Here is a 60,948-nt window from a genome sequence, read left to right as displayed (position 1 = left end):
TAATTATTATACTACTATTATATATAGTAGTATACTAAAATAATTATGCTAGAATTTTTTTTTTTTTATGAATTGTTTTGAATAATTTTGGAAAGGCAACGTCAGTGTTCTGAATCTGTTTACTTTCCATTCTATGCTCTAGTAAATGCTGTCAGCATTCAACTTCATTGTTTATTTGTGATTAATTATTGTTATTTACATGATTATTTGTACTTTAATAAAGAATTTAAGTGTTCCAAAATGGTTTTGTGAATTAATAAGCGTCAACAAAAATTTAATTGCTAAATTAGTAAAAAAAAGAAAAAGAAAATTATTAGATTAGTCGACTAATCGTAAAACTAGTCGGCTGACTAATCAGGAGAAAATTTGTCGTTTAGGATAGCCCTAGTGTACCGGAACATATTTCCTCCACGCCCTTCTCACCTTTTTAACCCCTGACCTATGAAGAGGGCCCCTGGATATGTTCGCCTTAGGCCCCAAAATTGCCAAGTCCGCCACTGTTTAGAGTACCTTTTCATGATATGCAAATTTTTGAGATAGTGATTTTTGTTTTTTGTTGGCTTTTTTGCCAAAATCATCAATATTAAAACAATAAAAGGCTTGAACTACTTCAGTTGTGAGTAATGAATCTAAAATATCTAAAAGTCTAATGTTTATCAGTACATTCCAGAAAATAAAGAACTTTATTACAATATGCTATTTTTTTAGAAGGACCAGTATTCACGAGGTGTAACGACAATACCACAAGCAGAACAAAATTATTTCTATGTAAAAACTTGACCGTCAAATATCTTATTCGTATTTGTGAAGGTTGTTCAACCGCGTCATAAGGCATCGGACACTCCCCCTCGCGCCGAGCCCAACATGAGCCTGTTGGCCGCCTGTCAGCGCCTCAAAGCGGAGGAGGGAGGACGAGCGAGCGGTACGCCAGTGTGGACGAAGTCCGGATGGTTAAATCGAACCTACAAACGATTTTGAATAGTCACTGCTTTGCTAGAGAAAAAGAAAGACATTTATCCGAGATGCCAGTCATCGAACAGACCAGTAATAAACCGGAAAGTGAAAGGTATGTTGTTGATATTTTTTACGTGCTTGTGTCGTCATCGGGATCGTTCAACGAGCCAAAGCTAAGCTAAAGGGCCTATTGAAAAGATGCCGTCTAGTTCCTGGATTGACTCTGGCTAATGCCCGTGTTTCTTGTTTCTTGTTATTCCCTCTAAACGTATATTACATTTATGTTAAATGACAACTAAACAATATAACTTTGTGGTCGGTAATGTTGCTTAAAATTGATGTTTATTGAGTAAAACATTTTAGTAACCAAATGTCGGTCGTTAAATACCGATAAAATACGTCACATATTTTAAAACTATATCGTAAATTAAATGATTCTAAATGATTAAAATAAAAACACTTCCTTCGCTTTAAAGTTTAAATGCCTCATTTGAATACAATTCCCCGATGTATTGACGTCAATGTCATGGAAGTGTTAAAGGTGTTAGCTTGAAGATTAGCCACGGCCTTGGTGTCGTTACGTCACCATACTGTTTGTTTTTGTTATTTTAGCATTCGACGACGTAAATAATCCAATATTGTCATTTTGTAACGTTCTGTTACTTCCAAGAGGGTTACAATCGCGGAAAGATGTTTATTTATTTGTCTCTACCGTGAATCGATACATTGACTGTGCTTGCTTGTTTGTACTGTACAGTATTTTTCCATTTGCCGTGTAGCTGGGGAGCTCATTAAACACACATTATTTCGCCGCGAGGGATTAATTTAATCTTTTGCAACCGGGAATCGATATAGCAACATGAGTTTCAAGCACCCACCTATTTTATTGTCTCATATTGAGTGTCAGGTGTGTTAGTCTTTAGTTTTATCTTGGGTTAGGGAGGTGTGGTTGGGAACCCATTGACCTGGGAATGGGTTGCGTTGTTTGGGTCCTGAGTGAAGTCGGCCAGGGGCGATGGATGTTGTCTTTCTGGTTTCACGTTGTTGTGAAAGACTCTTTGGAAATTTCCACTGCACTGCGACTGTCGGGGGGAGGAAGGAGGAATACGAGGAGGAGGAGGGGGGTGATTTAGTGATGTCATATTAAACATAGAGGGCTGTTCTTCTCTTCTGGTTGCACCCTGGTTTGTAAACACTATGAATTTGGTTTATTGCTTTTTACAGGGAGCTTTGTGTAATATTTGAACATGCAAACTTCAACTGTTCAGTTTGATAACATAAGTGTACATAAGAGTGTGACTGTCGAGTTTTTAAGGAAACCTTTTTAGCACATTAAAATGTAACTTCTTACGTTCAACATGAGCTGACCGGACTCCATGTTTTTCACTTTGAGATAATGTAATTTCAGGGGCTTCAACAATTATTTTTCTTTCCAAAAATAAGTCATTTGGAGGAAAGAGTTTGCACAGGGTAGTGTTTGGTCCTTAAAGGGAACCTCGGACTTAAAGAGGCTCAAATAAGTCACTCTTTTTTACTAAAATGTTATTAGAAACACAAAAAATATTGCCATTGATTTAAAAATCTATAATATTTAGTGCATGTTTTGACCTACGGAGGGCGCCATGTTATGCGCGCAATGGACGCTCGGGGTGATGACGTAGTTTGTCACTAGACGAACACTACGGGGTTACTGCAGTCCTTCTAGGTGGCGAGACGTCCAACAAATGCGCACATCCATAGACTTCATAATATATTGACATGACACTGGGCGCAGGGCCGATCCGTACGGGGGACTATTTTCAAAAACTTCAGATTAAAATATTTTCAAAACCAAAGCTGCTACCGACCTAAAACCAAAACAGGCGCCTACCTTTGACATATATGAGTCTCCATGAGCAGCAGCATAAAAAAATTCAAAGTCGTTCCCTTATAAAATCCAGATTAATTATTTTTTCTAGACAGGTATAACAAAACCTAAAATGGCTATAAAATTCTCAGATTTTACACTAGATACAAAAAAATACAGAGATAGTCACCTATATTTTCAGGATCAATAGCAATATTTAACATATAGAAGAAGTTTTTGCCCAAAATAGCAACTTCATTTTTTTTCACCAGCTTATAAATCACTCAATTTTCACATCAGAAACTTGATACTTGAGGAAAGCATGCAGAATCAATTATAAATAATTTATAAGTAGATAGTATATAAATAAATAGTATAGTCTCATCTGACCAAAGCACACGGTCCCAGTTGAAGCCTGGGACCGTGTGTATTTTTGTGTGAGACCAAGATTGAGCTTTTTGGCAACAAACACTCTAAGTGGGTCTGGCGTGCCACGAAAGTTGCCCATGCTGAAAAGCACCTCATACCCACTGTGAAGTATGGGGGTGGGTCAGTGATGCTGTGGGGCTGTTTTGCTTCCAAAGGCCCTGGGAACCTTGTTAGGGTGCATGGCATCACAAATGCTTTGAAATACCAGGACATTTTAAATCAAAATCTGTTGCCCTCTGCCCGAAAGCTGAAGATGGGTCGTCACTGGGTCCTTCAGCAAGACAGTGACCCTAAACATATGGCCAAATCTACACAGAAATGGTTCACCAGACACAAAATCAAGCTCCTCCCATCGCCATCTCAGTCCCCAGACCTTGTTTTGTTGGCAAAAGGGGGTTGTACAAAGTATTAACACCAGGGGTGCTAATTATTGTGACACACATTATTTGATGTCAAATAATTCTTTCTTTATGTGGGATTTTTTCCCCAGTGAATGAATGCACTTGTATTGAAGGTTGGATTTTTCTCTTTTTTTTCCATTAAGGTCCCATATTATTTGAATTGAAAAAAAAAATATTAGAAGCTAAAAAACACATCTTTTTCAGGGGTGCCAATAATTATGGAGGGTACTGTATGTACAACAAAAGAACAGTTGGTTAACTTACATAGAAAACTCCGCTAGCTTAAATGCTATAAAATGCTAAAGTTTTTTTACAATGCTCTTAACAAATTGTTCAGACACATACTCACTCACAAAAAACGGCTAAAAATACCTATAAACTAAATTATGAATGCATTAAAAAACATGAGCTCAAACAAAAGCTTAGCTCACGTTGGTCTTAACAGGGAGCAGTTGGATTCAGCCATGTGAAATGAGCCAGACCAGAGGGCAGTGTATCCACCCTAATCATTAAAACTAAATGAAAACACTTTCATAATAAACCATTGCGCCACTTTAATTAAATTTTGTTGCTTCGAGTATTCGTTTAATTCGAATATTTTTTTCTAATCGAATCCTCGAGTTCATCGATTATTCGTTGCAGCACTAATCTTGTCCATATCTGATATGAAACTAACTTCCATATGTGGTTTCACTCTATCTCAAAAATCAGATTTCTGTGCTACGGGACTGTTCAGACTTCAAAAGAGCCATCCAATCCATTCAATCTGGATGGGCTAAAAATCCGATTTTGGCTGCTAGTCTGAACAAGGCCTTGGTGTCATCAAAATAAACCAAATTTTGAATCTAACAAGACAATCTCAGAAACTACAGTCATTGTCTTTTGCATGGTCATATTTTGACTTGTAAGTCAGAGTATCGATCTAAAAATGAGTGAGAATGAGATGAGTCCTATGGATAAAATATCTTCTACGATGAGACCGACATCCAACCAACTCCCATGTCCAGCCAGCACCTTCACGTCTGGTACCTACTTGGACATCAACTGATACAATGAACTCAAATTGACAATATGTGAAATTTCCATGGCAATCAATGACTTTTGAACGAAATGCGTAAGACTATGACTGGACTGATACACAATATGCTGTCTGTGCGACCCGGGCTGATGGGGGACGGGTTTCCGATAAGCATTTGCTTTTCCCGTCTTCCTTGTCTGTCTTCGTCTTTCCTTCGGGTAAACAAAATTCCACACTCTGAAACTGTTAATGATTTTGATGATGACAATGACAATAAATTCATTCATTCATTCAAAAACATTAGATTAGTGTTAATCCACCCATAAAGGATAGAAACAACTTTGCTTCTATGACCAACTTTTTTAAAGGGAAGCAGATGTTCAGTCTAAGATTGTAAAAACAAACATGCACCTATCGTAATAATTTGATGCAACAAACCACCCAAACATTTTGCGATATATAAACTGTCTGAATATTTTCAAAAAGTGTGATTTAGTCCGACTTTTAACCCACAGTTAAGTATGTCAACGAAACTTCGATATAATCCTAATTAAGTTTTAAGTAAATCCAGCCCTTGAACATTCTCCACAGTTAAGCAAATAGTAGGTTCCATTGCACCCAGCAACTAATTCTCATTTGGAATTCACACCTTTGCGCCATATATAGCGCACCGGTGTCATTTACGCAACTGGGAATGAGGCACAACGTTTCTGCCATTCAACCGATAGCGCGCCAGCATTTAACAGTGAACGTATGCAAGAACACGCTCACACTGGCTCATGATGACTGTCCTCGGTTGAAGCTGAAAAACTGCTGCTGTATGGCTTCACGGCCATAAAGCCTGAGTTAGCGCTCAACTTAAGCGGGCTAATGTTTAGACAAACACTTTTAGTGTTTCCACAGTCATGTGATAACATCTGCCATGCCAAAACACACAAGTATGTTAGTTTAAGGAAGCGGCTGGAACAAAACGTACTTTCTTTGATACATGTAACTACACATACAGTAGTATCTTATAACTATTCAAATACATCATGCATAAAAATAAGTGTCGAATTGTGGTTGTTTTTTAACAAAAATCATTACAATTGTGAGTAAAGTGTTTGTTTTGCGTTTGGACTGAAATACCCCAAACACAAATTTCTTGCGTTACAGGCTACATTTAAGTGAAATTCCTGCAAGACTGTTTGGGGAAAAACATGCGCTTGGATGTCAAAATGTACAAATTTTTCAGTTAAACAATAGCATTGTTGAACATGTGACTAAATATTTTCATCGCGATTGCATTATTAGTACTCAGTTATTAATTTTTGAACCTGGCCTGAAAAAAATAAGCCTTTTGAAAGGCACTTTAAAAATTAAAATTCTACTAATTAATGCATGATGGAGTAAAATAATAGAGAAAATGTGAAAATAAAATTGTAGTGTCTGTTTTGAGTGTTTTTCTGATGACTCGGCTAAAATGCTGTTAAGTCACAAGCGCCACAATGTGCTTACTAAGCCACCTCTTCCTTCCTGCATGTTCAAAGTTCCTCATTATACTCACGCAACGTATCCTACATGGTCACTAAGTAAAGATTGTTTGATTACATTTTACACAGGTGACTTACTAAGCAATAACATGGCTTCCAAATCTGTTGCGTAAATCAGGTGGCGTACTGAAGCAAGGGAACTTTTCCACTCGCTATGGCTTTGTTTTCACGTGCACCGGTTGTGTTTTGCAGTATCTCCAATCCCAGGAGGTGCTCCCGCTGTTGCAGTAACCCGTGTCCGGGGCCTCTGTGGTGCTCCTGATGCCCCTCACCCACCCCTGAAGATCCCAGGTGGGCGAGGGAATGACCAGCGGGATCGCAATCTTTCAGCTAAGCTATTCTATTCTGTAAGTTCATTTATGTTTATGAAGAAATTTGTTATTGGCATGTTAGAATTAACTCATTTACTGTTATTGACGGCAATAGATGTCCAATTCATCTGACCGGGTGGAGCTGTCAGCCCTCCCGTGGTTTTGATAGACGAATCATCGATTAATCTTGCAATTAGTCAACTAATGGTTCATATATGCAATACATGTTGTTTTAACCCTTTGAGGGACAGTCGTCACTACAGTGGATATTTATTCCAAGAGTCATCATTAGTATAACTCATTCACTGCAAGCCCAGGTCACAGAGTGTGTTGTGGTAGTTAGTAAAAGAAAGAACTGGATGTTGATATTATTCATCAAGGACTACAGAAATCCGGGAATTTATATATTTTTTTTAATTAAAGAGAAGAAAAATAATAAACGGAGGTTAATGTTTAGTTTTGTTCTTTTGTTGTTTTCAATATTAAAAAGTGGTTTTAAAATTAATGAAATAAAACATATAAGAAAATAGTCCCCCCCCTTGTTTTCAAATGATTTTTGATGAATCGATTAATTACTAATTATTAGGGCTGTCAAACGATTAAATTTTTTAATCTAGTTAATTACAGCAAACCATCTATAAAATATGCCATATTTTTCGTCAATTATTGTTGGAATGGAAAGATAAGGCGCAAGACGGATATATACATTCAACATACTGTACATAAGTACTGTATTTGTTTATTACAACAATAAATCAACAAGATGGCATTAACATGGTTAACATTCTGTTAAAGCGATCCATGGATAGAAAGACTTGTAGTTCTTAAAAGGTAAATGTTAGTACAAGTTATGGAAATTTTATATTTTAACCCCTCTTAATGTTTTCGTTTTAATAAAATTTGTAAAATTTTCAATCAAAAAATAAACTCGTAGCTTGTCATTTTTGATGTCAATAATTACACAATGCTCATGTGGTGCTGAAACCCATAAAATCAGTCGCACCCAAGCACCAGCAGAGGGCCACAAAACACCAAAAAACACAAGTAACAAGTGGCCATGACACTGTGCTGTCATTTTAATCTGAGCGGGACATGTGCGTTAAATGCGTCTAATATTTTAACGTGATTAATTTAAAAAATTAATTACTGCCCGCTAACGCAATAATTTTGACAGCCCTACAAATTATGTAACAATATTTTTTTAACTACTAAGTAGATGTTTGGAAATATCACTTTTAGGGCTGAAGCTATCAATTATTTTATAATTCGATTAATCTATGAACTATTTAGTTCGAGTAATCGGATTTGTTATTAATTCCCGATCTTAGCCTCAAACAGTGTTAAAAAAAAAGCACAAAAAAAAAGCATCCAAGTACAACAAACGAACAATTGGCTAACTTGCATAGCAAAAGTCCACTAGCTTAACTGCTATAAAATGCTAACATTTTTATTTTACAATGTTTTTAACAATTTGTTCAAACACATATTCCCACAAAAACGGCTAAATATACCTATAAACTAAATTACAAATGCATTAAAAAACATTAGTTCAAACAAAAACTTAGCTTATGTTGGTCTGAACAGGGAGCAGCTGGATTCAGCCTAGTTAAATTACTTATGTCATATCCACTGTTGTCTCTAGACGGCAGTGTATCCACCCAAATCAATAAAAACACTTCCAAAACAAAGTATTACAACACCACTTTAATTAAATGGGGACTCGAAGCAGAAAAAAAATTAATTCAAAGTTTTTTTCTAATTGAATTACTTGAGTTAATCGATTAATTGTTGCAGCACTAATCACATTTAGGTGAATTACAAAGATAATTGGCCTTCTTTCATTTGGTACTACAGAAATCACATTTACATTTTTTATTTAATATTCTTAGAAAATACAAGTAAAAAAATAAAATAAACATGAGAGTATAGATTTTTTAGAAATATATATTTTTTAATAAAATAGTGTTTTATTTGATGTGAAAAATATATTTCTAAATATAAAATTTACAACAAGTATCTTAAAAAAAGATGTGATGATGTGAATGTTCTAATCTGAAGCTCAAAGAAGGGAATTTGCACACTTTTCAGGTCAACAATGTGTTGCAACAGTTAATCAACTTTTAAAATAGTTATCTGTTAATCATGGCAGCCATAATTGTAATTTTGTTTTCGATTGTCATATCACGTATCCTCAATTGTACTGGTCCTCTCCCCCTTTGGTAGGATGCTCAGTTGCTGGTTCTGGAGGAACCGGCTCCCGCCAACAGCAGAGTGCGTTTCCTGCTCTTCGAACCGCGCTTTTCAGAAGGCAAGACGTGTGTTTGGAGGGCAGCACTTAAAGCGGGCAACCTCTACATAGAAATCCCGCCAGGAGCGTTGCCAGAGGGAAGCAAAGACAGGTTAGTAGGAAAACAGGCTTTGTTTCGGTTTCAATTCTTTGAGTCATGGATACCCAAACTATGGCTGGCACAGGAAGCTTGAGTTCAGCCTACATTTTGTTGCACATCTCATCTTTAACACTAAATGGAGCTAGTCGCTAAAACATGCCTCTTCATTAAACAAGGGGTCAAAACCTGACAACATATTGAAATCAATGTAGCAAACTGTAGAATTTTAGTATTTGTATAAGAAATAAAACAATGTCATAAACTGAGCTATTGTCATTATGGTATTCCTGACCTTTTTTTTTTTTTTTTTGTAGCTGGACATTTTCTCCAGTGTTGTTTTGTCAACGATTACTATAAGGAAAATATTTCGTCGATGAACCAGTTTTTCATGACGATGACGAGACGATAACGAGCTAAAATTGTGTCTTCGAAGACGAAAACATAAGTTTTCATCCGAAAACGAGATGAAAATACGCCATAGTTTCTGTCACATGTTCACAACGAGTGACATTTTATGTGTAGTTAGCCTGCATACTAGCAGTGTCTTGTTGTGTCTCTCATGTGTTGTGCTGCACCCCACCCCCCCCAAACTCGCCAACTATTGTCCTCTCCAGTCTCCCCATGGCTTGTTTTGAGACACACATGGTAAGAATTGTCTTCTTAAGTTGGCAAGAGAGAATAAGCAACGTTGCTTTAGCCTTTAAAGATCTGTGCTGATTGTGCATCAAACACTAAGAGGCAGTTTACATGGCGACTCTGCGACACGAAGACGCAATGACTGTGTTGCGGAGTGGCCTCGCGTGCATATGTTGTCGGCGAAGACTGAAGGCGAAGACGAAAAATTCTGAATCCTGCCTCCAAAGTGGAAGAATTCGATTGCGGGGGCTTGAGGGGGGCTTTTTCCGCATGTATATCAAAGGCTCCCCCGGCGCGACACCGTGCCGATCACGTCAGCACTTGTACATGTCACATTGGGCGTGCGCATCGGTGCTACTAAACATTAAAAACGGCAAATAAGGTGGAATATCGGCTTTAATTTACTGTTTTAATAATGTTTTTAAATTAAATATGTTGAATGTTTCCATTTTTGTGCCTTTTTGAACAAAAGAAAAACGCCATCGCTTCGGGTGGGCGGGCATATTTTTGTCCGGGCTGAGGAACTTTGGTGGGGTCAAAGTGCATCAATTGCTGTTGCCTTGTAAATCTGCACTGCCCCCTAGGGCCTGGCATGAATACTACATCGTTTTCATGCGGAATTTCAACATTGTTCGAATGCAGACGGGCCCATATAAATGCAAACATGAAATTTTTCGTCTTCTCGGAGAGTCACCATGTAAACGGCCCCTAAATGTAACTTGTAGCATTAGCATAGAATTCACATTTGCGTTAGATTTAGGCTATTGCTAACAGTGAGTGTCCTCTTAACTCTCGGACAACTTTTTCATTTTTACTTACAGTTCGTGACGTCCAGGTGGGTATAATTCTTTGAAAATAATGTACTGTTTTCGTACTAAGTCTGTATTATTACGTGAAAGATTTGTACATGTTACAATATGTGCTCGTCTGTGAATGTTCCTCAGAAATACTTTGTTTGGAATGAAACTTTCGAATTTCAGTTAGAAAATTAGACAAAATTTGATTTGAATTTTCTTCAACAAAAACTACACGAAGACAAACACATTTTGAAATGACTAAAATACAACCAAGACTAATTATTATTGTCCAAAAGACTAAGACGGAAACTAAATGGGCTGGCAAAAACAACACTGATTTTCTTTGTTCTGCAAAGTTTGTTTCAGTCATGTAAATAATATAAATAGAAAAATGTAAATAATATAAATAGATATTTTGCAATATCCTTATACCTCTGGATTATGTTGTTGCTTGAAGCCCTTAACTCATTCACTGCCATTACCAGTTATTGACATCATATCCATTTCAACTTGGAAGACTGGCATTGAGTGATCATGTTTCACTGCCATTGACGGTGAAAGACGTCCAATCCAATTTGACCCCCAGCCAAAATGGCAGTTGATGAGTTAATTCTAGTGCTGCAATGAATGATTGATTAACTCTAGTAAATCGATTAGGGAAAAAAAGCTTTGAACTAAATTTGCTGCTGCGAGTATTTGTTTAGGGTGATGTTGTAATGGTTAGGTTTGAAAGTGTTTGCATTTAGTTTTATTGATTTGGCAGTGAATATGACAAAACATTTAACATGGCTGAATCCAGCTGCTCCCTGTTAAGGCCAACATAAGGTAAGTTTTTGTTTGACCTGATATGTTTTTTTAATGCATTTGTAATTTTGTTTATAGGTACATTTAGCAGTTTCTTTCTGGGAATATGTGTTTGAATGATTTTTTGAGAGCATTACTAAAAAACGTTAGCATTTTATAGCAGTAAAGTGTTTGAACGATTTGTTGGGGAGCATTACTAAAAAATGTTAGCATTTTATAGCATTTAAGCAAGCAGACTTTTACTATACAAGTTAGCCAGCTGTTCTTTTGCTGTACTTAGATCCTCATTTATTTATTTTTTTAATACTTTTTGTGGCCAAGCCCAGGTATTTTAATTAATTTTAAATGTGCAAAAGTGCAATTCTGCATAGTTTGAAGAAACACTTGGGAATTTTATTTTAAAAGTGCAATCTTGGCAAGCCTATATTTTACATCCCTAATATTTATTCTGCAACTGATTTCTCAATTATTCAAACTCACTAGTTGGTAGATTAATCGATTGCTAAAATAATAGATAGCTGCAGCCCTAGTTAATACTTAAAAACAAATACATTTTAAAAACTTAATCTTTTTTATAGGGCTGTCAAACGATTAAAATTTTTAATCGAGTTAATTACAGTTTAAAAAGTAATTAATCGCAATTCAAACCATCTATAAAATATGCCATATTTTTCTGTAAATTATTGTTGGAATGGAAAGATAATACACAAGATGGATATATACATTCAACATACGGTACTTAGGGACTGTATTTGTTTATTATAACAATAAATCAACAAGATGGCATTAACATTATTAACATTCTGTTAAAGCGATCCATGGATAGAAAGACTTGTAGTTCTTAAAAGATAAATGTTAGTACAAGTTAAAGAAATTTTGTATTAAAACCCCTCTTAATGTTTTCGTTTTAATAAAATTAGTAAAATTTTAAATAAAAAAATAAACTAGTAGCCTACCATTGTTGATGTCAATAATTACTTACACAATGCTCATGTGTGCTGAAGCCTATAAAATCAGTCGCACCCAAGCTCCAGCAGAGGGCGGCAAAACTCCGAAAACACAACAAGTACACCTTTGACTGTGCTGTAATTTTAATCTGTTTGAGCGGGGCATTTGTGCGTTAATTGCGTCAAATATTTTAACGGGATTAATTCAAAAAATTAATTACCGCTTGTTAACGCGATAATTTTGACAGCCCTACTTTTTTATCATTTGACAAAAGAAGGTGGAAGGATTTTAAGTTGGTCATTGCAACCTTAGATTTTTTCTGAAAGCGGCCCTCTGAGGAAAACGTTTGGACACTCCTGCTTTAAGTTGATATCATAATAGTTTGTTTTGTGAACAGTTTTGCTCTGGTGCTGGAGTTTGCCGAGGAGCAGCTGCAGGGTGAGCACGTTTTCATCTGCTTCCACAAGAGCCGTGACGATCGAGGTAAGGGACCATGTGTTATTTGTTTTTGTAGGCTCTTGACTCGCTCAAGTGCTCACGTGTTGTTTTATTGTTCCCTCCTCAGCATCCCTGCTACGCACATTCAGTTTCCTGGGCTTTGAGATTGTTAGACCGGGTCATCCCCTCGTCCCCTCCCGCCCCGACGCTTTCTTCATGGCTTACAGCATCGAGCGAGACTCTTCCGACGACGACTGAAACGAGCGCTCGCGTACCTTTCTTTCTCATCCACTTCAATGTATTGTAATCAAACAGGGCATATAGGTCTCCTTTAGTCACTCGTGTAACAACGTTTTACTTCCTTTGATGTCTAGTGATGACTTCCTGTCCCCCCCCCCCCCCCCCCATCATCGTCATCATCATCATCCGCACAGGCTGATATTTATGATTAAATTTGAATTCGTCGTACTCCTCCAGGTAGATTTGTTTTCATAGTAATTGTGAGTTGATTCTCCTGTTCATATTGATTTGTGTTTTCTATGTGTGCATGATTTTCATTTGATGCTCTGATTCACTTGATAGAAATCTGCATGTTGAAACTGAACCAATTAAAAGTGCTCACCTCATACTCACGAGTCTTTTTTTTATTTTTTTTTATTTGTCTTCTTTTTCACGTTTGCAGCCTCGGGTTATCACTGAGTCCCGGATGTGACCTCAGTAAGTCGGAAGTCATAGAATTCAAGTCAATATTTGTATGGAGAAACACCAGTAGGCCAGAAACGTAGAATCAATAAGTACATTTGTAACCAAGTAAAGATTAGTAATAATGTAAATGTAAAAGCTTTGGAACAAACTAGATTCTGCAGTGACCAGCTTGGGGTCATTGGCTGTTTTTAAGAGGAGGTATAAACAAAATTTACTAAATAATTATGTTGCTGACTCAAGCTAACTCTTGGACATAATAAGAACTGTACAAATGTTAAATAATGTCTGGGTGGCAACTCAAAACTGGAAGCAAAACCGAGTGTACCCAAAACAATGGAAGGCAAAGAAAAAGAGAAAACCCCCAAAAACAAAACAGGTGACTCAAAGCCAATGCAAACAGAACTCACAAGGACATACAGTGCCTTGCAAAAGTATTCGGCCCCCTTGAATCTTGCAACCTTTCGCCACATTTCAGGCTTCAGACATAAAGATATGAAATTTAATTTTTTTGTCAAGAATCAACAACAAGTGGGACACAATCGTGAAGTGGAACAACATTTATTGGATAATTTAAACTTTTTTAACAAATAAAAAACTGAAAAGTGGGGCGTGCAATATTATTCGGCCCCTTTACTTTCAGTGCAGCAAACTCACTCCAGAAGTTCAGTGAGGATCTCTGAATGATCCAATGTTGTCCTAAATGACCGATGATAATAAATAGAATCCACCTGTGTGTAATCAAGTCTCCGTATAAATGCACCTGCTCTGTGATAGTCTCAGGGTTCTGTTTAAAGTGCAGAGAGCATTATGAAAACCAAGGAACACACCAGGCAGGTCCGAGATACTGTTGTGGAGAAGTTTAAAGCCGGATTTGGATACAAAAAGATTTCCCAAGCTTTAAACATCTCAAGGAGCACTGCAAGCCATCATATTGAAATGGAAGGAGCATCAGACCACTGCAAATCTACCAAGACCCGGCCGTCCTTCCAAACTTTCTTCTCAAACAAGGACAAAACTGATCAGAGATGCAGCCAAGAGGCCCATGATCACTCTGGATGAACTGCAGAGATCTACAGCTGAGGTGGGAGAGTCTGTCCATAGGACAACAATCAGTCGTACACTGCACAAATCTGGCCTTTATGGATGACTGGCAAGAAGAAAGCCATTTCTCAAAGATATCCATAAAAAGTCTCGTTTAAAGTTTGCCACAAGCCACCTGGGAGACACACCAAACATGTGGAAGAAGGTGCTCCAATCCAATAAATTTTGTTCCACTTCACGATTGTGTCCCACTTGTTGTTGATTCTTGACAAACAAATTAAAATTTTATATCTTTATGTTTGAAGCCTGAAATGTGGCGAAAGGTTGCAAGGTTCAAGGGGGCCGAATACTTTTGCAAGGCACTGTATCATCTGTTGGCTGTAAATCAGGGCCGGCCCAGCCTATACACAGACTATGCAGCTGCTTAGGGCCCCTGACCACTAGGAGGCCCCCAATCTGGGAATTGTTTAATTTATATTCTATTTTGTTTACTACAGTTTGCTTTATTTGACTTTTGTGAGTTTTGATACTTAATGCCAAGCTTAAAAAATACTTATTTCTATTCCCTCTTTTAAAAAAAGGTTTGGCGCTATCTACTGTAAGTACTGACAATCATTTGGGGTGAGAAGTTTGAAGTATGCAGTGCAACAAAATATAGACATATGGGTTGGATTGCATGTATGGGTTTCGCAGTACACTGTGACAAAATGGTGTGCCAAAAATGTGGTGGGCCCCTTGGCATTATTTTGCTTAGGGCCCCCAAATGGACTTGGCCGGCCCTGCTGTAAATGCACAGACAATTGACTTTAAATTCTTCAAATTTGTAACTACATGGAACTGGTCGATTGGTCACTGTCCTGCTTTACAATCCGGTCAGAACCTGGACAACGCGCCTGCCCGGAAAACACCTTAAAGTCTGGATATTGTGGAGGATAGCTGGGGTAGATGGCGGCCGCTGTGTCTGACCACACTCGAAGAGGAACAATATCGAGGATGTTTCCTTTTGGTGCGCTGCTGGCAGCTTCTGATCGTGCCAGGTGGGACAGTGATTGCTGGGACGGTCCTTCTGAAGGACCTAGCGACACCAGTCCCCCAGGCCATGAGTCCACAACCGAAATGGCGATGCAACCTACTACGAAGCTGCGCAACCTTGAGATGAATGTTCGTCGGGAGTCAGCAAGGAATGAAAACTGCGACGAGGATTAAGTCAACAAAAGGAGGGTGGGGGACACTGCCTACCATCGGTCCTCAGCTATTCCCTATCTTCTGGATCGAATCAACTGAATAAACTAATTACTGAATTATGAACTAGTCTACTGGATCTAATCAACATAACGAGCACATTGCCTCGATCGACTATGGACTATTGGAAAATGAACAATCAGAGGGGATGGTTATTATAAAAAAAAAACTTGTAATCATTATGAAATCTGAATGTCAAAAATTGATATTTGATATTTTCTGCATCCTATATGGTATTACTGGGGACGGGTTTCAATAAGCTTCGTCTTCTCCCGTCAGCCCTTTTCTTTTCGGGTTGAATTAATTGTAAACACATATAAATGCTGTATGTTTGTTTGGATTTGTCATGCCTGAAAGGAAAAATAAATAAAATTAAAAAAAAAAAAAGTTTTAGCACGAGTCTTAAAGAGTAAATAAATTGAATGCAAAAGATAAATACAACTGAACTGTACTCGTGTAGTGATTCAGTTTTACACCGCAAGAGGGAGCCATTTAGCAGAAGGTAATAACTGAACAATCGTCCAATGAGTCATGGATTTGACATCTCTTTGGGATAAACTCATTTAAATTCACAGCAGAAGGATGAAAAATGCCACAGCATTGTTACTGGCACTGAAAGAGTTCCATGCGAAGTACTTTCCTACTAACTGGATGGTCGCAGTTGTTCAAAAAATGGGGGGGAAAAACATTAAAATTTGCGCATAAATAATTTTTAAAAAATGACCCACAACCTACTACGTTATCCCAGTTTAGTCCAGTCTGGGGAAATAATTTGTTCAAACCAGAGAGGGTGGACGCTATATACAAGTTGTGGCCCCGAAAATATTTTTATTCAAATATTTCAGATAAACTACAGAAGCCGTGAGAAAATGATCACGTTTAATAATTTAGGCCGAAATGAAACTTAAAATGTGCTCAAACTGAAGTGAACTCAGCTGTTTCTTACATCAAAGCACTCCTTCATTTGCAGCCAAACGCTGAGGTTTCGCATGCAAACTAACAAAAGTGGCGGCTGTTTATAAATCCTCTTGTCTCACCATCTCTTGTTGCCGAGGGCCCCTGATGTGGGTGCAACGTGCATCATTAGCAGTGGAGACCCTTCACTTCAAGGCCTTCATATGCTAAAATGTACACAATGAAGCGAAGACCACAGTCTGGCATGTAAAGCGAGAACGTGCCCTGAGGAAACCATTAACATTAAACATGGACTATTAAGGAGAATCTTTCTGTAAAAATGTTTAAAGTGTGTGTTTAAGCATTAGTAATCATTTCGTCTAAATGACCTTTATGTTGAAGATGATTGCTCAGAGAATCTAAATGAGCAAAATAGGAATTTTAGAATCATGAAAATGGACATAATGATATTTAAATAGAAAATGACACTCCTATTAACTGAAATTTTAGGATGAATTTGAGGTCACGTACTGCTGTAATGCTGATGGACTCGGAACACATGTATAATGAAGCAAAGATAAAATAGGCGCACACTGTTGAATTTATTTTAAAAAATAAAGCTATACCTCTTCTGGTGTCGCGCTATGTTTTCCATTTTGGACAGATAAAGTCGCTTAAAGCAATACTTTGTAACTTTTCAGTTCTGGTCGAGTTTAGCGATGCCGGTGGACAAAAGCGCTAGTGTTTTGCCCTAAGGAAGACTGCGTTTCCCATGAGGGCCATCTCCCGGTTGCTTGCAGATTGTTTAAACAACATTTCTCTTTACAGCGGCTGTGTGAGGGATGAATGGTAATAAGGTTATGAATCCAGTTGTGGCTAAACAATGGCACATGATTGTTAGCAACCGTGTGGCTAAACTCCTCCACCCGAACTTGTCAGCACCAACGTGTTCGGTTGGGCGGAATCACGCCAGCAAATGAAAGCCGGGCCAATGTTTATTTTGTATATCGTGGTTACCTGTTTTTTTTTTCCACCGCAGTCAAAACTTTTTGTCTCTTTTGTTGCTCTGCCATCTTTGCAGAATTTGCACTAAACCGTTTGCATCAATTTTATTCTTCCCAATGAATGGGGAAAGGGGGAAGTGACGTATGCCGTAAAGCAGTCAGCACATTTGTAGTTTTTTTTGTGTGTGTGTGTATGGTAGGGTTCCTGCCACCCTCCTCAAAGTTAATTAGTGCTGATGAAACCGATATAGACCCCCCTCAAGATTTAAAGATGTGTCATTCAACTAGTTGTCAGTCGACATTATCACAAATGTTATGAAAATATTTTATAAAAGTTGAAAAGTTACCTAGTGTTGCTTTAAATACAAAGGAAATATGCCAGAGTATGTCACTGCAGATTCAGTTCTCCAGATGATGCAACCTGTGTAATCTTAATCCAGTGATTTCCACCCATTGGCGTACAGAGTGCTTAGTTTTTGGCACAAATAGTATTTGGTAAAGAAGAGAATTTGTATGAATGGTCGTGTCAAAATTCACAATTATAAATCAATGCAAAATTCCATTAATCTCAATGGTATGGTCTCTTAGCTATCACAAAATATTCATAATCTGAAATTGGATTATCAAATTTTCCTTCATCATCTACATAATGTAGCCACTTTCAAACTTTGCACATCAAATACCATCTCCATATATACTTTGTTCTTCAAGTACCACCATAATGACCAATATAAAAATACAATTGTGTACTTGCCCCAAGCTTTGATGAACAATCGTAGACTTTCGGGTTGTTCCGATCATGTTTTTTTCTCCCGATCCTATCCCGATCGTTTTAGTTTGAGTATGCCGATCCCGATATTTCCCGATCCGATTGCTTTTTTTTTGCTCCCGATTCAATTCCAATCATTCGCGATAATTTTTCCCGATCATATACATTTTGGCAACGCATTAAGAAAAAAATGGATAAAACTCGGACGAATGTATACATTCAACATGCAGTACATAAGTACTGTATTCGTTTATTATGACAATAAATCCTCAATATGGCATTTACATTATTAACATTTTCTGTGAGAGGAATCCACGGATAGAAAGACTTGTGACTTTGTATATTGTGACTAAATATTGACATCTAATGTATTTGTTGAGCTTTCAGTAAATCAGTACTTTTCAAATAGTGGGGCGCGCCCCCCTGGGGGTGATGCCAGGGGGGGCGCATGTGACCTCGGGGAACATGCTTTTTTTTTTTGCCGTACTGGAATAAAGTGTACTTGCACATCCACTCAGTGGGTGGCAGTGGCGCTCTCATTTTCAGAGTGCGCGCAGTATTTTTGAACTAAGGAAGAGCACTCAGCACACACAGAAAACAGATATGAAGAGAAGAGCAGTGTGCCGCCGCTGTTTTCGAAAGCCGTTTTCCGACCGGACTCACTCACGCAGCAACCCACTGTCTTCTCCGGTTCTCACGTGTCCGCCCGAGAAGTGCCATTTTCGGCTTGGGATCGTCACAACGACCGCCCTCACCTACGGTTCTACCTCAGCCGCCGAGAATGCGCTTTTTTCGGGCCGTTTGCCTTTTAGCTTTGACATTTAATACAGTGGGTGATGAGGAAAGACCACTGTTTACTGTGTCTAAAAATAATTATAGCGGACAGCCAGAAGCCAAATCTATTAAGATGCCACTTAAAGACATTAGACCCCAATCTCATTGATAAGCCGCTCGATTGTTTTTCAGTGAAAACGTGCCGAATATTGCCAACAATCGTCTTGCTTTGTCAGTGTTATGTCAGTAAACCAGTGAGCATTGTTAGCATGCTTATTGCAAAATAACTCCACACCACAAGGAAGTAAATACTGTGAGCAGCAAAAATAAAAACTGTCCTTCTGTCCAAGGACACTCTTTTTTTTTTTCTTTTATTCAGTTTTATTTTTTCGGTCAATTTTTTTGGCATATTGTCCTCATGAGTGAATGTTTCTAATCAATTTTAATTTGTTATTTACTGATTTTATTACATTTTATTTTTCTGTATCAAATGGTCAAAAATGTACCTTGAGTGTATTTTTTACAGTTTGGATGTGACTTTTTTTTAAATTCAGGCAAATTGATGCGCGTCAAGTCTTCTCTTTTACAAACAAAACAATGTTAATAAAGTTATACTTTATTATAAGTTGATCTATGTTACTTTTTTTCTTTATTAGAAAAAAAGGACACAATGTTAGGCAGATGCGTATTTATAATAGTAATTTTATAGACAAATGATACTATTTACAGTGGCGGCAGAGAGTTTGGGGGGGGCGCGAAACATTTACGTCATCCTTGGGGGGGGCGTAACAGAAAATAATTGAGAAGCACTGCAGTAAATGATACTGCCCAAATGCATGATGGGAAGTGGAACCATGACTGTGCGTAGTGCTACCAATTGATATATCTTCTCTGCGTTGGGAAATAACATAAGGTGTTAAGAAAAAGATCAATTGCTACCTTGCTTCCCCACATTGCTTCCCATGATATTTCTAATCGTAGGGAGAGGGATTATATGGCTTTAGCCAATTAAAAAGAGGCTCCAAAGGCTGCCAATATTCACTCTACTTATTTTACGCTGCCTTTTATTTCTTTATATAGGTAAAACGGCGCCATTACAGGTTGAGCGCGACAATGCGACATGCCTCCTAGCATGCATTGCAGCGCTACAGATGTAAAAAAAAAAAAAAAAAAAGCAAAATTCAAGTTCTTCGCTAATTATTTCTTGAGTTACTGTTCCACTTGTTTCATTAATTGCTAGTTATGGGATTTAGTAACATTTTACTTGACAGTGGCTTCATAAAACTGTCATTAGACAATCGCAATTATGACATGACATTGTCATGAGCATTAATGAATGCTTATAACAGATGTTTTTTAGTGTCATCCAGCAATTTATCTCACTTCTGAATGGATGTAAAAGATCTGAGCTGGACATAAAGAGAGTTACTGACATAATTTGCTGGATGACATTGAATTACATCTGTCATAAGGATTCAGTAATGCCCATGATAGTGTCATATCATACGGTCATTATGACAGTCTTATGACGCCGCTGTCAAATAAAAGGTTGCCTATTAACCCAAATAAATCAACAGATAAACCGCACTGGACTTTAAGCCGCAGGATTCAAAATGAGGGGGAAAAGTAGCAGCTCATAGTCCGAAAATTACGGTACATCATTCTCATCCTTGGCTAGTCAGTCACTGTTGTGAGAGCAGCCAGCAAGGTCATGTTCAGAGATGACCTTGCAAGAGTTACCATTGCAAAATGTTGCGACAATACTATATATTGTGTCATTTTTTCATTAACCTAAGATATGCCTTAAAAAGAGAAATGTGTTTTGACATAATCTCACTTACTTTTGGCAACTACAGTCTCAAATTTTATCCAGCGAAAAACCTTTTAACCCCCAAAAATGGGTAACGTTAAAATAATACACGTCGCATATGCTCTGAATCAGAGAACCAGGAAACAAACAGGTGCTGCTGGTTTATTCGTCGTGACGGGACATTACAAGTGCTATAAGAGGATAACAAATGTGTCCTGTTGGCAGTGTCGGTCAGTGGCAAAAAGGGATGTGTTTCCTTATAGCCACGCGGAGGCGCTGTCTGAAATTATCCTGCTTGTGCAAAGCGGTTGCAAGTGAGTGAGTCTGGGAGTTCGTCCCGCAGTCGTCCGTCTTCAGGGCCTCCTCGACGTTGCCCCGCTGCGGCCCGGCTCGGCACAGCAGCTCCTCCTCGTTGGCCATTTGGGGGCTCTGGCTTAAGGTGACGAAGCCATATGGGGTTGTCACCTTGGCCAGGTGGGGCAGGGAGAGTGCCGCCCTACTGGCCGGGTCAAAGCAGTGCTGGGCTTCAGCGGGGTGCCAGGGATAGGACGCCTCCCTCTGCAGGCGGCTTCTCCTCTGCTTCAACGGAAGCGAGTCACTGCGCTCGGCCTTGCGCGCCGAAAGCTCCGCTTGAGATCCCGACGAGGACGAGGATGCGGGAGACCCCGTTTGTTCCATCCCAGAACTCTGAGAGCCTTCCTCGGGCTCCTTTTCGCCCTCCTGCTTCCGAAGGCCGTTCTGCACCAGCAGGCTGGGGATGGTGAACTGCGGGATGCTGTCGGGTGTGAGGATGTTGGGAAAGATATTCTCCCGGCTTGACCCGAGAGAGCAACCGAAGGATCTGGCGTTGCTAGTGGCCCACAGGAGCGCGCGCCCACCTGCGCTGCTGTGCCTGCGGCCTGCCGTGTAGTTGTCCGCTTTAACTCCACTGCTGATGGCCCCGATGCTAAATGTCCTCGTCACAGTGTTCCTTGCCATTTTTCCACGGCGTTTGCCCGCACGGACCACTCTTATATACTTGTCGTCCCCTTGCTATATTTTTTTGCAGCGCTTACGCAAATGTGACGAAAGCCGACAACGGAAATGGTCGCCAATTAGGGAGCCTGTGTCAACAATGGAAGCTCTTCTCGAAAGCTCTTCATATGCTAACAAGGCTCTCAGGTGGCTACATGGATGAATAAGGCTTTTACTCTGTTTATCTTGGTTGCCGAGCATTAGAGGAGAGTTTATGATAATGAGAACAAAAAATTACTATTTTGGTCAGATTTGTCAAAAGTGTCTGAAAAATGATTGGCAGAAAAAAAAAACTCCAATTCGCTATCAAATTTGAGTCCTAATTTGAAAATGTATTCTATAAAATTGTATTTCTTCTCAACGGGTATTGACTGCATTGTTTTCAGTAGTATGTGCAGATTTTTTGAACGGCCAATCAGATTTTGTTTTTACCATGGCCAGTGTAGTTAACCCAAAGCCTTCAAAACAGTACACATTAACTTCAACCAATGGCAATGGGCTAATTACTTTTGCTAATCAGTTGCGTTGTGTTTAACCCCTTAATACCTGCAATATGAAGCAATTGTCAGAGGATCACAAAATTTGAAAAATAAGGTCTTAATGAAACCTTTTTTTTCAAATTTGTAAAAGGAGAAAAAAATAATATGTGTAATAAGTGCTCTAATATCTATAACTCCATAACTATCTATGGCTCCAAAGAATTTGAAACCTGGAGACTTGGATGAAATAAAATCCTCGCCTAGCCCAGGTGACAGAGTGACACAACTGGTAATTGCTAGGCTGAAAGTGTACGGAATAAACATGGAACCGCTGGACATCCGCAAGGCCGGCCCGGCCTATACGCAGACTATGCAGCTGCTTAGGGCCCCTGACCAGGCCCGGAGTGACTAATCGGGAGCTTCTGGACGATTCCAGAAGGGCCGGCCGGCCAGATGGGCCGGTCCGCGTTTTATTAAAAAAAAAAAAAAAAAATTACACTGTTATCATTTTTTGTTTGGTATTTATTTATGACAGTGTCACTGAGTATAACTTACATTCTGTTACCGCTGTCCCTGTGGGCCGTCTTAAAAAAAAAAAAAACAGTATTATTTTTTTTTCCAGACTCATCCTCACGTGTGCAGACGAAAAATACAGCATGCAGCTCCGCCCCCTAATTGTAGTCTGTATTGAGCCAAATTAGCTGCTATCTCGGTGCTCGGATGGATAAAAAGAGCAAGGGTGGCGCTGAAAAATAAGAATTAAAAAGAGAAAAGCACTCGTGAAAGAATCGGCAAAATGCGCGAAAATAGCTAATTTTTTTCATGCAACGACCTTGCTGCCTCAAACTACAGAGGATTACAACGAAAGTGGTAAGGCCAGATGGCGAATAAAATGCAACTTGCACCGTGTGATACGACAATATGTAATTGTGGAAACTTTGGCTTCTTGTAGCACCTCACAAGGGATATGTAGCAGCAAGCATTAGCCATAATGAACACACCACAGGTGCAGAGCTGGAAGGTAGGATTGCCATGTCGTTCAGCGAGTGAACATTAGAATTAATATAATCAATTACGTGGCGTTTTTAAAGTGGAAATGGAAAATGGATAATAGTATCATTAGAAGTTGTTACAATGTGCAATACGTATTCTTTATTTTTCATATTGTTATGTTGCTATGTTTGTTATATGTAAGCACTCATTTTGTTAATATTTGATGTTGCAGAAAAGGTCTTATTTATTCATTTATTTTGGGGCTGCCAAAATTATCGCGTTAACGGGCGGTAATTATTTTTTTTAATGAATCACGTTAAAATATTTGACGCAATTAACGCACATGCCCTGCTCAGACAGATTTAAATGACAGTACAATGACATGCCCACTTGTTAATTGTGCTTTATGGAGTTTTGCCGCCCTCCGCTGGCGTTTGGGTGCGACTGATTTTATAGGCTTCAGCACCCATGAACATTGTGTAAGTAATTATTGACATCAACAATGGCGGGCTACTAGTTTATTTTTTGATTGAAAATTTTACAAATTTTATTAAAACGAAAACATTAAGAGGGGTTTTAATATAAAATTTCTATAACTTGTACTAACATTTATCTTTTAAGAACTACAAGTCTTTCTATCCATGGATCGCTTTAACAGAATGTTAATAATGTTAATGCCATCTTGTTGATTTATTGTTATAATAAACAAATACAGTCCTTATGTACCTTATGTTGAATGTATATATCCATCTTGTGTCTCATCTTTCCATTCCAACAATAATTTACAGAAAAATATGGCATATTTTATAGATGGTTTGAATTGCGATTAATTACGATTAATTTTTAAGCTGTAATTAACTCGATCAAAAATTTTAATCATTTGACAGGCCTAATTTATTTTTCAAATGTATCATTTAATATAGTTTTTTTTAAAATCCATTTTTAAATTTGTTCAAAATATGTTGTGTTGCACTTGTTAAAATAAAGCCACCTTGTTAAACAACCATGACCTGCACTGAATTGGAATACACAGAATTACAGTACACGGCTTTAGAGAACACTGAACTTAACACGTGTATGCATAATGACATAATTTTAAATGAGTGGGCCGGTCTGAGGCATGAAATTCCAGGGCCGAAAATGAGTCCCACTCCGGCCCTGCCCCTGACCACTAGGGGGCCCCCCAATCTGGCAACCTCATTTTATACGTTGTTAATAGAGCATCATGAAAAATGTGACGCGCATTGCCGTTTATCTATGCAAACATCCGTTTACGACAGTTTGCTTTATTTGACCTTTGTGAATTTTTATACTTGATTACAAGCTTAAAAAAATAAAAGTTCTTCCTTAACTTCTTTCTTTTCCTCTTTTAGAAAAAGGTTTGGCGCCATCTACTTAAGTACTGACAATCATTTGGGGTGAGAAGTTTGAAGTATGCAGTGCAACAAAATCTGGTTAATATACAAAATATGGAGGTATGGGTTGGATTGCATGTATGGGTTTCACAGTACACTGTGATGAAATGGTGGGCCAAAAATATGGGCCCCTTGGCATTATTTTGCTTAGGGCCCCCAAATGGCCTGGGCCGGCCCTGGACATCTGTCGCTGCTTTCTGCTCCCATCTGCGGGAAGAGGACCGGCGACGGTGCTCATGAAGCTGGCAGACCACAAGACCAAGACTGCCCTGCTTAACCAACACCGCCACCTGAAAGGATCGAAGATTTTTTTGAATGACAACTTGACTCGCCAAAATGCTGAAATTGCAAGAAAAGCACGTCAACTCAAGAAAGCTGAGAAAATAGCCAACACCTGGCTCTTGGATTGCAGGATCCTTGTCAAGACGCAAGATATGAAGATTAAAGCTATTACGAGTCTTGACCAGCTGACCTCACTTGAAAATTAATGATGACATCAATGGCAGCAGTCTCTACAAGAATCTTGAACACATTAAGGATTATATACTAAAGCTAACAAAGGCTCTGACTTTAATTTGCACGGATATAACATGACACAAATGAATCGGGCATCTAAGGGGGGAGGGGGTGTTGCAATTATGATTGACAATCTCCTGGAATGTATTACAATTGAGCTCCTTATCCCCAATTGTAAAAACATAATTATCTGCTGTGTCTACCGAGCTCCTGATTCAAATGACTAGTTTACTGAGTATATGGAAAAGGTACTGTATAAAACGAATAATAAGCATGTTTTTCATTGTGGAGACATTAATCTTGGGATACAATATGCACAACATGTTGTTTGATTTTCCTCATACATTCATGTCTGATGAAACTGTTACAGTGATCTTTGTGTGCGCCAATTGTTGCCTTTTAAGAGACTTATAAGAAAAGCATTTTGAGTAGCTACTCACACCAGCTATGATAACACGTAATCACTTTTGCCACACACATAGCCACAACAAAATGTTCCCACAGCAAACAGATGCAAAAATGTCAGGGACATGACAAAGCCATAACCTTGTACGCCCTGAAATTAATCGAGCTGCTTGAGTTACTAAACCCAGATTGTTGATTGTGTTGTTGTACAGTTTTGTGGCCATCTGGTGTATGTACCATGTCTGAATGTGCGTCTTTAGTTGTATGGGGGACGGGAAACTGATAAGCATATGCTTCCCCCCGTCCGCCTTTGTCTTCTTCTTCGGTTCCTTCGGGCAAATCATATCACATTTTCTAATTGTCAATGATACCGATGATGATGACAATAAAATTTCATTTCATTTCATTTTAACCCTTGCTAAATCCTGTTTTTTTTCTCATTGAACCTGCAGATTCATGAGTTGACTTGCATCCATTATTATTATTTTTTTTTTGAGGAAAGATATTTCAAAATTAGTCTCAAAATCCTGAAATTCTAAGTGTATCAAATGTGATACATTTGGCAAGAAAGGGTTAAGACCACACTAGTGTTGTTTTCGTCAACGATGACGACAGCGAAAATATTTCGTCAGCGAACACTTTTTTGATGATGATGACGAGACGACAACGAGCTAAAAACGTGTTTTGGGAGACTAAAACACAGTGTTGTTAATAAAGGCGTTAGAATATAACGGCGTTACAAACTGCATTATTTTTTTTTGAAGTGAGCAGGGGTGAAAGTGGGCGGGAACGGTCAGGAATGCAGTTCCGGTATAAGATTCTGGGCTGGAACGCAGTTCCGGTATAAGATTCAGGGCCGGTCTACGGTGCTGTGATTCTCAAAATATGACAGCAACTGTCAAAACGCTATGTGAAAAATAATAATAATACAAAGCTGCCACATATGCGTTTCATCTCCAAGAAGAAAAACAATCTACCAACATCATATTTATATACACAAGTGTTAACAACAAGCATAATAAAGTGCTTGTGTAGCGTAATCCGTTTCCACCGATATTTATTATTTATTTTATTCCACAGACGGCATGGAGGTTTCCCCAGCTGCTGCAGTTATCTGAGTCTGACAATGACGAGTCATGTCAATGTGCGAATGCACGCAGCAAAGCAAAACGCCTGGACTCATTTATCCGTTCATTTGGCTGACATACTGACATGTGATCACCAGAGATAGTTAGCTCTGATTGGTTCAAATGTGCATGTTTTCTGAAACAGAAAAAAAACAAAAAAAAAGGGCAATGCAACAAAAAATGGATCAAATCTTTAAGAGCAAGGAGAGAGTTAAGGTGGCTTATTCATCATATTTAGATTTATTAGCTCTGATGGGGAGGTTCAGAACATCTTAGCTGTCTATGTGCACTTTGGACTTATATTTGTTCATTTATGTTAGGCTACTTATTCATTTCCATATGATTTAAAATAGTCAATTTTTGCGCGATCTTCAAAATACAGTGCCTTGCAAAAGTATTCGGCCCCCTTGAACCTTGCAACCTTTGCCACATTTCAGGCTTCAAACATAAAGATATAAAATTTTAATTTTTTGTCAAGAATCAACAACAAGTGGGACACAATCGTGAAGTGGAAAATAATTTATTGGATAATTTAAACTTTTTTAACAAATAAAAAACTGAAAAGTGGGGCGTGCAATATTATTCGGCCCCCTTGCGTTAATACTTTGTAGCGCCACCTTTTGCTCCAATTACAGCTGCAAGTCACTTGGGGTATGTTTCTATCAGTTTTGCACATCGAGAGACTGACATTCTTGCCCATTCTTCCTTGCAAAACAGCTCGAGCTCAGTGAGGTTGGATGGAGAGTGTTTGTGAACAGCAGTCTTCAGCTCTTTCCAGATTCTCGATTGGATTCAGGTCTGGACTTTGACTTGGCCATTCTAACACCTGGATACGTTTATTTTTGAACCATTCCATTGTAGATTTGGCTTTATGTTTTGGATCATTGTCCTGTTGGAAGATAAATCTCCGTCCCAGTCTCAGGTCTTGTGCAGATACCAACAGGTTTTCTTCCAGAATGTTCCTGTATTTGGCTGCATCCATCTTCCCGTCAATTTTAACCATCTTCCCTGTCCCTGCCGAAGAAAAGCAGGCCCAAACCATGATGCTGCCACCACCATGTTTGACAGTGGGGATGGTGTGTTCAGGGTGATGAGCTGTGTTGCTTATACGCCAAACATATCGTTTTGCATTGTGGCCAAAAAGTTCAATTTTGGTTTCATCTGACCAGAGCACCTTCTTCCACATGTTTGGTGTGTCTCCCAGGTGGCTTGTGGCAAACTTTAAACAAGACTTTTTATGGATATCTTTGAGAAATGGCTTTCTTCTTGCCACTCATCCATAAAGGCCAGATTTGTGCAGTGTACGACTGATTGTTGTCCTATGGACAGACTCTCCCACCTCAGCTGTAGATCTATGCAGTTCATCCAGAGTGATCATGGGCCTCTTGGCTGCATCTCTGATCAGTTTTCTCCTTGTTTGAGAAGAAAGTTTGGAAGGACGGCCGGGTCTTGGTAGATTTGCAGTGGTCTGATGCTCCTTCCATTTCAATATGATGGCTTGCACAGTGCTCCTTGAGATGTTTAAAGCTTGGGAAATCTTTTTGTATCCAAATCCGGCTTTAAACTTCTCCACAACAGTATCTCGGACCTGCCTGGTGTGTTCCTTGGTTTTCATAATGCTCTCTGCACTTTAAACAGAACCCTGAGACTATCACAGAGCAGGTGCATTTATACGGAGACTTGATTACACACAGGTGGATTCTATTTATCATCATCGGTCATTTAGGACAACATTGGATCATTCAGAGATCCTCACTGAACTTCTGGAGTGAGTTTGCTGCACTGAAAGTAAAGGGGCCGAATAATATTGCACGCCCAACTTTTCAGTTTTTTATTTGTTAAAAAAGTTTAAATTATCCAATAAATGTTGTTCCACTTCACGATTGTGTCCCACTTGTTGATTCTTCACACAAAAAATTATATTTCATATCTTTATGTTTGCAGCCTGAAATGTGGCAAAAGGTTGCAAGATTCAAGGGGGCCGAATACTTTTGCAAGGCACTGTATATTCCATTTCACTCTACATAATATAAGTCATTTGTACTTATTTTTCTGAATGTATGTTACTGATATATTTATTATTAAAAAACACAACAAAAAGTAAATGTTTACATTATCTTCAATTTTAATAAACGTTCTATGTTCTCATTTAGTTAAAATTGAGATTTGGCATTTAGTATGTGAGGAAATGAGGGAAAATAAAAATTAGGAGAGGGAGGTTGGGGTTATAGCTGTTTTTTTTTTTTACTTTTATTTTGTAAATCATTGAAAAACTAAAATTTTGAATGAAAATCAATTTTTGTATGTGCTTTAGAAATAACTGCCCGGAACAGTTTTGTTTGCATTTCAGCGCGAGAAAAGTCTTATAGGGACGGACTCATGGAGACGAGAGAGCAGAGCAGGACTAGGGAGGAGGCAAGGGAGTTGTGACGGCGTTGCAAACGCGATGCTAGGTGGCTCCAATAATACCTGACTGTAGCTGATAGCCTACAAACTACGCCCACATGATTCTACGGTAGGTATCACATAATATAGAACTAGATGCAAATGACAGACACCGCGGCATTAGCAACATGTATAAAGAACTAGATGCGTTGGTAAACAGCCACCATCTTAAAGCAGTAGACTATGGGACGCCGTTTGTAAAGCAGCACATACTTAAAAGTACAACAACATTTTCTCACATTTAGGGCCACACAGTGTTTAAAATGGTGTGAAATTTTTAATCACTTTTTTTGTGTGCACATTTATAACATTATTTAGCAACTTAAATATTTATTTTTAAATAAGAAGTTTTGGACCTGATTGTTTAAATCCAGAAGTAAATATTTAATTTATGTAAATCTTAAATTTATATCCTATATCCTAAATGTTAAATCAGGAAACGGTCCGAACTAAATATTTAGCTTAATATGCAAATTCAAATAACTGGAGACCGGAAGTAACAAAATAAAAGCTGGTGGAGCAGCTCAGACTGTCTGTTTACGTTGCTTGAACATGAATAAAACCTACTCAACGGTGGCAGTCTGCTCTCGGACATGAGTCATTGTGATAGTAATAATATATAGCTAAAATACATATTTAGGAAAAACTATTTAAAGAGTATTTTGTGTGCTCCAGCTTTTATTGTGTTACTTCCGGTCTCCAGTCATGTGAATTTGCATATTAAGCAAAATATTCAGTTCCAACTGTTTCCAGATTTAGCATTTAGGATAAAGGATATAAATTTAACATCTAAATTGAATGTTTAGTTCTGGATTTAAACATTCAGGTCCAAAACTTCTTATTTTAAAACGAATATTTAGGTTGCTAAACAATGTTGTAAATGTGCAAAAAAAAAGGTGACTCTAAAAATTTCACACCACGTTTTAAACACTGTGTGGTGCTAAATGTGAGAAAATGTTGTCGTAATTTTCAGTATGTGCTGCTTTTACAAACGGCGCCCCATAGTAGACCACTCAGAAAGGCTCTGTTGTAGAGAAACTTCCAAGCGAACCTAAGTGTTTTTATCTAAAATTCTCCTAAATTGGCAAAATCTTGACTTAAATCTATCTTTAAATATTGAAACAGTTTTAAAACTTACACATGTCGAAAGTAGACAGAAGGGAACTAATGCAATTAACGGGAGCAATTTTAACAACTTTAACGGTTGATTCACAACATTAAATGACTTCCACACATAGCAAAGGTTACTATCTAGTTATCGCAATATCCGCAATACCCCTGTGTCTAGTTAAGTTTAGGGTAAAGAATTGGGCTAGGGCCAGTTGTCCCAAAAACCCTTTAAACTTCACATTGTGTGACCTGTTTTTGTCTTTTTTTTTTGGGGAGAAAAAAAAAACATTAAAATTATCACCAGTTACTTTGCCAAGTAACTAATTACTCATACATTCAGGTAACTGAGTTACTAATGCAATTACTTTTTGAGAGAAGTAATTTGTTACTGTAACGGATTTACGTAGCGGTAATGCGTCAAAACGACGAGTAGACGGACAATATGGCGCGGAGGCGTGGTTGTGACGTCATGTGAGTAGGGTCTATACCCTACTCACGTGACGTCACAGCCACGCCCCCGCGCCATGTTGTCCGTATACTCGTCATGTTAATGCATTAGCGCTTCATAAATTCCTCCTATTATGGGGTGTTTTTCTGCTCGTTAACATTAATAATCAAAATGGTGAAGTCGTGTGTGGCGGTCGGTTGCAAAAACAGAGAAGATAGACGGAGAGACTTGAAGTTTTACCGTATTCCGAGAGACCCGGAGAGGAGACTGAGATGGACTGCTGCAATTCGACCAGAAAACTGGGCTCCAAACGACTACCACAGATTATGTAGTAGTCATTTTATATCTGGTAAGATGTATTTAATATATATTTAGAGGGTTTTGGGCTGACAACTACAATTAAGATCATTGCTAGGCTAATCGCCGACAACATACACTCAGATGTTGTGAATGAACTACCTGAAAATATATAATTATAAGGGGATAATCAGACAGTTGTCATACAATTAATTTACAATTTCACTATTGAGGTCAAAAGCCAAAAAATAAATTCAACTTGGGACAATCTGGAGTAGTGCTATCGCACTTCATATTTATTACATATTATATATGTATGTAGTGAGAGTGCTATCGCTAAACCATATAAACATTAAAAGCCCTAGCTCCATTGACAAATGACATGAAATACATTAGACTTGACAGTGGATGTTAGCAAGAACAAAAGATTTTGAATTGAAAATTTCGTAACTCACCTTCCCGAGCACAAGATTCCTGCCGAATTTTCGTGGACGAGGACCTGTTTCACCCAACCAGCAACGTAGCATTTATAAGCCTCCAAGCTCTTAAAGTTTTTCAAACTTTCGTGAGAATAGGCTGATTTTGTGTGGACAAGATGTAAATATCAGGGTAGCTAGCAGATGTCAGGCAAAGACGGCGAAGACAGCGGGTCGGAAAAACATCGATTTAGGCATCAAATATGGATCTGGTGAATGGATAAACTGAAGCTTTTCCACATAACGCCTTTTATGCAACGCATCCAATGAGTTTACAGCGTCAGATAACAGCGGGGCTTCCATGAATTCCTCTATAACTTGCACGACTAATTGAAAACAATGAGAATAGGTCTAAAAAAATAGGTACAATATGGCGGCCGGATACAGCGACACGTCATTTTGTGACGTAGGTGAGTAGGGTCTATATACCCTACCCACCGACGTCACAAAACCACGTGCTCGCTGTATGGTTCCGCCCACTTGTCTGTCATTTTGTCTCTGTATTAGCATTGGTTACAATTGATCGAGGAATTTAAAATGCATTTCATGGAAGACCCGGTGCTTTCTGATGCCGTAAACTCACTGGATGTGTTGCATAAAAGGCGTTATGTGGAAAAGCTTCGTTCTATACAGTCGCCAGATCCATATTTGATGCCCAAATCGATGTTTTTCGACCCACTGTCTTCGCCCTGTCTGCCTGACATCTGCTACGCTGATATTTACAATTATCTTGTCCACACAAAATCAGCCTATTCTCACGAAAATTTGAAAAACTTCAAGAGCTTGGAGGCTTATAAATACTTCGTTGCTGGTTGGGTGAAACAGGTCCTCGTCCACGAAAATTCGGCAGGAATCTATCTTGTGCTTGGAAAGGTGAGTTACGAAATTTTCAAATCTTTTGTCATTGCTAACATCCACTGTCAAGTCTAATGTATTTCATGTCGTTTGTCAATGGAGTTAAGGCTTTTAATGTTTATATGGTTTAGCGATAGCACTCTCACTACATACATACATGTATGTTGTCGGCGATTAGCCTAGCAATGATCTTAATTGTGGTTATTTGTCAGCCCAAAACCCTCTAAGTATATCTTAAATGCATCTTACGGATATAAGATGACTACTACATAGTCTGTGGTGATTTTTTGGTGCCCAGTTTTCACGTCGCATTGCAGCCGTCCATTTCGCTCTCCTCTTTGGATCCCTCGGAATACGGTAAAACTTCAAGTCTCTCCTTCCATCTTCTCTGTTAGTGCAACCAACAGCCACACACGCCTTCACCATTTTGATTATTAATGTTAAGGAGCAGAAAAACACGCCGTAAATAGGAGGAATGTACGTAGCCGTAACAGGTTAACACTATGTTTTGACGGTCAATTGGGCGGTACCATTCAGGAGAGCGGAGTTGTGACGTCACGTGGGTAGGGTCTATAGGAAAGTCAATTACATGCAATGACACTTCTCGGCCACCAGGGAGGCCTGCCCCCCTCCCCCCCATACTCCGCCTATGATGCACCATTCAAAAAGTAATGGTGATACAAAGGTAATTGAAGTAATGCACATAACTTGTGCCCATAGTGAATTAACACACATTCGCCGTTTTATATTTAGCTTGCTGACAATACTACTTAAAAAAAAAATACATACTACTTCCTGTTTGAAGTACGAACGAGAAGCACTAAGCTGTTCGATGCAGCCGTTAATTGTTGCCTTGTGCTGATTGGCTGGAACTGATTACAACTCAGCGCGGCTGTGAGCTGTGACTGGATGAGCGCAAGAATCTCCAGAGTACATTTTTTCTGTGCCTGTGACGGTTGGTCAAAGTGGTCACTTCCTCGGTAGGCCGCCAGCAAGCAGGATGACCACGCTGGAGGAGCAGCACCATGAGACGGTGGAGCAGACACAGGGTACAGAGGTATCGTACTTGTCCATGTTTTGTTGTTTTTATTTTTTTGGTTCGCCGCGGTGTGTGTGCTCGTGTTCAATCTGTTTTGTTCACCTGGTAAGGGCGCTGTGGAGGTGAGGCGATTTGGGCTGCTTCGCACCGTGCTGCGGGGGTTCTTCTGGCCGTTTGGCATCGTGGTATGTGCCGTCAAATGTCAAATTACCCTTCGTTCAACCATTTCTTTTTATAATTTTTAAAAGTCTTTAACGTTCACCTTTTTATGTCCGAACTTCTCCGCTTTGCTGTTCGGTTTTTTTTTTGTCCGTTATGACGTCACGTATTGCGACGTTACCTTTCAAGTGTTATTTACTTTTTGCTTAGTTTGCTGTTTCTGCATCGTATTGACAGATATTTATACTGTAGGATGCCCAAAAGTTACTGGCTCATGAAATTTCATAACCCTTTTGTTTCTGAGTGCACCCCCCCCAGACCGTTTAGAACAGGGGTGTCCAAACTTTTTGCAAAGGGGTTCCAGATTTGGTGCGGTAAAAATTTGGGGGGGCCGACCTTGGCTGACGTCCTTTACATAGAACGATATATTTAAGCAAATTTTAACAAGCCATTCTGTGTGTCACATTTTTATTATTTTTAATTAATTAGGCTCGAGCGTTTACGTCACAGCAGCATGGGATCGTGCGAGATTTGCTACAACGCAGCCATTGCGGAAGCACGTCTGCATCACGGGACATTTAAACTTAATGGCAAATACAATTCAACTACGAGTGCCAAAGATGGAAAAATGTAGGGAAAACTTGCCAGTTCGATACAGAGACAAACTTGTTACCACGGCGAAGGACAGATATGTGAGCAATTTTAAGGATGTGAACAAAGTTGACCCTCACGAGCAAGCCGAACACAAATGGAATAAAGATGTCGACAAGCTTCCACCACTACGCGAAATGGACATCATGCTGTATTTAGTGTTTGGTGTATGTTGCTACACTCATCAGCAATTTCGAAACTACGAATCGCTACAAAGCTACGAACAGTTTTGCTGCGGATGGGTGCAGGATCTGCACATTATGACCATAGCAAACTGCAACACCATCTTTCTAGCAAAGGCAGGCAATGTGTGTTTACATTAGTCTGTGACCACGGATGTACAAATTTTTTGTTGCAGAAAATGTAGCCTGTGTACAAATTCTTAGCCACTCTCACGTCAAAATATTACAGCTTTTTCATTTAGCAACGACAGGAATTATGTCTTATGAAGACAATGCACATGTATGCATGCTAGTTGTTTAGCTGTAGCTATAGCTAACAACAGGCCGACTTGGGGCGTAAAGTTACTGAAATTTGCGTAAACAAACGAAATTAATTTACCGGAGTGGAAGTGCATAGAGCAAACTCAGTGTGTAACTGGAGAAACAAATTATGCCCTTCCTTCTGATCGAGGCCACCCATGCAATTCTTCGACGTTTGGTAAGTTCAGATATGACCTTTCCCTCGCCTTTTCTCCATGTAGGGATCCGGAAGAAACTCAATGGTGTTCCGTCGAGCTTTACATTCTCCTTTCTATTCGATCGGTTGTTGCAATTCTTTGCCGCACAATAATTTCCAACAATTTTTAAAGAGCGACCTGTGTTGAAATGCCTCACTGTTTGTTTCTCGCTTCCATAATGGCGATAGCGGCGGAAACCTCGCGAGTGCCACGTCATACGCTCGAGCCTAATAATTTCAATAATCTCGCAACTAGCCTTTGTGGCGTTCTCCTTCGACTCTCGGGCTCTTGCGAAATAATACTGCTGCTATGACATTAAACTAGCTTCAAGTTACTTCAATTTCTCGCTACGCATCTTCTCTGTAATCTTGTTGTACATGTCAGCGTGTCTTATTTTGTAATATCGCCTCACGTTCAACTCTTTAAAAACTGCGACTGTCTCTTTGCAAATGAGGCACACAGTTGTTGTGTATTTTAGTGAAGAAATAGTCCAATTTTCACCTATCCTTGAAGGGGCGGGCGTCGCAGTCAACTTTTTTTGATTGTTGCCATTTTAGTGGGAATTGGGAGTAAAGGGTCACACGGGGTAATGTTGCTTGGAGTGCTGCTGCCTTTTAGCGGGTAAATGAGGAGCAGCATTTAGTGTGTAAGCCACTTCATATGCTGGTAGCAGTACTGCTGACCAATTTATTAAGTCTGTGTGCGGTCCAGACGTTATTGATTTTATGACAGAGGCTGGGGGCCGGATGAAATTTGACCTCGGGCTGCATTTGGCCCCCGGGCCGGACTTTGGACATATCTGGTTTAGAATGACCAATCGCAGATATAGCACCTTTGAGTCCCACTGGTCAATTTTGGAAACGCAGCTTTCTTACCTTCAAAATTTCATTTTCATTTCGTTGATTCTCACCAGATCATGGGAGATGATCACAAACTGCACCCTGCTCTTGAAAACTGCTAACTATTCCTCGAATCCGGTTTTGACTTGGTGCATCTCCAATATTGAAATTTGATGTCAGAAGGGTAGTTCTAAATGCTCTGAAAAAAAAATATAAAAACAAACTAAAATGGGGCAGTAACTTTTTTTGGGCTAACCTATAGTTATTGATAACGTAAAGCGGTTTTCGGCCATCCAACTATATTTGTATTACATTTGCTTTGCTTTGTCTTCATGTTCCATACATTTTAGCCTGTGTTGCAGCAATTTTAAAATTGTCCTGAAGTATTTTATTTCGTTCCTGGCACAAGTAAAGCTTAAAATATGTAGCCAATGCCATGTGACATTGATTTAACCATTTCAGGGACAGTGGTCACTAGCAGTGGGAATCTTTGGGCACCTTAAGGTTTGGAGGCTATGATTCGATTATAAATCTATTATTGATGCCCCCCCCCCCCCCCCCCCCCCGGCTTTTAATGTTTTGTACATTAGTTCCAAATTTGTTCAAAAATCTTCTCGGGCTAAAGAAAACTTCTAGTTCAGTATCAAGTTAACGGTTCAAAACGGTAAAATACTCAAGTCACCATTCTGTTTCGGCAGCTTTTAACTGCATTCAAATAATTTTGTGCTCAACTGTTAAAGTTGATTAAATTGCTCCCGTTATTCCATCATTTCCGTTGTCTACTTTCGACATGTAAAAGCTTTAAAACTGTTTCAACATTTAAAGATGGATCAAAGTCTAGATTTTGCAGAGTCTTTTGGATAAAGTTAATGAGGTTTGCTACAACGGAGCCTTCCAGAAAGGTATTTAAGAATGGAGCTGATTACTAACGCCGGCAAGTCCGTCATTTCGCACCTAGTTCTCTATAAATGTCTAATGCCGCAGTCTGTCATTTCGCATCTAGTTTTATAGAGCCTACCCACCGACGTCATAAAACCACGTGCTCGCTGTATGGTTCCGCCCACTTGTCCGTCATTTTGTCTCTGTATTAGCATTGGTTTCAATTGATCGAGGAATTTAAAATGCATTTCATGGAAGACCCGGTGCTTTCTGATGCCGTAAACTCACTGGATGTGTTGCATAAAAGGCGTTATGTGGAAAAGCTTCGTTCTATACAGTCGCCAGATCCATATTTGATGCCTAAATCGATGATTTTTGACCGGCTGCCTTCAGTCTCTGCCTGACCCTGATATTTACAACTATCTTGTCCACACAAAATCAGCCTATTCTCACGAAAGTTTGAAAAACTTTAAGAGCTTGGAGGCTTATAAATGCTACGTTGCTGGTTGGGTGAAACAGGTCCTCGTACACGAAAATTCGGCAGGAATCTTGTGCTCGGAAGGTGAGTTACGAAATTTTCAATTCAAAATCTTTTGTTCTTGCTAACATCCACTGTCAAGTCTAATGTATTTCATGTCATTTGTCAATGGAGCTAGGGCTTTTAATGTTTATATGGTTTAGCGATAGCACTCACTACATACATACGTGTATGTTGTCGGCGATTAGCCTAGCAATGATCTTAATTGTGGTTGTCAGCCCAAAACCCTCTAAATATATATTAAATGCATCTTACCAGATATAAAATGACTACTACATAATCTGTGGTAATCGTTTGGAGCCCAGTTTTCTCGTCGAATTGCAGCAGCCCTTCTCGCTCTCCTCTCCGGGGTCTCTCGGAATCCGGTAAAACTTCAAGTCTCTCCGTCTATCTTCTGTTATTGCAACCGACCGCCACACACGCCTTCACCATTTTGATTATTAATGTTAACGAACAGAAAAACACGTCGTAAATAGGAGGAATGTACGTAGCCGTAACAGGTCAACACGATGTTGCCGGACAAGTGGGCGGCACCAGTCAGGAGAGCGGAGTTGTGACGTCACGTGGGTAGGGTCTATACTATGTGATATCTACCGTATCATTATGTGGCCATATGTTTGTAGCGGCTATCGGCTGCAGTCAGGTATTTATTTTTAAAAAAAATTTTTTTTTTTTTTTTTTTTTTTTTTTTTAAATCTAGCGGCATGAGTTGAACATATTTACTCTCGGGCCGTTGCTCATTGCGTCCCGAAGACCGTGCTGACTGTGTTCTGCTTTACCTGTTGAAATTAAATAATCGGAATTCGGATTTTTGTGAATCGTTCTCTATTCGCGATTCTGCCATGGAAGATTAATCTAAGAATTGGAAATTTTGCACGCCACTAGTTGTCACTACAATCGACGGCTAAAGCCATTTAACCTTTTATAGGGCAAGTGGCTATTGATAAAAGCTAAATTCTTGAACTTAATTTCCCTTATGAGCATTATTTTTTAAGTCACTTGCACCACTATCAAAACCACTGGCCCAGGTCAATGCGTCAGTTATTGGTCCCAATAATTACAAGAAAGAACAATTTGCTTGAATAACATTTTTTTTTTTTTTTTTTTTTTTTGAGGTCGATTTAATGAAAAGTGCAGCAAAACGGTGCAAATAATCCTTTTCCATAATCACTACAGGATAGCCAACATTCGTTCCTTGGCAGCTCCAAGGGGAGGCGGTCCTGCGAGAGCCCCGTGCCTCGGCAGTTTTTTTCACCTTACCGCCCTCTGGAAGTCTCTGTTGTTGTGGCAACAATTTAGGAGTCTGAGATGACTAAGACTAAGCCAGTTATGGCTAACAATTTTCAAAGTAGACCATTATATTTTCTCCAGTCACATGGATGAATTCACATCCTATGTTCATACCATAGAGAAAAGCTAGAGTATGAAACATGTCTGCATATGTGGGCATTGATCTGCATTAGAGCTGAAATGAATACTCGAGTTTAAAAACTGATCAGAGTAATTTTATTCACCTCGAGTAATCGTTTATTTTGACAGCTCTAAGCATCACGTTTTGCTCGGACTACTTTTAATGCGGGACAACGCGCTGATGTCACGTGCGTAGAGGAAGAAGCCAAAAAAAAAAAAAAACTTACTGCAGCCGACAGCCGCTACAAACGACGCAGACTGTGCTAAATACTAGCCCGCACGATGCTACGTTGGTAGCGTCTGATGAGTCTCATACAGATCACATGTATGTTGAACTAGATGCGAAATGACACTCGGCCGCGTCTGGGCAGCGTTAGTAATAGGGGTGCAACGGTTCAGTTAGCCCACGGTTCGGTTTCGGTTTGCGTTTTGCTTTTTAAAACTGCCTTTATTTTGCTTTTAAAAAATGAAATAAACACTTAAAATATAAACATTTTCTCCACAGCGGTACTTCACGTCACACACAGCTTGATCAAGTCATTCCATAAGCGTACGGAATACATTAATTGGAAAACCGAAAAGGCGCGGTTCATAAAGGCGTATTGAACCGTCCAGGGCGAACCGAACGGTTCGGCTTTGAACTGCAAACCGTTGCACCGCTAGTTAGTAAACAGCCGCCATCTTAAAGCAGTAGAGCGCTAATAAATAAGTTTAACGTTACTGTCACTAGCTCATGTAAAGTTAGCCCTGCGGAGGGCTAGGTTTCTATTAATTATGACCACTGTCGATGCGTGGCTAACGTCTCACTTACAGGCTTTAACATAACATAGCGTTGTGGAGTGATGAGGGTGTAAAATAAAAACTCAATAATGCTAACTATCAATTTTAGTTCAGTAGTCATTGCTGGATAAAACGCCAAGTAGCACTGGTCCCTAATGTGCTCCAGTACAGCCTGTATCATACATTTTGAACACTGAAAAAACTCAAAATCCGATCACGAGTTAGTTTAGACTAACTTAAAACTTAACTAGAACTTAAAAATGGCTTGACACAAATAGAAATTCAATTGAAACCCGTGGGAAAAAATCCTAACTTTTAAGTGATGTGTTATCAAGCGTAATGGCATTTTTTATATATATATATAAATTTTTTAATAAGATCTAAAGGTTTTTTTGAGTGAAAGCAGTGAATTAGTCTTTAATTCTAGTTACACCTGAGATGCAATTGTTGGCTGTTTTCAACAATATCGAAAATAAAGACACTGACTGAAAATGGTTCAAGATTAGATGAAATGTCTTGTTTTCTCATGTATATTTATAATTGCTCTTCACCTAAAAATATGTTTTATCCGATTACTTGATTAATCGACAGAATTTTCAGTCGATTACTCGATTACTAAAATATTCGATAGCTGCAGCCCTAATCTGCATACCTCAGTTAACCTCGTTTGTCTCATCATAGCCGACCCAATTTGAGCGGTCTTGTCACTGGGGCTGAAACTCCTTTTTTTTCATATTGAATTTCGCTTTCCCTCAACTCCGGTGACTTTTTCTTGAGTGGTCCCCCCTGTGCTTGGCCGGGTGCTGGGGGTTTCAGAAACATGTTGTCTTGTAGTATAATATTACCTGGGTACTGAGATGCTGACAATCAATCTACAGCAGTAATCTGGTAGTGCGCATTCATGCTGGAGCAAACGAACGAGTGAACAAGGTGTAACGTCGTCAAAAGACAGGAACCACTAGGAATTGATATGGTTTTTAATCAACATATTTTTTTCTTACTGGGCCAGTGGTTGGAGCATTCTGGTCGCCCTGACTGTTTTAAAAGTGTGGGCCATTTATATTGTCGACCTTTTCTCATTATGGCTGCCAAAAACACTACAAAGTGGATTTTATTTTCATTGCATGCCACTGATGGCGATAGATGTCCAATTCATGTAAACTACGACTGGCCGTGAATGTTTGGGTTCATTCGCCGTCCCAGTCAAAATCGATTGGCTGCACTGTAAGGGTAGAAAAGTAATCATTTGTGCATTAGTGTTAATTCTAGGATTGCTGTATATAAATATGAACCCCTGTCTCTACAGGTCGGCGCATACCGTGGTTTTTGGTGGGTTTTGGGGTTCAGGCAGACTGCCAGAGTTTCACCTGCAGTCTCAAGTTCTGCACGTCAGTGCCTCACTGGTCACAAGCGCCTGCATCCAATCACTCGCCTGCTGCTCAAGATCCTGCCCCGTTGGGCGCAAGGTTTCCTTGGCTTTCCTGTGTCCACTGCCATCGGCTGCTCCCTCTCCCCCGGTAGTCAAATTGCCTTTTTAGACGGTTATAGATGCAGAGTGATGGCTTTGTTTAACCCTAAATGAGGCCCCTTTGCCCCCAACAATAGAAATAAGTGTCTCTCCCACCAAACCTTGCGGGAAGGGCAGCAAGAGGAAGCAGGATGACTTGGAGGATGATGATGAGGAAGATGAGGAGCACCAGACCTGGGTTGAGGCACTCACTCAGGAGCTCGATGACGAAGGTCCCGAGAAAGATCCAGACTACGAGGTTGGTGCTTTTGAATTTTTTTTTTTTTTTGTAGACCTGCTGCCAACTTGCATTGGTCTTTCCAAAAATCTAGGCCAGGGGTCCCCAAACCACGGCCGGCCCGCGGCCACATTTGGTCCGGCCCCCTGAACATAAAAAAAATATTTTTTATTGGTGTTAATTTCCTGGCTTTTTTCTGTGAAGAACCCAGAGAGGTTTATTTGGTTATTATCTATTAAGTGTTATTTATTATATTTAGGGCTGTCAAATGATTAAAATTGTTAATCGAGTTAATTACAGCTTAAAAATTAATCGTGATTAATCGCAATTCAAACATCTATAAAATATGGCATATTTTTCTGTAAATTATTGTTGGAATGGAAAGATGAAACACAAGACGGATATATACATTCAACATACGGTGCATAAGTACTGTATTTTTTATAACAAATCAACAAGATGGCATTAACATTCGGTTAAAGCGATCCATGGATAGAAATTCTTGTAGTTAAGATAAATGTTAGTACGCGTTATGGAAATTTTATATGAAAACCCCTCAATGTTTTTGTTTTAATAAAATTTGTAAAATGTTCAATCAAAAAATAAACTAGTAGCTCGCCATTGTCAATAATTACACAATGCTCATGTGGTGCTGAAACCCATAAAATCAGTCGCACCCAAGGGCCAGCAGAGGGCCACAAAACACCAAAGCACAAAAAAACAAGTAACAAGTGGACGTTACACTGTGCTGTCATTTTAATCTGTTTGAGCGGGGCATGTGCGTTAAATGCGTCATATTTTTACTAGGGCTGTCAAACGATTAAAATTTTTAATCGAGTTACAGCTTAAAAATTAATTAATCGTAATTAATCGCAATTCAAACCATCTATAAAATATGCCATATTTTTCTGTAAATTATACATATATTCTGTAAAATGTTGGAATGGAAAGATAAGACACAAGATGGATAGATACATTCAACATACGGTACATAAGGACTGTAGTGGGCATTTCACTCTACTGTCATTTAAATCTGTCCAAGCTGTCCTCACTCCGAAGCGTCTTTTTCCAAAGCTAGACAGCTAGTGAATGACGCCTTAATAATCAGACTTCTTCCTTTTTCATCTGATTTATTAATAAAATGGCCTCAAACCATTGTCCTCTTTAGACCGTCGTAAAACTACAAAAAAAGTACACAAGCATTGCATTCGCAACAACGTTAGCTTAGCACGCTATACAGGTTCACTAAACATAAACAAAAAGCGTCCCATACAAAAAATATAACATTTCGCTTACTAACATAATATGTACATTCTTTACAACAACCACACTTACGGACAAATCTTGTCCAAGGATCATATAAGCACAACATTATCAGCCCGAGACGTCGTGCAGCCATAATGAACTGGCAAGAAAACAATAAACCATGTCATAAAGCGACCACAAGAGTTCGCTGTTGGACAGCACAAAAAGCCTTGCTGTAAAACTTACCAAAAGGCAGAATACTTTCTGAGCGGGACATGTGCGTTAATTGCGTCAAATATTTTAACGTGATTAATTTAAAAAATTAATTGCCGCGCGTTAATGCGATACTTTTGACAGCCCTAGTTTTAATGTGATTAATTAAAAAAAATTACCACCCGTTAACGTGATAATTTTTACAGCCCTAATTATAATTTTTATTTTATTTTTCTTACGTGAAGAATCCAGAAAGGGTTATTTGATTGTGGCTTTCTGAAAAACGATCCATTTTTACATTTGGGCACTCCTGCAATCGTCACACCTTTTCTGTTACAAACTGACCCCGGCTCCTCATCAGAGAAGGGAAGTTATGTGGCCCTCACAGGAAAAAGTTTGGGGACCCTTGATTTAGGCTGTCATCAGTTCCTCAGATAGGCGCGGTTTAAATGGCCCGCAAGCTTTATATCTAACATGAACTGTCTAGTGGTTGTCACAGTTTAAAATGTTGGAACAAAAGCATGACAATTAGCCATTTCCTGCTGCCATTTCTCAGCCCAGTTCTGTCGAGACTGAGAGTGAAGAGTATCGCTCTCACAACAGCACCGAGAGCGACGAGTTCTACAATAACGGTGTTATTGAAGACGTGGAGACGGTGAGATTACTTGATGGCTTCACTTATGATTATGTGTAATTTTTAATATAACAAGCCACTGTATTGCGCTTAAATGTTTTTTTTCCCAGGGTGATCAGCTGCCTTCGCCTTAAATTGTTTACCTTGCTGTGATGTCATATTTTGTATTTTTCTAAATCACAATAAAATGTATTGAGTTTAACATTGTATCTGCAGCAGTTTTTTTTTCCCCAGTCAAGGGTGAGAAATGGCAAGTAGACCTAAGCAAATTGCTACTGTGTACATGGCCACCCACTAGATGGCAGTGAACCCTCAGATACTTGCAAAATGTTTCTCACATGACATCTTTACACTAAAATTTATGTACTCAATTGAATACTGCACATGTAGTAAACTTCGTTTTCAAATGTTTTGATTTATAGACAAATCAGTTGCCTTTATGATTCAAAATTTCTGCATCATTTTTGATAATGACACAAGGTGGTAAATGATAAGTTGCAATTAAGGCTAATGTATCTTAATTTCTCACATCACCACAGATGCCACTGAATGTAAGGTTTACTGTCAGCAATGTCTCAAATGGTTTATCGTAAACAAATCTGATTGCAGTAATGTTTAACAATTGACCCGGTGATCTTTTAACTTGTATACTTCATTTGTCTAAAACAATTTTTGTAGTATAATTTATGAATACAATTTTTGATTAAAAACCAAATTTAATGAATAAAATCATAAATACACTGGTTACCGATCCAAGTAACATGTTTTTTTTTCCCCCATAGTAATTTAGTTCATGCATGCCATTCATGTCTATAGGCGTCCAATTTAAACTTGGAAGACTGGCTGTGAAAACTCTTTCAGTGCCATTGATGTCAATGACAGCTAAATGAATGGTTTTGGAATTGGTGGAATTTTATGTGAGCACATGCATGCCAGCCAGAACAAATGTTCATCCTTTAGATGGCAGAATAAACCTGTGAAACCACATTGCTGTTAATGCATTCAAATATGTCATGGTTCCTATATCCAAGTCCTGTACCTGTGAGAAGCTTGTTAGCCGCCATAGGGTATTTAAATTTCAGACTGCTAGCTGGAGTTACAAGCTTTTAGTATTTTTGTAGCAGTTTGTTGCTCATCTATGTGAATATAATCTGCAACTCCTGTACTGCACTGTCTGCTGAAGACACATCTGTATTTATAGTGAGTGAGTAGGTGGGAGGATTAGTTTAAGGACTTGGTGAACCGCTTGACAACAGAGGAAGCACTACTGTACCAACCAACACACTCTGCAGATGAGTCGTCATCGCTGAATTTCTCATGTATGCTTGAGCTATAATGGTGAGATCGAAGCAAGCTTCCTAGCTGATCTGCTCTAATCCAGCATGCTTAACGGGCAACTCTAAGCAGTATTTCAAGTTCCGCTTTGCTCGTAAGTGCGACTAAGCCTGTGAAATTAGATCCTTAGCATCTTTTAACCTGAAAGTTTTTTTTTTGAGGGAGGATCAAGTTGAGAGGTTTTCAAAAAAGATGGATCTGCCACAAGGGAGTTTCTGAACTAATATAACATTACAGTGCAAACTGGGAGGGGTAAATGCTCGCTCACAATCAAAATTGCCTGGTCAATGACTGCCAGTGAGTGAATTAATGTGACCGCTTAGCTAGTCACTGAAATTCCAATGTTTTTATATAATTTGGCTCTATAAGGCATTAACACTTTATAGAGCACTCATTTACCATAAATATATTAAATGTAGTGTTTTCAGAGGTCATAACCAGTGTATTTTTATTTTCTGTAAATGTTTTCATAATTGAATAATAAAAATATAGTGATCCCTCGGTACTTTACGGATTTTTTTATCGGGGGGAAAAAAAAATACAGATGAGCTGTCCCGAGCCAATAGCAGTCTCTACACTGTCGCTCCCTCCCTCCCACTCCCTGCTCTTTGTTCGTCAGCCCGTGCACTGGAGTTGCTTATTAAAGTTAACAATGTTGACAAATGTTTGGGTTGATCTTGGCAGAGCCGTGGACTTAAGTTAAACGATGAATGACCCATGCAGCGCTTGTTAAACAGGTGCTGTGGCAACTCATTGTAAGTGTGCAGTTTGAGTGGACTCAATGAAGCATTTAATAAAGCCAAGCATTTTTCTTCTACGGTACTTTAAAAATAATTTGGTGGGACAGTAACATGTTTATTCCATTTGAAGTGCTTCAAAACCTTTTATTAAAATATAACTTTTTAAAAATTATATTTTGGGGAAAAAAGTGAAAAAACATGTATCTCTTTCCAATGTTAAATCTGAATAAATACATTGGACACAATTTTTTTTTTGGGTGGGGTCGGTGGGTTACTTCGCGGTTTTTCACTTATCGTGGTGGGTTCTGGTCCCCATTACACGTGAAAAATGAGGGATCACTGTATATTTTACCTGGTGTCCACATGTGTGAATCATGTAAGTTACACTTCTATATCAAATGTTCATATTGTGACCAACCGTTGCCCCGAAATTTGAGGTCCATGTATGTGAGGGCCAGGTCTTAAACCGGTTTATTTTTTATTTTTGGCCACAAATAGTCACTTGCCCTTTAAGGGGTTCATGCCACAGGAATGCCTACCTACTGTAAATAGGAAAGCAGTGCAATAATTGGCGTCAAGATAGTCTGTTAAAGAGGTGCATACTAACCCCTTCAGACCTAAGCATGCTGCTGAATGACATGACGCGTTCATGGCTCTAAACCAATAAATACACAGAATTTAGTTGCTATTGCCACTTCTGGGAAATGATTGGATGAATTTTTACCCATTGAAATCAAATCATGAGGTTTGTCACGCCCTCTTTGCTATATTTGGCTCTTAGAAAATGGCCGGCCAAACACAACTTCAAAAAAGATAAAGTAAACTGCTCATTTCTTATCTAAAACACATTAACATTAAAAATAACCAATAAAAGCATAAAATATCAGACTGAAAAGTGGCACCATAAGCAGATTTTCAGGGAGGGCCACCCCCCCCCCCCCCCCCCGGTGGCTGAAAAGTGTCATTGCATGTAATTCACTTTCCTATACACTATAGGATTTTAAAATTAAGAATTTTCTGGTAAAATATTGTCTATAAAAGTTGTAAAGCAATAAAATAACATATGAATGAAATGAACAAAAAGAGGACCAAGGACCGAAGAGGCAAGATGGATATACGTCATTTTTTTCAAACCCAAGCTTTCAAAAGTGACAACTACTGAGCAAGAACCAATGATTGAAATTGTGGACCATTAAATGCTAGAGACCACCGTCAAAATTGTGGAGTTTCAATTTGCCCCACTAAGGACGCTAATTGTACAATTGAGCCACCACCAGTGTCTTGCCAATGTAGTTACCCCCTGTCAAAAATTGTGTCCCCTGGCCACGGGAGTGCAAACACACACACATTAGTTATGAGTTATGTTGACTTAAACAATTTAAAGCCAGAAAAGAACCACACTTATATATTTTGGACATTAACGTTCATTAAACTGGAGAAACTCCATAGAGGAGTGAATTACAGTAATAAGTTATAGGTCATCCTAAGAGTAAAAAAGTGAAAGATTGACTTTTTTACGTTCACTACGTATGTTACATTATGACTTTTTATTTATTTATTTATTTTTTATATGGATGGGCAATGTTTTAAAACCTCGTAGATAACTACATCACCAAAACACGGAAATCAGTGCAGCGCAGTGGCTCTGCCCAGGGGATACAATTTTCGACTGAGGTAACTACATTGGCACGACACCGGTGGGCGTTCCATATTCAATGGATGACGATCTTGGCGAAAAGTATAGCCTTAGCAGCCTGATTTGGAATTCACCTCAAGAATGATGGGAAACAAAAAAAAAAAACGCTCATTTTCAACTTATTATTATAAATATTCTTGCATGTTAATTTCATTGCTTAGACTGTGTTTCGGGGTCATCAACATGTTGTGCCCCCCCTGCCCCATAAGTCAAACTCCGCCTATGCTTTGCGCTGATTTTTACTCAAACACTAGAACAGTTTTTGTTTTCCCCAGCAGAAAGAAGGCAGGCCTGAATTAAGATTTGGTGGAGGTTCTGAATTTAGCTTGTTACATATTCTATGTAGCTCCAAAATGGGATCTTAAGCCATTTATTTTAATGGATATACAGTAATATAATTATGTACTGTACATTCTTAGATGTTAAAGTGTAAAATGTTTTTAGACATAAGATTTAAAAATCTGAAAATTCAGCCTGAAGTAGCCAGGGGTCACTATGTTTTGCTGAGTATGTTAGAATGCCAATTGTAAAGTTTTGTTTTGAGGGTTGGCGGGACGATTGCTCGCGTCCTTCCCGCTGCTGTTTATGTTGCAACCCATGAACATCAAGGTACTGGTGTACTCTGATTGCACTGTCAGTGAACTTTTAGATTTAACTTCCTTCACTCTTCAGTTTTTTTTTTTCCATATAAACCTTCTGACAACTGAGGTCTTCTGACATGGGTGCAAAGGCAGACACCACCCTTCCCCTCCCCGAGGGACACAGTATGTGTGTGTGGATCCAGCAAAGGAACTGAAGGGCTCCGGGGGACCTTCAGTGGCTGTCTGAAGTGGTTTGAAGGTTAGCCTGCTTAGTTGAGGCAGCCATCGACCTCCATCGCTGCTGTTTGTAGCCAGCTGGAAGCCACTTTTTAAAGCCCAACTTGTTTTTTTCCTCCTCCCTAAGCCCTTTTTAAAGTGCAAAGTGAAGACGGCGGCTTCTTGTCGGGGGCTGTAAATATAAAGCTTGGGCTCAGGAGGACTGTTAAAGAGAGCCAGTTATTAGTTTGTGGCGTAAAAAGATGCAGAGTGATTTGCAGTGCGGTACCGTCGGAAAAGTCACTTGCCTTTAAATATATACTAACGCTGCACCATCAGGACCATGAACAACTTGCTGACAACATGAATGAATGGCAGCAGGTGTCGACTATATCCCTAGGCTATTATCTGCCGCATGACAATGTGACACTGTATCACCAGCCAGCAGAACGAACTCCTAACCTAGTGTGTACGCGTACATGCGTGCTTCATTTCCATCCCCGCCCTTTAAATACACGTTTGTTCATTGTTGTTGATTACCAGTTTGTCTGCACATCTGGAGCATTGTCTTGAGCAGTGTTTTTTAACCTTTTCTGAGTCACAGCACAATTTTACATAGGAAAAAATCTTGCAGCACACCACAAACCAATGATGTTCCAAAATTACCTTCTGTGCATTATATTAATAAAATAATTTCTTAATACTTACTCAGTGTGAAACTTGAGCCAAGATGAACTAGATGACCACAAAGCCAATATCCTGGCAGGAATCTTTAACCGCGCAATTGCGCTCTGACTTTATTTATTTATTTTTTTATAGCAGTAAGGCTTGAGAAGCTCAGAATTATCAGACAGGTCTACTTCAGCAATGTCTTTAACCGCATCAGGGCCGAGCATCTCGCTGACAATGGCTTTGCGGGCAGGTAGTATTAATGTCTCTGCCACAGTGTGGGACTTTTTGGATTTAGCAACAAGTTCAGCAACAAGGTAACTGGCTTTGAGGGCTTCTCATTTACCTCTGTAGTGTTTCTCAATAAAGTTGCCAGTTTTTCTCTGTTTTTACGAAGGAGAACAAAACAATCGACTTATTTTCAAGCGACTGATGTTTCATTTGGAAAAGATGTTTAAGCTTGCTTGGCTCCATGGCGCTGTTGGAGAGTTGCTCGTGTCACGTTCAAGAACTGCTCGGATTTCTAGCCATCTAGCCATGTGTTCGAATAAAACTGTGTGATTGACAGTCACATATGGATAAAATGGAGAGGACACATTCGTGTATATCGACACCTGACGAGTCTAATCAAATGATGTAGAGTAGACGTGCTGGAGTCCATATTGTCGCGGACAATCTTTACACTGTTTTATATACACAGAGTACCTAAAAGCATCTTTTTTTCTATTTCCATGGTAGCCGACAGGCACAGACATGAAAGCATGTACCGTATGTACTCGTGTATAGGCAAGTTTCCTGAGCGAAACATGGGCGGTAAGCCTGAATGATATATCGTTTAAACATCGCGATGTGCGCGTGCGCGATAGTCCCATAGCAAGGACGTGCGATAGTTTTTATTTTTTCTAATCCACATACGCCTTGCTTTCTGCTCTGCGCACAGCCTCACAGTCTCCTTCTTCCAGCTCTTTGTTCCTCACAGTCACTGCAGCACCTGTTTATTAAAGTTAACAATGCTGGTTGTCTTTGATCTTGCCAAAGAAGCGGACTTCACAGCGCAGCAATGTGTCAATCATCGTTTAACTTGTTAAACAGTTTCTGCAAAGAAGCGGCGCTGGAATGAATGTGTGTGTGTGTGTGTGTGTGTGTGTGTGTGGAGACGTTCGAGACATATAAATGCCAGAGGTGATCATGACGAGTTTGTAATTTCTACATGTCACTCCAAGAGTCACAGCTAAGGTAAATAAACAGAAGCATTTAATAAAGCCAATCATTTTTCTACTACAGTACTTTATTCTTGTTCAGAAATGATTTGGTTGGACAGTTATGTTTAAAACTGATCATAATTATTAGATTTGAAGTGCTTAAAAACCATTTATTAATATATATATTTTTTAAATCATACTTTGGGGAAAAAATATATCTCTTTCCAATGTTAATCTGAATAAATAAATTGAGCACACACACACACACACACACATTTTTTTTGTTGCGCTACTTCGCGGTTTTTCACTTATCGCGGCGGGTTCTGGTTCCCATTACCCGCGAAAAACGAGTGATCACTGAACACTGTGGTCATGGTGAGTCATCCAAAGTCTTTCCAAACAGCTATTGAAGTCATCTAGTGAAATTTTTTAAGTCATCTAGTGAAATTTTCTTTAAAAAAAAAAAAAAAAATTAAATATCGCATTATAATAGGAACCCCCCAAAAACGCAACAATAGTTTTTTCCATTATCGTTGAGGCCTAATGGGCGGCGCCATCTTTGATAATTTCTGCGCCGAACTTCCGGTTAAGATAGAACAACATGAAGTGTGGTTAAAGTAAGCAGTGTGTTGACAAAGTTAAAACTGCAAAATCAAACCAGAGGAACCCAAAAAATCTCCAAAAATGGATTCAGCACAAAGTGGGTGGGACTCCGAGACTTTGTGTACTGTGCGTGATCTCCTGGTAGCGTCACGTACCGTAATGGCAGGCAACGGATCGCCGCATACGTTTCTTCGGCACATGGCCGTGTCAATAGGAAAAAAAAAAAAAATCTGTCTTTATATATATATATATATATATATATATAATATATAATATATATATATTTCTGTCTCCATCCCTGTACCTGTGTATAATGCGCACCCATGATTTTACAAGTTGATTTTGGGGAAAAAAGTGCGCGTTACATTCGGGAAATTACGGTACTTTCATTCATGAATGCACAGATTAATATTTCCTCTAACAGGTGGCTGTCCTCTGCTCGAAATGCGCACCTTACGCCTATTCTTGGTCCCAGAATATGCAGCGCGCATGACATAGGACAATACCAGGAACTGACTGGTTGCTATGGGAACGAACGCATACCCATGGAGTATTAAACAGGAGTATTAAAATTGCTAATAAAATCGTTTAGGATTATGTTAGATGCATAGAGGTTATATTTTTCTAATAGAGTATTCGACGAGGAATACGATAGACCCATTCATAGATTTTTTGGGGGGGAAAAAAAAAATCACAATTTCATTATATATATGTGTATATATATATGTATATGTATATATGTATGTGTATATATATATATGTGTGTGTATATATATGTATGTATATATATATATATATATGTATATATATATGTATATATATTTCTTACCTAAAAATGCCATTATGCTTGATAAGACACATCACATAAAAGTTAGGATTTTTTCCCCGCGTGTTTCAATTGAATCTATTTGTGTCAAGCTATTTTTAAGTTCTAGTTAAGTTTTAAGTTAGTCTAAACTGCAAGTCCGATAGGATTTTGAGTTTTTGCAGTGTTCATAATAAATGTATGATACAGGCTGTATTGGAGCACATTAGGGACCAGTGCTACTTGGTGTTTTATCCAGCAATGACTACTGAGCTAAAATTGATAGTTAGCATTATGAAGTATTTATTTTACACCCTCATCACTCCACAACACTATGTTATGTTAAAGCCTGTATGTAAGACACGCTAGCCACGTGTCGACAGTGGTCATAATTAATAGAAACCTAGCCCTCCGCAGGGCTAACGGTACGTGAGCTAGTGACGGCAACGTTAATCTTATTTATTAGCGCTTAGCGCTCTTTATTAGCGCTTAGCGCTCTACTGCTTTAAGATGGCGGCTGTTTACTAACGCCACTGACTCTGTCATTTCGTATCTAGTGCAACATACATTTGATCTCTATGAGACGCATCAGACGCTACCTGCTACCAAAATAGCATCATGTGGGCTAGTTTTTAGCAACGTTGGTGTCTTTTGTAGCGGCTGTCGGCTGCAGTAAGTTTTTTTGCTTCTTCCTCTACAGACGTGACATCAGCGCGTTGTCCCGCATTAAAAGTAATCCGAGCAAAACGTGATGCTTGGAGCTGTCAAAATAAACGATTATTCGAGGTGAATTAAATTACTCGGATCAGTTTTTAAACTCGAGTTACTCGAGTTGCTCGAGTATTCGTTTCAGCTCTAGAATAATGAAATGGCCTGTTAAAGTCAATGCAAATCCACTCGTAAACGACTCCCTCCAGGTTACGCTTGATGAAAAGTCTTACCATTGGTAATGATGTTGTCATGCTTGCCGATTCGAAAGTGTGTAACATGCGCAAATTATAAAACGTAAATTGTGCTGGTTGGAACCGATAAGAGAATCGTTAAATAAATTGCCAAACGATTCCGTGGAATCGGAACACTGGGAACCGGTTCTCTTTATGAACCAGTTCTCAATTCCCATCTCTACTTGCATTGGCACAATCATCACCCGACGATACAACTGTTGCATGAGACCCCTCCTAAACTAGCTGCTCTGTACAGGAGTAAATAAGTTGTAGTTCTTCCAGTCCTTGCATTAAGATGAGAAACGGTGTAATACCTCATCCAAAGATCAATTAAGTCCATCTCAATGTTGCAGCATTAAGTCGAGTGAGAAGCTTCCACCAAGGATTATAGGTTTCCTTTACATGCCGTGAGCTGCTGGTCAGCTTCTTATCCTAACTTTATTTCATGTCTCTTGACGGTCCGTCTGGACTTAAAGGCTTTGCCATGCTCTATCTCAGCTGTGTTTGCCCTCAGCAGACATCCTCTGCTGAGGTCAGCAGCGCTTTGGATTCACGGAAAGAGTGCGCCTACTGCAAAGTGTTCGATTTTATGCCCCCCAACCCCTCAACAAATCTATTCGCACATTTATGATTCTATTCTGAGGCCGACCGTTAACGACACGCGGGGGAGGACCGGGCGGCGGTAGCCGGCAAGGACGGAGTGAGATTTTGAATGTTTATTTATAATTGAGGAGCAACTTTTATTAGAGGCGTTTAGGCGATTTAAGACCATGCTGCAGCCTTTGATTAATTCATTGGCTGCCATTGACGGCGTTAAACAGTTAAAATATCATCCCAAGTTTTTTCATAATCTTGCTAATGAACAGAACAAAGCGCTGATCCTGTATAGTAAAGTGGCATTTCACAAAAAATTTCTCTTATTTTCTCTTATTATTGTTTGGAAATATAAATGGAAAAGAAGCCCATCATCGATTTTTAAAAACATGCCAAATTAATGTTGCTGTTTTAATTGTTATGTATTAAATAAGCCCTGAGGAGATTGCATGTTGAAGCAATTAAGGCCACCGCAAATGATAGAAGTGGGGTATTAAATTCGGAGACAAGGCAATAAAGGATGAACAAAAGAATTCATCAAGTTGCAAAAGAGAGTAACAACAATAATGCTGCTTATTAAGTGTTTCTTGCAGTAATCATTTCTGTTGACTGTTTACTGCTCACCATTACCAGCAAAGTACAGTGGGGCAAATAAGTATTTAGTCAATCACTAATTGTGCAAGTTCTCCCACTTGAAAAAATATTAGAGAGGCCTGTAATTGTCAACATGGATAAACCTCAACCATGAGAGACAGAATGTGGAAAAAGAACCCGAGAAAATCACAGTGTTTGATTTTTAAAGAATTTATTCGCAAATCATGGTGGAAAATAAGTATTTGGTCTATACCAAAAGTTAATCTCAATACTTTGTTATGTACCCTTTGTTGGCAATAACGGAGGCTAAACACTTTCTCTAACTCTTCACAAGCTTTTCACACAGTGTTGCTGGTATTTTGGCCCATTCCTCCATGCAGATCTCCTCTAGAGCAGTGATGTTTCCCACCACCATGCTTGACTGTAGGCATGGCACACTTATATTGTACTCCTCGACTGGTCGCCACCACACATGCTTGAGACCATCCGACCCAAACAAATGAATCTTCATCTCATCAAACCATTGGACATGGTTCCAGTAATCCATGTGCTTTGTTGACATGTCTTCAGCAAACTTTTTGCGGGCTTTCTTGTGTACCGTTTTAAGAAGAGGCTTCTTCCTAGGGTGACAGCCATGCACAACAATTTCATGTAGAGTGCGGCGTATGGTCTGAGCACTAACAGGCTGACCCCCCACCTCTACAATCTCTGCAGCAATGCTGACAGCACTCCTGTGAAGATCTTTCAAAGAAAGCATTTGGATGTGAGGCTCAGCACGTGCGCTCAGCTTCTTTAGACGACCAACCCTAGGCCTGTTATGAGTGGACCCTGCTCTTTTTATACGCTGGATGATCTTAACCACTGTGCTTCAGCTCAGTTTCAGAGTGTTGACAATCTTCTTGTAGCCTTGGCTGTCGTCATGTAGCGCAACAATACGTCTTTTAAGATCCTCAGAGAGTTCTTTGCCATTTTGGAACTTTCAGTGACCAGTATGAGAGAGCGTGAGAGCTGCACTACAAATGTGAACACACCTGCTCCCTATGCACACCTGGACCTAGTAACACTAACGAGTCACATGACATTTTTGAGGGAAAATGACAAGCAGCACTCAATTTGGACATTCAGGGATGTAGTTTCTAAGGGGTGTACTCACTTTTGTTGCCAGGGGTTTAGATATTAATGTAGGGTGACCAAACGTCCTCTTTTGCCCGGACAAGTCCTACTTTCACGTAGTGTCCTCGTGGTCCGGGCGGGTTTTATAAATTCATAAAAATGTCCGGTTTTTATGATTTTTTAAATGATTTTTCACGGGACCAATTTGAAGAGAATCCCTCCGACCGCTGGGTGGCAGCAGTTGACATGGCTCCTACGAGAATGGAGGGAAGTAGTAGTTCTTCTTGTTTTTGTTGGCAGTTTACCCCTATCATGAGGCATTACCGCCATCCACTGGGTTGACGATTTGGCCACAATGCCTGAAGTTTTTTAATTTTTTTTTTTAAATGATAAATACGTATATAATGGCAACTGTTGACTTCTGTCGGAGCTTTGACTGTAAAATCCCGTTTTGTGTCGCATCGGCGCGCTGCCGATAATTGTAAACTTTTATAGCAAAGTTTGATTTTTGCCTCAGCTAGCTATCAGTAAGCTAAACCGCGCTAGGCATTATAGGAAACGTAGTTTTGAACTGCTACGTTTGGAAACATGCTGATTGAATAGTTTGTCAGTTTATTTCGCTTTTTGTTTGTGTGCAATCTAGAACATTAAATTCAATTCAATTTTATTTGTATAGCCCTCAATCACAACAGATGTCTCAAAGGGCTTTACAGAAGCAATATGATACATAATTAGAAATAAAGCAAAAAAGATGAATAGATACAGTTCAAGTCCTGGGTATCCCCTATCCTTAAGACCCTCCATGCCGGCAAGGAAAAACTCCAAAAACTCCAGAGTCAATTGGGAGAAAAATGAGAAACCTCGGGGAGTACCACAGTCAGGAGAGATCCACTCCCAGGACGGATAGACAGGAACCCCAGAACTGCTAATGGGAATTAGCAAGCGAAGTTACAGTCCGTAAAAATGCAGTGGAGTAAACGAGCAAGAAGAGGTCCAGACGGCGGTAGCAGCGAGGACGTCTATCCAGCCAGGGGTAGAACATTGAATGAGTACATCAATTGAATGGCAATAACAATTTGTCAAGGACAATTGTCGTGATAGTAATTTATTAAAATGTTTAGTTGGCACATAGCCTACTGTGTGTAAGTGTATTGACTGGACTACATTTCTATGGGTCTGCATTTTATATATACAGTGATACCTCAGCTAACGAACATAATTGGTTCCCAGAAAGTGTGTGTAAGGCGAAAAGTTCGTCTTCCGAACATTTATTTCCCATAAGAAACCATTAAAATGAGAATAATCCGTTCCCAGGACCCCATAAAACATAATTTTCTACTAAATAAGCCTTAAAACTACACAAAAATATACCTTATTCTCTTTAATGTCTTTTTAGGCTTAACACTAGCCTGTGGTGGGGTCTTTTTCGGTCCCATAATAGCAAAAGTACACTCAATATGTTTCAAAATGTCTATCAAACACAAACCACGTCCGCACTCAACGAAAGGGAGGGGACGAACTGGGACGCCGTGAGCGTGCGTCAGCTTCTCGTGGCGCTGTTCGACCGCGTGGTTTGGTTCGTCCGCCGAAAACTAGTTCATCAGCAGAGACTATATGCTCGCGAATTTAATGTTCTTGAGGCGAAAAGTTCGTGAGCTTAAGCGTTCGTGAGCTGAGGTATCACTGTATATATATATTAGTGATGGGACGAAATGAGCCGAGGTTCCGAAGCTTGTGTCGAGTAATGGGAGGGGGGTTTCCACGAAGCTTGTAGCGAGGCTCGCTTCATTTCGGCAAAACCCGGAAATGATGACGTAGGAAGCCTCGCCGGCGGCCGGCTGAATCTCGTGAGTGCTTCGGAAGTGATCCAACGTTTGGCGCACATTGCAAAAACAGGACAGACTACGGTATAAATTGGTTGCAAAACGCAATGGCGATCGCCTGTTATCTCACATTTTGTGGATTTCGGGCTCCTGTACTTGTTACATCTGTGCGCAACAGTGCAACCAGTGCAATCTTTTTTCGAGTCTTGTCCTTTGCTTGCGATGGAACCTGCGCGAAAAGAGCGATCCTCCCCTGTATGGGAATATTTTGATTTGATTGCTTTCAATAAGGTAAGGGAGAAAAACTACTTTAATATAAATGTGAGTGTGTGTGTGTGTGTGTGTACCTATCTGAACCAAACATCAACAGAATGAACAATCCATTAGTGTACTGGGAGGCACAAAAGAATACCTACCCAAATTTATATAAATTGGCACTCACATTTCTCTGCACCCCAGCTTCATCTGTGCCTTGTGAAAGAATATTTTCTAAAGCTGGTCAAATATTTTCCAAAAAAAAAAAAAGAAACTGTTTAAAGCCAGCCACTGTGGGAAAGCTATTATTTCTAAATAAAAATGAATAACAAATTACCCTTAGCACTTGTTGTATTTTGTTCACATACTAAATTACTAACACAAGCACATTCATATCTTTGTCTTCAGCAAATAGCCATTGAATTCTTAACAATGTTGACCTCTTGGGCTTCTAGAACACTTGATGGCGCCATAGGGTAAATGAAGCACCATGAAGCTTTGCTACATGTGCAAACCAATTGGCTGCAAAGCTTCATTGCTTCATGAGGCTTCATTTGGCCATCACTAATATATATATATATATATATTATATATATTTTTTAAGTCATTATTATTTTTTTTTCAAACTGCATTTTTCCATCCAGAGTGAGGGGGCACACTTTAAATATATTTAAAGTGATATAGGCATCTTTGAGTGAACTTCAAGTAAAATTCAAGTATCTTGCGGCCAGGCTGAGGCTGGGCTGAGTGTCCTCTTTTTTAGAAATCAAAATATTGTCACCCTATATTAATGGCTATATTTTGAGTTATTTTGTGTGGAAAATAAATTAACTCTATTATATAAGCTGCACACAGACTACTTTTCATTGTGTCAAAGTGCCATGTTGTCAGTGTTGTCCCATGAAAAGATATACTTAAATATCTGCAGAATTGCGAGGGGTGTACTCACTTTTGTGGTACACTGTATCTGCGTCAAGGGAACGTGTTGCTCTGTAATTCACCGCCATGTCACTAGAGGGGTGTGGCTTTGTCTTTGTTCAGTTTTGGAGGACTCTTGTCAAATTCTTTTAGTTTTCCTCCGGCCATTGCAGCAATGGCAACGGAGATGGAACGTGTGTATTTGCAGCTACAGCTAATCAATATTGAATAAACCATGTTTTTAATACAAATGTGGAGTGTAGGCGCAATCGAATACCTTTGCGAATGTTTGAAAACGGCAGTGTTGTTGTGCTGAACCGGAAACAACGTTCTGAGCGGACCAATCACAGTCCTTCAATGTTCACATCACGCGTGTTGTGACGTGAAGTCAGGATTTTTTGGTGGTGCACGTCAGGCTATGGCGTATGGTCGTAAATTGGGTCTGCGTAACGGCGTAGGTCCGCCGTCACAGCTATGAAGTGGCATAAATCAGCCTTAAGTGGGAATTAACCCTTTAAGTACCCCAAAATATCCAAAAAGTCCAAAAGAATTGTATTTTGTTTAATGATGGAGGATACACTGCCCTCTGGTGGCATCGTTGGGTCTGGCTGGACTCTCGCCATATGACTGAGGAGCTACGGCGTATGGTCATAAATTGGGTCTGCGTTAACGGCGTAGGTCCGCCGTCACAGCTATGCAGCGGCATGAATCAGCCTTCAGTGGGAATGAACCCTTTAAGTACCCCAAAACATCGAAAAAGTCCAAAAGAATTGTATTTTGTTTAATGATGGAGGATACACTGCCCTCTGGTGGCATCGTTGGGTCTGGCTGGACTATCGCCATATGACTGAGGACCAGACTCTTGTTTGACATGGATAAAGGACAGCTGCGCGCTGGTTTGGCCCACACAAGGCTGTATAAGTTGTTTCGGCTAATATGTTTGTGTACGCATTTGTAATTAAGTTTACAGCTACAATTTGTGGAGTTACGTGTGAGCGATTTGTTTTGAGAATCGCAAATACTTTAGCATTCATAGCATTTAAGATGGCCGATATTTGTTAGACAAATTAGGCTAATCTAAATTTAAATCTGATCTAAAGTGTTATTTTATTTTATTTTTTTTAACCTGTCCTGTTCAGCTGTTTGACACGGAGAATGGAAGTCTAAGTGCCTGGTTGGTCTGAACAGTTTTAATGTTTCACATTGAGAATATGACATACTCCCACTGTGATCATTCAACATACCTCGTATATTATGACAAAGCAGAAACAGGAAGGGGTTATGGGGGACAGAAGAAAAGGAACACAAGAAAAGAAAGAAAAGAAACACAACAACAAGAAATACATTGAACGTCTACACTAACTACTAAAATGTTGGTGCTATCGTCAGCTAGATGTATTTCCGGTTGACACCATGCGGGGGGCCTGTTGACCAGGGAAAGAGAGGGAAGGGTGTGGGGGAGTCTATAAGCTAAGTGATTGAAAGGGGTAGAGTGTACACAAATCAGTTCTATGATCTAGACCCAGTAATCGTGTGAATCCCTTGTGGGTGTGAGCCCGTTGGCGACCGACCCTGCACCGCCCTATCCCCAATCCCGGCACCGGGACCCCCCACCCGAGCGCGCCCCATCACATCCAGCCGCTGATCTTAAGTGTTTTATTGTTAAAATGTGTGTTGTTTTGAACATGAGTGTCCATATGTGTGTTACAGCCTTATAACTTGTTAAAAGTGAAGGAAGTAAAAAAATTCAAAAAGCACAATTACCTTGTTTGATGTCTGTCAAGCTGAACAACGTCACGTTTAGTGAGGACAAAACACGTCATATTAATAGAGTAAAAATAAGATACTGTGAGATACAATAAGGTACTGTTTATGGGACAAAAAAAAAAAAAAAAAAAACGACTGGACACAAATTGGCGGACGAGACTCTGGCGTCGTAAAGTCAAAATCGCTTAAGTTGAATCCGTCGTAACCCGGGGACTAAGTGTACATATTAGGGCTGTCAAAATTATCGCATTAATGGGCGTTAATTTATTTTTTTAATTGATCACGTTAAAATATTTGACGCAATTAACGCATGCACTAAATGACCCGCTCGCACATTGCCTCAAACAGATAACAATGAGGCCATTTATGGACATTAAGAGTGAAGAGAATGCCACTGGCCGCTTGGGGGCAGCGCCGTTCCATACTCATGTTATTTCTTCTAAACGTGGGAGAATTAGTAGTTGAGGGACGTTTATGCTGTATTCACAATGCAATGCAAATTGCTATTTGTGCTCTACACATATTTCGGTAAGTTTTCTTTCTTCTAGTGGCAATTATGTGTCTCTTGTTGTATTTTGGGTAAGATATTGTTAGGTTTTGTCTTGGTTTCTCCTAGTGTGACTTGTCCCTGTGATTACCCATTGCTCTCACCTGTGTGTGTTTTTCCAGTGTATCCTGCAATCTGCATCCACCTGTGTTACCCAGCTGTTCCTCGTCTCGTTACCCCTTATCTGCGTATATAATGACCCAGTTTCTTGTCACTCCTTGTTGCGTCATTGTCTATGTCAATGTCCGTGTCTACATCAACGTTCAAGTCAAGCCCCGTACAAGTCCTCGTGTACCCGTCCCTTCGCTTAAGTAAGTTTTGTTTGAACATTGCCTTTTGAGCCCTTTTGTTTGTACTTTGTGATTTTGTTAGTTTTCATTAAAAGGTTTTTTTGAGTTCACTGCCACCTGCCTCGCTGCATTTTTTGTTTCCCTGCATTTGGGTCCAGACAACCTGCCTGCCCGCGTTCCTTGACAGATATGTACAGATATGTTATACAGTAAAGGCAAGTGACACAGGCGTTCTTTGGACCGCGCCGTTTATTGGCATAAGCTTCTCCTTCACAACAAACATAAGTATCGTTTAGTGAAAGCACAACAAAAATAATATTCCTATCTCTCCCCCCAAAAAAATAATGTTCACAAAAAGAAAAGCACTTCAGTCTATAGTAATGAGGCCCTATTCTGACACACAGTTAAACAACAATGCAAACTGAACTGGCTTTTCGTATCAAAATAGCTATGCAAAATACACGTAAAACTTAGACTTTGGTCACTCTATTTTTATTATTGTTATTGTTATTTTTATTCTTATTATTATTATATTAACTCTACTTTTGATTGAAAATTTTACACATTTTATTAAAACAAAAACATGAAGAGGGGTTTTAATATGAAATTACTATAACTTGTAACTATAACAATTATCTTTTAAGAACTACAAGTCTTTCTATCCGTGGATCACTTTAACAGAAATAATGTTAATAATGGCATTTGTGGATTTATTGTTACAATAAACAAATACAGTACTTATGTACAGTATGTTGTATGTATACATGTCGTGTGTCTTATCTTTCCATTCCAACAATAATTTACAGAAAAATATGGCATATTTTAGAGATGGTTTAAATTGCGATTAATTAATTTTTAAGCTGTAATTAACTCGATTAAAAATGTTAATCGTTTGACAGCCCTAGTACATACCTTTGCTTACTTCAATTCATTGCACTCTCATCTGAATTTTTCAAAGTTTTCTTAAAAGTTAAGTGATTTTTTCATACAATTTACACCTTTGGATGCTATGGTCATATTTCATCACATCCATGAGTTTTGAGGTTCCTAAAAATATTTCACATTAAAGGAGATGTATAATATGATGAAATAACCACTATGTTTTGAGTTTTATGTTGACTAGTT

At 39.2% G+C, this 60,948-nt stretch overlaps 2 protein-coding genes across 2 annotated transcripts; both read left to right on the top strand.

The window, feature by feature from the left end:
• The first annotated feature begins 863 nt into the window (after positions 1–863).
• oaz1a (ornithine decarboxylase antizyme 1a) lies at positions 864–13,129 on the top strand. The gene is given in 6 exon segments (XM_057841229.1): positions 864–1,066; positions 6,373–6,439; positions 6,441–6,527; positions 8,715–8,890; positions 12,461–12,546; positions 12,629–13,129. Coding segments are annotated over 6 exon segments (666 nt in total). The 5' UTR covers positions 864–947; the 3' UTR covers positions 12,760–13,129.
• A 20,080-nt stretch (positions 13,130–33,209) lies between these two features.
• org (oogenesis-related gene) lies at positions 33,210–43,333 on the top strand. The gene is made up of 6 exons (XM_057842160.1): positions 33,210–33,377; positions 33,470–33,544; positions 40,601–40,811; positions 40,900–41,060; positions 43,054–43,152; positions 43,242–43,333. Exons 1-6 carry the CDS (start codon positions 33,321–33,323, stop codon positions 43,263–43,265), a joined length of 627 nt encoding a protein of 208 aa, XP_057698143.1. The 5' UTR covers positions 33,210–33,320; the 3' UTR covers positions 43,266–43,333.
• Positions 43,334–60,948: the final 17,615 nt, after the last annotated feature.

The sequence above is a fragment of the Corythoichthys intestinalis genome, chromosome 7 (genome assembly GCF_030265065.1).
Source record: "Corythoichthys intestinalis isolate RoL2023-P3 chromosome 7, ASM3026506v1, whole genome shotgun sequence".
Classification (NCBI taxonomy): domain Eukaryota; kingdom Metazoa; phylum Chordata; class Actinopteri; order Syngnathiformes; family Syngnathidae; genus Corythoichthys; species Corythoichthys intestinalis.
Note: the sequence above shows the minus strand (reverse complement) of the source record. Positions and strands in the feature narration are given on the sequence as shown.

Coding starts and splice junctions, on each gene's coding strand:
- org (XM_057842160.1), top strand. CDS start 33,321: ATGACCACGCTGGAGGAGCAGCACCATGAGACGGTGGAGCAGACACAG. Junction 33,545..40,600: donor TCTGGCCGTTTGGCATCGTG/GTATGTGCCGTC, acceptor CTGTCTCTACAG/GTCGGCGCATACCGTGGTTT. Junction 40,812..40,899: donor CGGCTGCTCCCTCTCCCCCG/GTAGTCAAATTG, acceptor CCCCAACAATAG/AAATAAGTGTCTCTCCCACC.